This window comes from Amblyomma americanum, chromosome 11 (genome assembly GCF_052857255.1).
Source record: "Amblyomma americanum isolate KBUSLIRL-KWMA chromosome 11, ASM5285725v1, whole genome shotgun sequence".
In the NCBI taxonomy this organism is placed as follows: Eukaryota; Metazoa; Arthropoda; class Arachnida; order Ixodida; family Ixodidae; genus Amblyomma; species Amblyomma americanum.
Window position 1 is genome coordinate 92,783,903 of NC_135507.1, and position 72,089 is coordinate 92,855,991.

Here is a 72,089-nt window from a genome sequence, read left to right on the forward strand (position 1 = left end):
TTCTGTGATTGCCCTGCATTTGCGAGTGCAAGACACACTGTGTTGTGCCCTGTACCGCCTCGATCCTCGCCCATTAACAGAGCAAAAGATCCTCGGTCCGTGGCCACAGCAGTCGACTGCCCTCAAGGCATACAAGGCACTCTTTGCCTACTTGAGAGCGACTCGATTGAGTGACAAATTGTGACAGTGTTGTGCGTGTGTGTTTTATGCCTTTTTTCTCTTCCCTCTTCCTCCTTTTAGTCCCCTAATCCCTCTTCCCCAGTGCAGGGTAGCCAACCGGAACCCCTTTTTGGTTAACATCCCTGCCTTTCCCTCCTCCTCTTTATCTATCTATCTTGCATAATGTTGCCGTAAGCGATATATGCCGCAAATTTCCGAGGTCTGTCGGCGGCTTCCCCGGCTTTGGTATGAGGATCACAATAGCCGATTTCCAAGTTTCTGGCGCCACGCCTTTTATCCATACCTTGTTAATGGTGGCGAGGAGTTGAGGCAGTATAGCGAAACTTAAGTTCTTGTAAATCTCGTGCGGAATGGAGTCCGGACCGGGTGCAATGTTCCGACGGGCCTCGTCTATTGCTGCAAGCAACTCGGGCATTGAAAATGGGCTTGCAATTCCCTCGGCGTCGGCTGTAGATGGTAACTTATCGGCACATGCTGGAATGGCAGCCAAGGGGGCTCCTATGACCCTTGGAGGCAACACATCATATTTGGGGAAAAACTTCCGCGCTGCCTCTCTGGCGAAATCATCCGGAGCTAAGTTAGCTGCGAAGCATGCTATGGCCGCTGCGTCAGGACGACGGGAACCATGTTCCATTGCACGAAACGTTCGCCAGAGAGCAGCATTCGATGACTTTGTCGAGAACTGCTCACACTATGCATGCCACTGCCATCGCGAGAGATCGCGTTCATATCTGCGAGCCTTGGCAGTAAGGTAATTCAGCCTCGTCCGTGCTTGCGCAGAAGTCGGGTCTCGGAAGCTGCCATCTCCGCTTGTCGGCGAGCAGCCCACAGGTTAAGCAGACCAAAATTCGGCGCCGGGTGATTCACGTCCGTCCAGGTGACAGCAGTAGCTTTATTCAGCGCCGTTTGTAAGCAGTCCACAAGTGGTGTAGATGATTGCAGAGAGAGATCTTCGACGGTGGTGCGAAACTTGTCCCAATTGACCACAGAACACCTACGGCGTAATCGGCGGGCCCTTGATGAATGGAGACCGATGATGATAGGATGGTGGTCACTACCCCAGCAGTCTGGCTCCAGGTGCCACGATGGAGTCCCGGGTCCTGACCACCACGTAAGGTCCGGAGCATATTTTGGACTGCGAGCATGGCGCACAGTCCGCGTTGCTGAATCTGAATGGTTAAGTAAAAGAAACAGCGCATCTGCGGATGCGTCCCCCGCACGCCTACCGCGGGGGCTTGAAGTGGGCTATCCCTAGTCCGGATGAGGGATGTTAAAGTCACCACCGAATAAAACAGGCCACCCTGGGTGCTGTCCTCGTAGAGTTAATAACCACCCCATATTAATGCGGGAGGGAGCTCCGCCGGCGGGTCTTACATAGTATGACACGACCACAACAGTTACCTTGGAAAGATTCACAGCCACTGCGATTACCTCTTGATATGAGGTGCATTAGTTTTCTAGAGACAGGCGAACTTGAGGAAAACGCGCATCAACGTACACCGCCGTCTTTCCCGGAGGGGCAACAGTGTGCCCACGATGGTCGTTCATTGAAGGAGACATGTATCCATTAAACCGCGGAATGGATGGCAAGACATTGGTTTCCTGCAGTAGCAGGGCCCACACCTGGAGCTTGCTCATGCGAAGTCGAGATTTGAGCTCTCCCAGCTTTGTGGAGAGGCCTTTGCAGTTCCATTGGAGCACACCACAACAAAATGTGCTCGCCATTTTCGATTAGACTTCCAAGCGTTGTAATAAAACTGATGTCAGGTCAGATAACTGGTTTACCATAAATCGGAGGAGGGATATTGTTGAGTTATCCTGCAGTGCTGCAGAAGACCTGGTAGAGTCTGCGAAAAACGCATGAGGGCTGGACGTAGTCGAAGGCGCTGCTGCATTGGTTGGCGTGGAGAGGGATTCCGCTGGTTGTCTAGGGCGAGCAAGGAGTTCACGGCGTTGCCGCAGCTTAGAGACTTCGGCTAAAAGGCGCGCAATTTGGTCGCCAACTGCTGCCATGTCCTCACGCAGAGGTTCCAGTATGCTGTGCTTTTGTGTAGCTTGAAGGCGACGGCGATCCTTGCGCACTTTATCGCTGTACGACGGTTGGGCAGGGGCTGCGGGTGGATTGGGTTCAGAAAGCTCCGGCCAGTCGTCTTCATCCCACTGAAGGGCCGCAAACCTGTTGGATGTCTGTATCGGGGCTCTGTTTTCAATCGGAGGCACTTGCTTACGGATCCCACGCCGAACCTTGTCAGTTGCTTTCTGTTTTGTTGGGCAAGTTGGAGAGGTGATCTCGTGGTCGTCAGTCTTGCAAAGTCCGCACCTGTAAGACGGTATGCCTTGTGGCCGAGCCTCATCTTGCGTTGCAAAAGGGCATGATCGGCGCACGTGGCCAGGTCTGAAACAGCTGTAGCAATAGACAGCACTCGGTTTGTAAGGGCGAGGCTGCAGAATACAGCCATAGTAGTAAAGTTCTGGGAGAGTTGGTGGGCCCTGTAGTGTGACGATGCACGAGCGCCCCTTTGCCATATACCGCGCTTGGATGACATGGTGGGTTGGACAGTACAGCTCACGCTGGAGGGTCGTCTGGTCTTCGGCAACGTCGACGTAGTAATCAACACAGCGTTGTAGGTACGAACCTTCTACTAGGTACACGTGGACCGGCACCGAGACCTCGCTTGTAATCGATATGCACTTGAGCGTTTGCAGACGCTCGACAGAAGCCAGAAGTCGGGAGCCACACAGCGATGGTATTATATTTCGTTCTAGACGTGAAGCCACGAAAACATTTGGTCCCAAGACTCTCGTCCAGGTTCGCCTGAAGGATCCTGTTCGGTATCTCTGTCAGGCTTTTGGCTGCCAGAGCTTTAATGACCACCTTATACGATACCGATCCCGATGTCGCATAGCCACATGGTTGGAATACGTTGGGCAGGAACGCTTGCCTTCTGAGCTAGAGTTGGCAGAAGACGAATCCTGCGCTGTGTCTCCTGATGGGCGCTTTTGAGAACTGCGGGAAGCCGGTGGCACGGATGGAAGTGCTGAAGACAGGTTCATTGGAGAGCTCTCCTCCTCACGCTGCACAGTTGATGCCCCATCCAGCAGTGGAGGCTGGGCAGCCATTGCCGAGTTCCGACCAGAGGGCAGATCGCTCACGGGCTGAAGTGCATTTGAAGAAGGCGGGATGTGCGCTGCCGCTGATGGACCGGGAGCAGGACCGACGCCGGCGAAGCCACATCTGCCAGCGCGTCACCGGTGGCTCTAGGCCTTGCCTCGGAGACCAGTCCAGCTGCCGGGATGACTGAAGGACATTTGCTTACTGCCACCCAATCAGACGGCGCATGCGCCTCGGGAGCTTCTTCAGATGGTGCCAAGTCAGATCTCTTGATATAAGCAACGTATTTATGCGGATTGCGGGATTTTTCACAGGAGCGATGTGCAGCCACCTTAGCAGGGACACTTCGTCTTCTTCTTCCAATCAGCAGTGGACTTCATGCAGCGGTTAATCGATGCGCCACTGCTGCGACATGGCAGGTGATGCCATTGTTCGAGCTTGTGAGACCAAGGCTGCGCTTCTCGATCAACCACTGGCGCCCGGTCATGCATGAACTGCCACGTGCCATGGTGCGCAGTTTGCTCCCAACTCGGTGGGCAGGTTGCCAGGTGCGTATAAATGTACATCTGTGCAGGTTGTCACGAGGCGGTGATCTAATGGGCAGCCTTCTATTAAGCAGGCTTCAGACTAATAAACCAACCAGCCAGCCAACAGACAACCACGCCAAGGTTAAATGCGGGGAATCGCTACATAGGTGCTTGCGAACTGAATAGATTTGATGCATGAAAGACTGGCTTATCTATTTCGACCAGCAGAATGCCTAACCATTAAAAACTCTGATCATCTTCTTTGTCGCGCAGGAAAAGAGCACTAAAAGACCGAAAGCGCTTGAGTTCTTTTTGTGCCCTCCTGAAGTAAAGAATATACGTTCATGAATTTCCTGAGCAGTTGTCTGCATAGGTTCTCAGATCCGCCAAAATGGCCACGAAAGACAGACATACATTAAAAGGGTGGTTTTCGGCGTTCATTTTATTCAAATTGCGCGAAATAAAACTGAGCGGGGTAAACTTTTCGCTTCTTCAAAAGGCACTGCAGAAACGTCTCTCCGACTCGTTCCTCACATAATGGCCAATCAATATGCGTCATAAATTATTTCTTTGTGATAGCGTGTTCCTTCTTCTCTCGCAAGGCTGACACTGTTAATTACAACACACTGGTATAGTGTGTCATTATCACTCATGTAATGACAACCTTCATACTCGTAAATTTAGAATTTAATATTGTCCACAAAAAGGAAGGAAAAGAACTTTAATGGAATAGGAGATGTCCACAAAAACGTGAAACCTCATGGCTGCACTGATAGAGCATGGAAAAAGAGAGAAAGTGCTCTGGAAGACGTTTCTTCGGTTGAACTGTGTTTTTTACTTGAGTTCAGGAAATACAGAAGAATATATTCGTGTACGATTTCTTGTACTAAAGAACTATCGTTGTACCCTTAATCATGGTACATTCTTTACAGGCTGTCTCATTGATAAAATGGTGATATAGATACCACCTGAAAGCTTTGTCCATGCCTATTGAGCCATAGGGATTGAATACTGGCTTTTAGCTGCTACAGGCAGAGTTTAAAAGTACTCAGCAATCTCTGCACATGCAAAGTCACTCACCCTTCTCCAGAATACAAAAATAGGAGCAGCCCACTCAGAAAACTTCATAAGTTCTAGTATGGCCTAGCTCGATCTCTGCAGTGTTTTCAGTGCGTCTGAATCATTATTGAGTAGCATGAGAATGCGCTCGGGTTCATATGTGAGTGTACTTTTGATAAAGAGAAGAGTAGTGGAGACGTCATTGTCACTTATACGCATCAAGAAAAATACATAAATTTTCCTCCCAGGCTTCTAAATGGTACGGATATTGTTAGAATATGTATGAAAAGAGCAAAATCGTATTCACGGACAAGTCTATATGAGGTACGATCTACGCACTTAAGCATATATAATATATTTCTAGTGGTACACAGTAAACAGACTGTAAAAATGAACAAATTGTTTTGAGACTGAATGTGGCCTGCATCATTACTGCACTGTCCATCCTGTGTTTGCTGAGATATACAAAGGTAATTAAAGTATGCTCACACTGCTTGCTCATACATACTAACTACATGTGGCAATGAATGGCTGTTTTTAAGCTGGTTTGTCAACAAAAGAACAGAATTTTAAATACTTAGGCGTTTATCTTACTGCTGACCTGAGGTGGTCAAAGCATGTTAATTACGTCGTAAAGAAAGCTGCTGGTATATTAGGTTTGTTAAGAAGAAATTTCAGCCACCTTCCACAGCATCTCAAAGAACAGCTATATTTTACTCGCGTCCGCACAGTACTCGAATATGCATCAGTGTGCTGGGACCCGCACACACAAGAACTTATTGACAAATTGGAAAAAATTCAAAATAGGGCAGTCCGCTTTGTACTTGGAAACTATTCCAGGACACTCAGTGTCTCGGAAAGCAAAAGGAATCTTCAGTGGCCAGAACTTAAAACTCGAAGAAGAAACCTGAGGTTAAAATTTTTGCATAAAATTTTCTATTCCAAGACTGGCATAGACGGATCAAAATATTTGAAGCCGCCTTTCTATGTCTCGAAGCGAAGGGACCACAATTTAAAGCTTCATGAATTTTCTTTTAAAGGTGACGTACTCCGTTATTCGTTTTTTCTGCGAACAGTTCGCGAATGGAATGCATTGTTAATGTTCTACCTAATGATGCCTTTTTTCGCGCGTTAAGTGCATGATTTTTTGTTTTTTGAATGTGAAAGTGCCCCCCTGCTGTAATGCTGAAAGGCGATGCAGGTACCAAATAAAAAAAATTACCTGTATATTATACTCATCCTTTGTGATACGATAACCTTGAAGTAGATTTTAGGGCAAAGGTTATATACAATACATTATCACTGCTGTTCAATATAACACAAAATTTATTGCTTCATAGCAATACAAGCAATTCAGCTATAGAAAAGGTTTACACCATAATGTATGTTATTTTCAGCGGAACAGTGGTAAACAACCTACAAGCATTCACTATTAGACCTCGACTTACTATCTTGCTTTGGTACCCTCAGCCTCAAATAGCTATCAGTGTATACAGCAAGCCTTTATAAAAAGAATACTGAATTAAAGGGTATAAATTTTATGTGCGACATGGGAACCTCTTTCTTACAAGTCTAACGTTGCTTAGATAGAACTGGAAAAAGAATTGCCAGCCCCGCTTCAACGCTGATTATCTGATCTTAGATGTCCACTAGCGTGTGGTGAACTGTGCCTGTCATCACTCTCCAATTCTTCAGATGCCCAATGGCTCTTTCAACAATAATCCTTGATGCAGAAATCCGTCTTGAAGCTCTTCCCTCATTTCCTGGTAGCTGCACTTAGCCTCTTGTGGAACTCGGTGTGATCAGCTGAACATTTCGATCAAGGAACTCTTCGTACAATATAAAACCCCGGTCGGCTAGAACCTGGTCACCACATTCTAAGTATTTCAAAAATCCTGTGAATGAAAAAATTCTAATCAGTATCAGGGGATATTAACATCAATGTTGCAAGCACTATCATATGAAAATGTTAACTCCTTGTCAGAGATACGGCCCCCGTATGCTCTAGATATAAACATCATAGTGCCCTCAGGGTTTACAGGAATCGGATACTTCAGTGGTGAGCCCTGTTCGTAGTGGCTCTACACAACTTGCCGTTCATCCAGGTTCAGTGGCCTAGCAAAGAAGGCATCAGATCACTGAATTACCTTGCCACTGCAGTGGGTCACTGTGCACTCTATTTAAAAAAAAGATTGATACGGTGCCATTGTGCTAATTTGCATGCATAACACCGTTATTTTTAGTGGTCACGTGCTGTTTTATTCAGTATTCATATATGCGATTGTTATTATCTTAATGCATATGACTGTTTATGCATATGTGACTAATACTATTATGAATTGTTCATGCATACTTTTGCAGCTCTTTTTAGGTCGTCTTGTCTTTTGTCAAGCCATTTTCTGGCTTTTCGTCGACGCAGCCAATATCCTCATGACGGTTTATGAATAAATTGAATTGAAGTGAAGAAAAAGTTGCTGTATATTCTGGCGTTTTATATTCACCTATAGTGCATATATCAACTTTGACTGCATAAAGATCGCTTAGTGTTTTCAATTATAGCGTTCTGTTCTCAGTTACCGATATTTTGCATTGCGTATGAATGTTCCATTCTCTCCGCTGTCACTAATGCGTATATTTAGGGATCTAGAACAAACCTGGGAAACTTAAACACTTTTGCGGGGCCTCCGGGCTCTGTACTCCCATAAACATTTGTTTGTGACAATAAAAGGTTAAAGAAGAAGAAAATACAGCTTCTTGCCTGGATATGTACACCTCAGTACAATCTATGATTGCACGAAGTCGAGGAAAGTTTTCAGTCTCTCTCTGTTAGCCAGCTCTTGCAGACCTCACGACTTAGAATTACAATGGCTTTCTTGCAAAGGTGTCCTACTTCTTTTAGCATTACCCTGAAACTATGGCTCGCAGTTCTTGGCTGAACATCAAAGCGATGTGCCACATCTTTGAAAAGCAAATTCAGCCGCAACTTTGAGAGAAAGGCGAAAAGTTGCATCTCGTGGGTGAACTTCGACTTAGCATATGGGAGCACTGGCACAATGGCACTCAGTGTGGCAAAAAACAATGCCTTCGTAAGCCCGGTAAACAATATAAGAGAATTGCTCAGAAAATTACCCTTTAGTCAGGCTACGCATTGCTTCTAATCACCTGTGTAAAATTTCACCTTTGTCTCTTTCATACTTGCGACAAGCTTCTGATCTTGCTCATTCTTTTTTTCCTTGGAGCACTCTTTTCCCAATGTGTCCACTTTCTCTTCGAATTGCTTTACCCTTTGCTTTCATTATTTGTACGAGTCACACTGATCTGGCTCACTTTGTACTTGCACAGTAACGCTAAAAAATTTGTTTAAAAAATGCGAAGATTATAGAGAGAGAACGTCGGCACGTTCAGAACACAAACCTGTAAAGCAGGTGCCGGTGCAAACACACGGACATAGTGAGTGTACGTGGATGGCTGGTGAGTTCTCACTCAAGTGTACAAGCCTGCTGCTCCTCCATAGACCAACACTCATTTCACATAACATCTCCTCCGGTGGTTGCTCGCATATCTTCATGAAATGTTTAGCCCATTAACTGGAAGTACTTTAACACATGCTTTGCTCAAATGTGTATGCCTTTTTCATAGCACAGATAATACTGTAGTGTTATACTAACAGTAGCATCATTGTTTATCAGTTATTGACTTATTTTGCAACACAAAATGTGAAGAAGTCGCCGAGCTGCACAACATATAAAGCTCCACCTCGCGAGGTTAGTGAGATAACGTTGGAAGCAGTTCTATTCATTTCTGGACCCTCGCAAGCCGCTGTCGCGTATCTGGCATGTAGCCAGGAGCTTTCGTTCACCCCCACAAGAACGGTATCCTATCCATGCCCTGTTTATTTACCAACGACATAATAATGTAGAGGTAGCTGTGGAATTCTGAAAAATGGTTGTGGGCCCAACTCCGATAGCATCAAACAGCTTGGAGGCATTTGTGCCACTTTCACCAGACGACCACTACGACATGCTATTCACGATGCCTGGACTAGAAGCTGCTCTTTCCTCGTGTAGGCGTGCATCTACACCTGGTCCTGACGGGATTTCGTACGCGTCTCTCTCTCACCGTGGCATGGAAGGACAAACTGCGCTGCTCAGTTACTACAATGATACATTGGCTTCCGGAATCGTTCCAGAACACTGGAAGATCAGCCTCCTGGTTGCTCTATTGAGGCCTGGAAAGACTCCTTATGAGCTTACCTTAATCCGGCCAGTTGCACTAGCAAGCTGCGTCGGTAAGGTTATGGAGCTGATAGTGCTGGCGCAGCTCGAAAGTTTTTTAGAACAGAATGCTCTCCGCCTGGGCATTGACAGCGTAATCGACATCATTGACTGACAGCGTAATCGACCTCATATCGACAGTGGAACATGAAAAACGCAGTCGCCGACTCATCGCTGCCATCTTCTTAGACATCAAAGGGGCCTACAATAATGAACTTCTTGACGTCATCCTTGACGCCCTTGACGACGTAGACGTTGGCGCCCGGATGTACTCCTGGATTGTGAGCTACCTCACCGGCCGGTCCGTTTACATGTCTATGCCTGTAGAGACTACCCGTCATCAGGTTTGCCGTAGAGTTCCTAACGGAGGAGTTCTCAGCCCAACCCTATTTAACATGGCGTTGATTGGACTGGTGAGTGATATTCCCACTCACATTCGCATCAGTTTCTATGCTGATGATATCTGCATGTGGGCTTCGGGTTCGACATGCCCGCAACTGCGCGCGAGATTACAACGTGCCGTGTCATATACTTCAAGGTACTTACGGCGTGAGAGTTTGCATGTGCTGTGGTCGCATTCACGCGCAAGTCTGCCTGCCGCTACCCGGTTACACTTCAAGGGGTTGCAATGCAATACGTGTCCCACCACAGCTTTTTGGGCATTATCATTGAACGCGATCTCTCATGGTCGAGGCATATAAACATGCTAAATATGCAATCTCCTTCGCTTCGCAGCAGGCTTTAAATGGGGCTCCTTGCTAAGATTATACTATACTCTCTTTATAGGCTACATTCGTTACAGCCTTCCTGTATTCTATACCATGAGCATTTCCTGCTTGCGGACATTAAAGAGTGTCCTAGCACAGGCGCTCAAGATATGTCTCGAACTACCACGTTGTGCCTCGAACAAAGGCACGATTAAGGAATCTCGTGTGCGCCCAATATCGATCTACCTGTCACATGAACCACTTAGTGTATATTTACGCACGCTTACGCGGCTCCGCTGTCAGCTGCTGACGAAGATTTTTGATGTGCAACCGTACTGCAGCTTTGCACGTGCACTGTGCTGCCTTCAATCCGAATTGCTATCAGACTATGCCCTGCCGCATCACCCCTTGCAGCCACAATGGGTGTTGGCTCAGCCTTCAGTTCCTGCATGTCCCTGGCATAATCCAAAAATCTGTGATGCCGGTTAGCGGACTGAAGCAACTTTCAGCCTAAATCTGGTCAGAATACCAAAACTGTGCGCGTATACACTGATGGATCAGCGTCGCCAAAGGTACCGACAGCAGCTTTGGTAATCCACGTTCAGCAGACGACCCGGAGATTCATTTTAGGACACAATTATACTTCAACCGCTGCAGAGCCTGCTGGCCTTTGGGAAGCGATTTGCCATATCTGCGGAGAACCGCCTCAGGAGTGGTGCATTTTCACTGACTCTAAACCTGCGCTATAAATTGTCGGTCGCTTCCTACGTACTGCACAATGCCTATCAGGCTCTGGATTTTAATATCATTAGACTCCTGTCATCTGGTCAGGAAAAAGGCCACCGTATAGCGTTCCAGAGGATCCCTGGGCACTGCGCACTTGTCGGAAATGAGACCACCGACGCTGAAGCAAGGAGCGCCTTCAGCAGTGGCCTGCGCACAGCTGTGCCGTTCTCTAGACCGCACGAAAATCCTTTCGGGAACTATGAGGAGTGCCACGGCTAGACACTGGGCCCTGCCAGACACTCGACACATGCGCCTTAGACGGTTAGATCCGGCGATGGCCTTTTCTCTTCCTAGCGGAATACCACGCCCTATTGTGTGCATAATACATAGCTTACGTTTAAACGTCGCGTTCACGCGCAAGCACTTGTACTTAATTGGACAAGCGGACTCCCCGGATTGTACCACATGTGGCGTGCTAGAGACTGTAGAGCATGTTTTAGTGGCGTGTCCAGAATATGTACGAAAAACTCATGGTAGCATCTGCTTTGGAGTCTTTTGACACCAAGCCCCTCTCGGAGAATTTGGTCCTCAGCGCTTGGCCAGATAGTAAGCTGTACAGGCAATGCGAGCGCTTTAACGCTTTTTAAGCGACACGGGCCTTGATTTGCGTTTGTGATGTTAGAAAGTGTGCCTTGTCTTTTTTGTCGTTTTTCATCTTCCTCCTCCCATCATCATCATCCCCCTTCGTGACCCTCTTTTTTCTCTTCTTCCCGTTCCCCAGTGCAAATTAGCAGGCCAGATATTCATTTTTCCGGCCAACCTCTCTGCCTTTTCTGTCTGTAAACCCTCTTTCTCTCTCTCTTGAGTTCCTGCAAAAGCACAAAACTTTTACTATACATGCACCGGTATTTTGTCAACAGGGAATTTAAGTGTATGAAATGGCTCTCTTGCCACTCATCGGGTAAACACAAACTTTGGATCAAATCCACTGATCCTCGGAAAATGCTTTTTGAAAGCGCAATGCTTTTATTTGTGTATGTGTCGCCGTTCCTTAAGTATTTCCAGGTTTAGAACGCAAAACAAAAAACAATCCTGTGGGGTATTTAGGACATCGAGCATCTAAGGATGTGCACAAAGTTTTCTTCATAGCTTCAAAAATTTAAAGACATCATATGTTCCAGGTGAGGCCTGTGGGGTGAACTGAACATTTTTACAGAGTGTTCCTTCCTCTCTGATATGATTTTTGGTTTGTCTGCTTGCAGCAAAATATTCTTCTACATGGCTTCATGGAGGTGTAGGCTTCAGACGCCAACGTCTGCTACTATCACATGGCACTCACTCTATAAGTACTACTAGCATCCCGCACTCTTCTGTTCCATTTCTGCTAACGCCTAAATCAATTTGAAACTTTGAGGAATGAAAACTGTAGCCACTTCTCAGGAGATACGCTTTGATGAACTTTCTTGAGTCCGTGAGGAAAATATTTCTTTATCTCCGCGAAACATAAGTGATACGAAATGTTCTTGCATTTGCACACGTACACGATGTCACACGTACCCTACCACAAGCAAGTTCGGTGCGCAGCGTTTTCTTGAGTTCAGGGCAAGGCGATGACACATTCACATACACCGCCTTATAGTTTAGTTTTAAACTAAAATAAATTCTGCAGGGTGCGAAAAAAACCTTGTTATATTGCTACGAAGAAGACAAAACGAACAGCACTTCTAGATGGAATGGTGGCTCCAGGACAGCAGTCATTAAATCTTATAAGAAAAGCATAGAAGCCTCGCTAAGGCGAAAACCCTGCTATTGCCTTCCGGCGTCACAATTTCCAGATACAAATTCCGAAGAATAATAATTAACAGGCTGGAAAGAGGTTCAAACAAATGACCTTCGCCTGCCACGGCCTTAGACCACTAGGCCATCGGAGCATTTTTATTTCCTCATTGCACGGAAATAAAAATCGCCGACATGCCAAATGCATTAATTAAGCGAGCAAAATTCCGCGAACTTGAAGCCACGCTCTCATGCCTTCTCGCACCTAACTGCCCTCGCATATCGAAATTGCGGGAGCCACAGCGATACGTCAGGAATCGACAAAAACTCAGGCCTACAATCCTCTGCTGCATTAGACCAAGAATAAAGGCGCACTCTTCTCTGAACAAAGACTCGGCTGAACGAGGTGGTTTTGCTTGGCGGTTGATCGTGCGGCTTTTCAACAAACTAAAATGTCCAATTAGCACTAACAGATCACACGAAATTTCAGCCTTTCAGTAGTCATGGTAATGGCTCCGCCGGTGGCCTAATAGTGTATAGCGAGATTGAGATCTCGCCATACACTATTTGGTTATGCATTGTTTTTAAAAGTCTTCGTCAAGTTTCAACCCTGCCTTTCATGCTGTGCTTGGGGTATCGCCTTCATCAAATTTAATCTGTTGACAGACTCTATATGCAAAAAGGGAGCAATGAAGCGCCATCTGACGTGCATGGAGCGGAACGAAACGGCGGGAGAATTGAACCACCACAGCAGAGTCGCATCAAGCAAGAATATCACGAAGGACCCCATGATTACGTATCAGGGTCTAACCAATGGTTTTAAACAAGAGAGAAGAACAGTCCCCCCTCTCCCCTCACAAAAGCCTGAATAAAGAACAAGTGGCTACGTGGCGTCGCCTAGTGACGAGATCGATACGCACCCCATGACTCCTCGCGCACATTTATCCTGATCAATACAACCCGAACTGTAAACACTGCGTCCAACGAGCCAACTACGACCTTATCCTATGGAATTGAAAAATAAAGCGACCTCCAGTTGACCAAGTATTGGTGCCAGAATTTTGTCCCGGAAAATTTTTGTCCCAGAATGTTTGACATGAACTAAATGGTTTGGCTTTGCAGTGAGTTGTTACGATTGTAGTTGAGAAATTAAACAGTTATCACGTGACTCGTTAACAAGAAATATTTTCTAGGGTCAGATGGTATGCGGCTTGTTTATACATGGCAGAGGTTTTCACCCCTCCGGGCTCGATTGGGCTGAGCCCCGCTTTATTTCTGTCCTATACATTTGTATTTATACTGTCATTATTCCATTCTCCAACGTGATATTCTTAACAAGCAGTTCGTGAGTGTTGTTTTAAAGAGTCTGTATGATTTGGTAATCAGAGGCTATGCCCAAATTGTTTCCAGAAAAACACTGCCAACAAAAAGCACCATCTTTGTTTATGCTGAGAGAAAATTTAAGACTCCCTTCTATCGAAAAATGCAAATCCTTAAACACTTACGATAAAAGTTGTCGTTGTTCCCATGCTCCCCTTGAAAATTAAGCAATCCAAAAGTCGAGAAAAATCTCGCATTTTAAAAGGTTCCGGAAGCAGTCTCACTGACCGCACATGTACTGTACGGTAGTACATGCAGTCGATGCTCGCTTGCGTACTCCTGCGACGCCTGCGCTTGGAACATGGATAATGACAGGCCCTATGCAGCAAATTGTCGCAGCAGTGCCAATCTCCCCAAAATATCCACGGATTAGGCTGGACATTTTTATTGTGACCCGTCTTCATCCTGCAAAATTGTTCGGAGGCACCGAAGATATTAGTGGAGAGTTTCTGAAGTGTTTAGAGTACAGTGTAATTGGTACAGGAAAATAGCATATACTTTTAGCCGAATCTTTTATTTATAGGCGCGGCAGCACATTATCCCCAAAATATTAGACGCCGCGTGCTACTCATGGCTTTTAAAACCACAGTTGATCTGCTTGGAAGCATAATCAGGCAACTGCAGACAGGCGCTCTTTTTTCATGTCTTAGCGTAAAACACTGGAGACATACTGCTAGATGTTATGTTTCGGTCGCGAGACAATAGTTTCCGGCTAATTTTGCACTAAACGACTCTAATCCTTTTTTTCCTGAAGAAAATTTGCTTGCGTAGTATTGACTTTTTCAGTGATACTTTCAGCGACTGTCTGCTTGACTCCAGCCCCGTACAGTCCAGCCGCATTTCAGAATGAGTGTACCGCGTGCTAAAAGTACGCCATTTTTTTAAAGTACGATGATTTAAAACTTTATCCTGTGAAGTTCAGTGCACTTGCACATTAAGCAAGCAATCTTAGACGTCTGTATTCTGTGAGCGATCGGGCAACTCTGCTGCTGTATGCTTGAGCATTCGATCGGGGTTGCTCTATCGAAATGTCCTGCCGGAGGTGTGCGTATGGAATGATGAAAATCCAGTCTGTAATGCGTATAGAATGCTTCCTGTATGTTTTTTCGCCCAATTTTCGATGATTTCTTCCTTATTTCTGGGTAACTTCATGCTGTGCTCAATACGCGTATTGCACAGAGAGTTCATTTGTTCCGTATGAGTCTCCTGTGAGCCATATGGAACGTACACGAAACTATGATAATAACCGCAAAATGTCACAAACTTCACTTTCAGTTTTGTATTTATGTGTTTGCAGCCTTTATTATTTTCTGCCGATTACACAATTTTGAATTATTTAATGAATTAAGAGAAGGCAAGGGCAGCAGCGGGCGGCAGAAAGTTACGTGGGCGGATCGGATTAAGAAGTTAGCGAGCATAGGGTGGGCGCAGCTGCCAAAGGACAGAGTTAATAGGGGAGACATGGGAGAGGCCTGTGCCCTGCAGCGCGTGTAGTCAGGCTGCTGCTGATGATGAATTATTGGTTGCTGCGTGGCAACCGTAGTTTCGAGGGGGAGTATTGTTAATGTACAACGTATGTACTTATTTTTAACTGTTTTTTTTTGTTATATGGCCGACACATGTGCTCCTCTTCTATTGTACTTCATTAAACACACGAAACACTCTAACTTTACTTCAGGCTGGTCCGTAAAACTATTCTCTAACCTCCACCATTGTTCCTAAAGGGCAAAAAAAAACAAATGATCATCCCCATTATGATTGCATGTTCTTGGACTTGTATCTTAAAATGATAAGCTTTTCATGAATATTGCCGCACTTAGTTTAGCCATCACGCTACCGGCTCCCCCGTGCGGTCTGTCTTCGACCTTTCTCGCGCGCCGGACTTCGTCCTCTTCTGCTGGGTGCTAGGCCCTGCCGGCTACGTTCTGCGCAGTGTGCTCGCCAGGTACTGTTCTGCCAGGGATTGAACGTCCTACCGGCGTCCGTGACATTTTTGGTGCAGCTGCTGGGTACGATCTATGTACGAAGCGGTCCCAGGAACCTCCAGCGCTCAGCCACACCCCCTGGACACGACACCTGTCCACAAATCAAGCCGCCGCTTGAAAGGCTTAGCTCCCGAGTACAATCCCCTCGCCGCGCCATCCCGCAAGTTGACCTCTACGGTGGCCAGCCAGACCTTCCAGCAAACTGTTAGTCCGCCTCCGCTGCTTCTTCATTCGCCTCGTACGCCCGCGCCGTTTCATGGTGACAAGTTTGAAGATGTGGAGGACTGGTTGGACGGGTATGACAGGGTCTCTGAAAGGGTATGACAGGGTCTCTGAATTTAATCTGTGGGACGAGGACTGCAAGCTTCGGAACGTCTACTTTGCCCTCCAGAACGCCGCCAAGACGTGGTTCGAAAACCACGAGTCCGCCATCCACACCTGGCAAGACTTCCGGCGCCAGTTGCTGGATACGTTCAGCAGCAACGAATGGAGGGAGCGTGCTGAATTGGCCCTGCAATCGAGAGCGCAGCAGCCAAACGAGAGCGTGGCGATGTTCGTGGAGGACATGACCCGGCTTTTCAACCGCGCTGATCCTTCGATGTCGGAAGCCAAGAAGGTGCGCCATTTGATGCGGGGCGTCAAGGAGCAATTGTTCGCTGGGCTCGTGCGCGATCCTCCGGCTACAGTCGCCGATTTTGCAAAGGAGGCGGCAGGCATGGAGCGCGCCCTGCAGCAGCTGTTTGCGCACTACGGCCGTTCCTCAAACATCACTGCTGTGGAGTGCCACATACCGAGGCCCGGGGATGAGAACACCTCCCTCCGAGAGCTCATCAGGAGCATCGTTCGCGAAGAGCTGCAGAAGCTTCGCTCTGTGGAGCAGCCTCCTAGTGTCACCGCCATCTCGGAGGCTGTCCGTGACGAGATACGCCGCACGGTGCAGCCCACTCCACCGCCGCCACCGCCAGCGCCCTATGTGATGACATACAGCGAGACATTGCGAAGTCCTGCGCCACCACCGCCGGCGTTCTTGTCTCCTGCCCCTACAGCGCCGTCCCACCGATTCCCGCATACGGCAGCGCTGCCAGACGACCGCCCACCCGTCACGAAGGCAAACATGTGGCGAACGCCGAACAACAGGCCCCTGTGCTTCCATTGCGGCAAAGCAGGCCACATCCGTCGTCACTGCCCGTACCGCCGGATTGGCCTGCGCGGCTTTTCGCCCGACGCACCCCTGCCGCGTTATGGTGAACGACCCCCCGAGATCGATCAGTACCTAGCGGCCAACGCCCCACCTGTACCCACTGCCCAACGTCAGTCCAGGTCACCGTCGCCTCGACGGTTTTCTTCACCAGTTCGCCAGTCCTACGTCCGGCAGTCCTCCAGCCCGCGCCGGGAAAACTGAGGACGGCGACCCCCGGAGGTAGGGCCGCCGTCACCGGACATAATGACGAACATCCTCCGCTCACCGACGTTAGCATGCGACCCGACCTCCGATCCCACGCCGCGACGACCTTTCGACGCCCAGAGACGCCTTCTTCGCTTGACGCCTCAATTGGACAATCTGAACGACCCTTAAGTCCAACGACTTTTCGACGAACGGCGACGCCTCCGCTTGACGCCCCAACCCGACCGCGAGAACGATCCCCTAGTCCGACCTCCCTCACACAGCGTTTTTCTGACGGTGACCAAGCTTCGGCTGAAATCTCGGTCATCGTTGATGGCCGCCGCGTGACTGCTCTCGTAGATACCGGCGCCGATTTCTCCGTCATGAGTCGTGGTCTGACGCTTGTCCTGAGGAAAGTACTGACACCTTGGCCTGGAACACACATCCGGACAGCTGGAGGCCATCTGGTGACACCGCTTGGCGTCTGCACCGCTAGAATGGAGATTCGTGGTGTCACCTTCACTGCCTGCTTCGCTGTGTTGGCTCATTGCTCGAAGGACCTCATCCTCGGGTTAGATTTTCTTCGGGAACACGGTGCGATAATCAACCTCCGCGAACTTGTCGTGACGTTCTCACCTCATTGTGCCATAGCCGACAGCAGCGAGCCCGACAGGCCTGTTTTTCGCGTGTTTGATGACAATGTCACGCTACCACCACGCTCCAGTTTGTTTATTACGGTGGAATGCTCCAACCCACGCACTCCTCACGGGGTTGCGGAAGGTAACCTGTCGTTACTGCTGAGTCAACAAGTCTGCGTTGCGCGGGGTGTTACTTCCCTCCGCGGACTGCGAACGCAGCTTTTTGTTACGAACTTTAGCGCCGAATACCGCCACTTGCCGCAAGCAACCGCCATAGCCTATTTCGATGAAATTAGTGACTCAGGCTCCCACTGCGCCTGCTTCCTCAACGATACCCATGCATCGACGTCTGACGCCCCCCTTATGACTGACGTGAACCCCGACCTAACCGCCGATCAGAAACACTGCCTCCACATGATCCTCGACTCTTTTCGTGACTGCTTTGCGACCACTTCTAAAGTTCGGCAAACATCGGTCGCTAAACATCGCATTGTAGTGGATGAAGGCGAGAGGCCTATACAACACCACCCCTATCGAGTGTCTGCGAAAGAACGGGAGGTGATTCGGAGGCAGGTTGAGGAATTGCTCCGCGACAAGGTAATCCAGCCGTCAACAAGCCCGTGGGCTTCGCCCGTTGTGCTGGTCGCCAAGAAGGATGGCACTCTCCGATTCTGCGTCGACTATCGTCGTCTCAACAAGATTACTAAAAAGGACGTTTATCCATTACCCCGAATTGATGACTCGCTCGATCGCCTGCGTCATGCCCGATACTTTTCCTCTCTTGATCTACGCAGTGGATACTGGCAGATCGAAGTCGATGAACGTGACCGTGAAAAGACCGCGTTCATAACGCCTGACGGTTTGTACGAGTTCAAGGTGCTCCCCTTTGGCCTGTGTACCGCTCCTGCCACCTTTCAAAGAATGATGGACACTGTCCTGGTTGGCGTCAAATGGCAGTCGTGTCTCGTCTATCTTGATGATGTGGTTATTTTCGCTGCGACCTACGAAGAACATCTCAAAGGCTTGAGTGCAGTATTGACGGCCATCCGATCAGCCGGTCTATCTCTAAAACCCGAAAAATGCCACTTCGCGTACCAACGGCTTAAGTTTTTGGGCCATGTTGTGACACCTGAGGGTGTCAGTCCCGACCCCGACAAGACGGCTGCTGTAGCTGCGTTCCCGACTCCCACTGATAAGCGAGCTGTGCGCCGGTTTCTTGGCCTCTGCGCATATTACCGACGCTTCGTGCAAGACTTCTCCAGACTGGCTGAGCCTCTCACACGGCTGACAAAAGACGATCAGCCTTTCGTCTGGGCACAGGAACAGCAGGACGCCTTCGAAAAGCTCCGCAAACGCCTACAAACAACCTCCATTCTTGCCCATTTTGACGAGGAGGCGGATACAGAACTTCACACCGATGCCAGCAACATTGGCCTCGGTGCAGTCCTCGTCCAGTGGCAAGATGGTGTTGAGCGTGTGATTGCTTACGGCAGCCGCATGCTGTCTCGGTCCGAGGCCAATTACTCAACCACTGAAAAGGAGTGCCTAGCTGTTGTGTGGGCGATAACGAAGTTCCGGCCCTGCTTGTATGGTCGCCCGTTTCGGGTCGTGAGTGACCACCACTCACTGTGCTGGCTCGCGAATCTTAAAGACCCCTCGGGCCGGCTAGCTCGTTGGAGCCTTCGCTTGCAAGAATTTGATGTAACAGTTGTCTACAAGTCGGGCAACAAACACAGCGATGCAGATTGCTTGTCCCGTGCTCCTATCCCGTCCAGCTCTGATGACCTCGAAGATGACCCCCTCTTTATTGGTGCTCTGACCACGTCCGACCTCGCTCAACACCAGAGGGACGACACGGAATTGCGGCCACTCATCGATTATCTTGAGGGTACCACCTCGTTACCGCCTCGTCTATTCGCGCGTGGCTTGTCGTCGTTTTGCTTGCGAGATGGCGTCCTCTACAAACGAAATTACGCCCCGACGGACTCTGGTTACCTGCTCGTGGTTCCAACGGCGCTCCGCACTGACGTTTTGCAGGCATGCCACGACGAGCTTCCTTCCGGCCACCTCGGGTTTTCTCGAACGATGGCACGAGTTCGTCACCGTTATTACTGGCCCAGGCTTTCTGCGACTGTCAAGCGTTATGTACGTACTTGCCGCGAGTGTCAACGTCGGAAGAAACCACCTTTCAAGCCGGCTGGCTTGCTCCAACCCATTGCTCCGCCGAGAATTCCTTTCCACAAAGCCGGCATGGACTTACTGGGCCCATTTCCCACGTCATCATTGGGTAACCGGTATATTGTGGTTGCCACCGACTACCTCACCCGGTATTGTGAGACGAAAGCCCTTCCCCGCGCCACTGCTGCTGAAATTGCTGACTTTTTCATCATCAGCATAGTCCTCCGCCATGGCGCCCCTTATGTTGTTTTAACTGGCCGAGGCACAGCGTTCACGTCCCCGCTTACTCAGGAAGTTATGCGGCTCAGTGGCACAAGTCATCGTAAGACCTCAGCTTACCATCCTCAAACCAACGGCCTAACCGAGCGCCTCAATAAGACTATCGCTGATATGATTTCTATGTACGTCGACGACGACCATAAGAACTGGGACGAAATCCTTCCGTACGTCACGTTTGCCTACAATACTGCCCTTCAAGAGACGACGGGGTTCACGCCATTTCGTTTGGTACACGGTCTTGAAGTCGTGACTATGTTGGACACGATGTTGTTGCCCGATATTGCCCGCCCATCCGTTGCCGACGCTGATGCATTCGTTCGCCATGCAGAGGCTGCCCGCCGGCTGGCTCGGCAACGAACCTGCGTGCCTCAAGAAGTCGATGCTCACCGCTATAACCTCCGTCACCGCGAAGTCATTTTCCAGCCTGGCGATCAAGTGTGGGTTTGGAGCCCCATCCGTCTGCGCGGTCGCTCCGAGAAGCTTTTGCGCCGTTACTTCGGCCCCTACGAGGTACTCCGCCAACTCAGCGACGTTACATATGAAGTGCGCCCGCAAGGGAGTGTTCGTTCTTCCAGACGCCAGCCGACATCCGAAATTGTGCACGTCGCAAGACTCAAGCCATACCATGCCCGCTAGGACAACTCTCACCACGTTCGGTGCCTGGGATTCTGTTAACACCAACACGTGGCTCCCCCTCACTGTCAGGCATCGAGTCGATGCCTTTCCAGAGGGGAGGGGCAATGCCGCACTTAGTTTAGCCATCACGCTACCGGCTCCCCCGTGCGGTCTGTCTTCGACCTTTGTCGCGCGCCGGACTTCGTCCTCTTCTGCTGGGTGCTAGGCCCTGCCGGCTACGCTCTGCGCAGTGTGCTCGCCAGGTACTGTTCTGCCAGGGATTGAACGTCCTACCGGCGTCCGTGACAATATAAAATTCTTTTACTGGGTAACGCTTACAGCAGCATTAACAATGGCAGCCTGTAACCTGTCGGTTACGTCAGGGGTTGTATTGTATACACAGTCATAACTTTTCGTAGTTGTATGACGTTCAAGGCTTCCGTGAGGTTGAAGGGAGTCATAGCCAATAATGTAAAATATGTACTATTTCTACAGCATTCACGAACGCGGGTATATTCATATGACGCCTAAATTTTGCTCAAACCACAGTACCACCTTGGGGCGTAGAGTTCTATTTGTGTGGTACTAAAAAGCTGTTGGAAACTGTTTGTCGTAGCAATTGTTTATGAACACGCTCTGTTTTACCTTATTCGATGTCGCATAAAAATTGACAACTCTAAGAAGAAGGATAATATCCAACTTGATAACATCAAAACGAGAGGTAGACGAAAGACTACAGGTAGCTGTCGAGGTATGTTAGGGCACTCTGAGGATATATATTATGCAACTTGCGGCACCTGAACAGGAGCAATTGGGCTTCACTTTTCGCTTGGAAATTACGTTCCATGCCTATCGGACGACCGAAATGTTGATGACAACATCATTGCAATGGAACAAGGGTATACTGGCAAGTCGCGGCCGCGGCGCCGCGTCCGTACGGCACACTGGTTTTGCAAAGCTGTTGCCGTTTAGAAAATTTCCTTGCATAGCATATTTGATGTTCGTAGCCTATCGAAGAGCATAATGTAAACTGAAGGTTTTATATTACAACTACGCTTCGCGTCATACGCTACTCGTGCAATTAAGTCAAGACAGCACTGAAGGCGGTACTAGTAGCGCAAACGGACAAGAACCGACAGGAAAGTGACAAATACAGCGCTTGCGTGTCTTTCCTAGTCTGTGTGCGCTACTATTACCGGCTCCAATGAATTACACACTATCCCAACAACTGACTGTTCTACTCCAAGACTGAATTCAAGCCGTGACTCGAGGAATGTAAACAACCAATATTGAAGGTTTTTAGATCCGGGATCAGACTGATATTGTGATAGGTGGCGTTCCAGCTATCGCAAGCGCATCCGGAGTCGAACGAAGGCAAAAGCAAAGTCCGAGCAGCTTATTTGCGAGAACTTCAAACGATGGCTGTGGTGATGCCCATGAGATACAGATGGTTTTAAGTTTTCCTGCGGTATCAACCCAAGTACCAGAGATCGCTCGAGCCAAGCTTGGCAAATCGCCACTGGCCAAGCTGTCCATCGTTGGCGCATCATCATTGATGATAATTCTACGGTTTAACGTCATGGCGTTAAAGAGCCCGTTGAGCAGAAAATCCGGTGTCGGCGTGTGCGCGAAAAATCATGGGCATGGCTCTGGTAGGCGGTGCCCAGAGAGCAACCTAGGAGGCAGGTGGGCCACCTTGGTCACGTGACTTTGCGGCGTCATCACAACCTGCCCACCAGGTAGTGAGCATACTGCTCACTATCCGGTCATTGTGATTGTCAGTGCGAGTGTGAGTGAGTGGCTCTGAGTGCTAAGGGACGTGAGTTCGGGTGTGAGTGACTGGTTGTCAGTGTGAGCGGACATGAGTGCGAGTGCGAGTGGACATGTGTCTGAGTGTGAGCGAGTGGACTTGAGTGTGAGTGAGTGGATGTGAGTGCGAGTGGCCGTGAGTGTGAGTGTGGTTGAGCCGCCACTCATGATGCCGAGATACGTATCTTGAACAAGCTGCTTACACAAACGTGTCAAACACTTGGCCCAAGGTCCGCCATTGCGTTCGCTTATTGCATGGTGGTCATGTTTATTATCAGTACTAAGTCCAATGTTGCTGGAAATCAGCTAGGTATGAAAGCCATTTTGTATCACACAGGCTGGTGTTGTCCAATGAATGGATGGATGGAAAAACTTTATTTTTGTCAGAGAGCATGTGTGGACGATTCCGTGTCAGATGGCCATCAACCCATGGCTGACGGCGACCTGGGTGGCCCACTCCACGGCCCTGGTCTGGACGACCGGGTCTGAGCTGGCCAACACGGCCTCCCACTGCTCGAGGGAAGGATCACGCATAATGTCCGCCGGTGGCGGTGCTATGCTACAGCTCCATAATATGTGGTCATAGGTTGCCAATTCGTGACACCATTTGCACTCCGGCTGAATGTCCGGGTAGATTTTGCTCAATACGTATGGGTTGAAGAAACATCTAGTCTGCAATCGTCGCCAGACGCATTCCTGCGCCTTCACCAATTGCTTGTCCGGGGGTGGGTAAATCCTCCGCTCAAGTCTGAAATGATTAGTAATGTCATGAAAGGATACCAGCCCATCTCTCGTGGACCTTCCCGGGACGTCCAGCTCACCTACTCGGCTGAAGAAATATCGATCATTCATGTGAGCCGTCTCGTTCCCAGGGTTCCCAGAGTGTGCAGGTACCCAGACAATTTCCGTCTCCGTAATCCCTCGCTCCGTGGCCCGATTCAGCAACCGCGCCGCTGTGACAGATATTCTGCCCCTCGCCAAATTTCGGATGGCTGTTTTTGAAACGCTGAAGATCAGGTCAGCATTACTACTAGTCATAGCTAGTGCTATCGCCGCTTCCTCAGCAGTTTCTGGGGAGCGGGTTTTGACTGATCCAGAGGCGATCAAGCGTCCTCGCCCGTCCACCACCGCAATTGCAAATGCATCCTTGTCCTTATACTCGGCGACATCTACATAAACTGCCCCGTTGTACTTCCCGTACTTAGCATGTAAAGCTTTGGCTCTTGCCTTCCTGCGGTCCTCATGATGTATTGGATGCATGTTCTTGGGCAAAGGTTTTGTGTACAAGCCCTTGTGCATTTCCCGCCTCATCTGAATTTTCGTGTCACCGGCTGGAACGTCAACTCCAATGCCGTTCCTTTCCAATATGTCCCTTCCTGCTTTTGTTTTTGAAAGCCTACCGAGCTGCATCAACAAGTGCGCCTCCCGTAGTTCTTCTAGGGTGTTGTGCACCCCTAATCCCAGCAGCCTTTCGGTAGACGCATTTTGAGGCAACCCAAGGGCCGCTTTATAGGCCTGCCTAATCATAGCCTCCACCTTTCCTTTTTCAGCCGCGTCCAACTTCAAATAAGGCGTCGCATACACTATTCTACTGGGCACAAATGCCTGCACTAGCTTACACAACTCTTTTTCCTTAACACCTCTCTTACGATTGGCGATTCTCCTGATTAGCCGCACGGTAGCATTGACCGTTTTTTAAGCCTTTGCAAGGACTCGCTATTCTTCCTGTTAGTCTGCAGATACATACCCAGGATCCTGATCGTTTGGACCTCAGTGACCGGTACTCCCCCCCACTTTCACCTCTAAAGGTGGTGGCGGCGTATAGTGCCTCGCATGTATCCCTCTTGGTTTATCCCTCAGAACAAAAAGCTCGGACTTGGGCTGAGAGCACGAGAGTCCTGCTTCCCCTGCTAGCTCCTCCACAATATCCACCGCCTGTTGTAGAGTTTCTTCCAACTGTGCGTCACTGCCTCTTGTTACCCATAGAGTAATGTCATCCGCATAAAATGCATGTTTAAGACCCGATATCCCTTGCAGCCTGGGTGGTATCTTGATCAAGGCGAGAATAAATAGGAAGGGCGATAATACCGACCCTTGCGGTGTCCCCCAGCCCCCCAATGGGAATTGATCCGATTTCATTTCTCCGACTACAATCTCCGCAGTCCTACCCTCCAGAAACGATCTGATGTACCGGAAGGTTCTACCCCCCGGTCCTATGTCTGATAGGTTCCTCAATATTGCCTCATGGGTAACATTGTCAAAGGCCTTAGTGAGGTCGAGCCCCAAGATAGCCTTGGTGCCCGTGCCGTACCCAGGATCAACCACTTCTTTTTTGAGCTGTAACATGACGTCCTGCTTCGATAAATTAGCCCTGAAGCCAATCATTGTTTCAGGTATCAACTCATTGTCCTCTACATAACCCTGAAGCCTGTTCAAGACCACAAGCTCCATCAATTTGGCCAAGCACGACGTTAGCGAGATGGGACGCAGATTCTCAATGCAGAGCTTCTTCCCTGGTTTAGGAATAAATGTAATCCTAGCATGTTTCCACTCTGGCGGAATCTCCCCGGCCGCCCAATATTTATTCATCAAATTCGTGAGTGCCCCCACTGACTTGAAATCCAGGTTCCGCAGCATTTTATTAGTAACCCCGTCCGGACCCGCTGCTGACGTGGTACGAAGCTGGCCCATTGCAAACTCCACTTCCGCCACCGTAAAGTCTGCATCCAATTCAAGGTTTTCGTCTCCCGAGTAATCCGGCAAGCAACCGCCCGCCTGTCTGTTTATGTAACGACTTCGGAGTTCATGTATGAATTCCCCAATCGTGCCTTGATACCGATGCACTAGCCTAGCCATTTGCCCCTTTTGCGCAGATTTGGTTGCGGCCGGGTCTAAAAGGTGCCTCAACAACTGCCATGTTTTTTTGCATCCGAATTGCCCATTCATCCGGTCACAAATCTGCCCCCACTGTTGACACTGCAACTCCAATGTGTAGGCTTCGATTTGTCGTTCTAGCTTGGCCATTTTCCTACGGAGGACACCATTATGCCTTTGTTTCCTCCACCTCCGAAGGAGACTCGCATGTGCTTCCCACATGTGTAACAATCTAGAGTCAGCCGTAAAGCCCTCCCCCTCCGTCGGAACGGTACTCTTCACGGCCTGCTTGAGCGTGTCAATCCAGGCTCCTAAGTCCTCGATTTCCCCGTTCACTATGTCATTCCTGTATTGCCGAAATCGGTCCCAGTCCGTCACTCGAGTTCCTTTCACCGTGTCTTTGTACTTAGCAGCACTAAATATCGTGGAAAGGATATAGTGATCACTTTCCAGTGGCTGTCCCGTGTTTACCCACTGTGCATCCCTGATACCATTCACAAATGTGAGGTCTGGAGAGGTGTCTATGCTTACGCTGTTGCCTATCCTGGTATGATCTAGCGGGTTGTTTAGGATCGTCCATCGCAGGTCCTGGGCAACCTGCCAAAGCTTATTTCCCCTCGGGCCGGCTCGGATGTAGCCCCACTCCGGATGAGGCGCATTGAAATCTCCCACCACGATGAGTTGAGACCTAGCCGCTAGCCGTTGCGTCTTTATCAGAAGGTCTGGCAGGCCCACCCCCTTATCTTTAGGAGAAGAGTATACATTAAGAACAAATAGACTCTTATCGTCCTTTCTTTTGGGCAAAATCTCCAGCAGGACGTAATCCTCCCTGCTGCTATCTATGGTATGCTGAATCACTGTGGTGTTGCGATGGACTAACACGGCCGTGAAGACGCTCAATACGCCCCCTCGATCAATCTCTGGTGGTGTAAATGTCTTAAATCCTGGTAATTTCACCGAGCCGCTAGCCTCCTGCAAAGCTATAATGTCCGGCTTACTATCCAGATTTTGTATGTGCAACTGCAGGTTCCCCCGCTTGCGACGGAAGCCCCTGCAGTTCCACTGCCAAACCTCAATTTGCTGGCGAGGGGCCATGGTGAAGCCCTAGGTTCACTAACATCGGTTCTTGGCCGACTACGGGAGGCAATCTAACCTCTAGCATAGCATTTAGCTGTTTAAACATGTCCATTACCTGGGTCTGGAAACCCCGCATGTCATTGGTGAAGGCGTCAAGACGCTCCTCAATATTGCCTAGTCTAGCTTCTATCCTGTCGACCCGGCGATCCAGCCTATCCTGTCTTTCTTCCAGTTTTCCTACTCTCTCCGCAAGGGTAAGCATGTCTCTCTTAAGACAAGTGACTGTAAATACTGGCTGCGGCGTGTCCGCCGCCGAAGTTTTTGCTACTCTCTTTGCACGAGCTCCCTCATCTGCCGGAGGTGGCCTTTTGACCGTCCCCCGATTCTCCACTTTCTCCACTTCCATAGCTGTGTTATCGTCCACGCGAGAAGCGTTCGCCTGCGCCGCTTGCTGTGGGGCTTGGGCCAACGGCGTCTGTACCCTGTCTACTCTGCCGGTTTTAAGCGCGCGTTCCATCTCATATTGGAAACCAATGCCAACCCCGACCATGACCTATCAATGACTATCGCCCAATGCTGCTTTGGGTGTTTCCAATAAAACGCGAAAATAACCGTTCGTTCGACTCCGCAAATCTTTCTTTTTTAAGGAACAGCCCCCTCCGTGGGGGATCTTGATAAAGGGTTTCGCCCAACAAGTGACAGAGCACGAGCAGCAAACAAAATATACAAGAAAAGAGATGCACTTGCACCACCGTCCAAGCAAGCTGCAGCGCTCACAGTAGCGTCCGAGCTCCTCAAAACAGCAACGGTCCGCTAGACGACGCATTTAAATCCAAACATGCGCTACAACGATCAATGGCTATTCGGTTGCTCCGCAAAGAAAGGAACACAATTCTAGCCCAAAATAAAAGCAAGACGCTTTCCGCACCAACAAACTACGCGACGATACTCGAAGCTCAACGCTAAAGAAATGACGGAGCTGCCGGCGTCGAGCCACTCAGGCTGTAAAAAACGCCGCTCACGCAGAACACGAACCATGAACGTCTCGCGAGCGGCACAACGCAGTGCGCAGACAGCGCTCCCGCGCTGTATTCTTACGCTATTCATACGCTGCTTACCCGGACGTTAACTAGCCACCGGCAAAATCACGCTCATGCTCACCGAGCTTGTGGCCGAGAACATGCCGGACATGCGCGGTGGTGTGGTACCCGGGTTCACCTGCTTGCACAACATGACGCAGGATGATGAGCGCTCGTTCCACGAAGCCTGATCCGCCCAGCAAAACAATTAAGCCGTGGACCCCCCGTTTGTTCCGATTGCTGCTCGTGGAACAATAGGAATCACTCGGTTCAAATTTAGGTTTCACTCGACACAGACCCTAACCTCCAAAAGACAATATGGCGTAAAAATGATGGAACGTGATGTAAAAAAGTTGGGCTGAGGCTTAGCTAAAGTGTTAAGCCTGGATATCCCGAAGCGAAAAGCTTCGTGGCGATGCTCGTGGTTTAGGTTAAGGTTTCATGCATAGGTTTACAATTTTGGTATACCTTTCTAGCTTTTCCAAAACGTGTTTTCTTAGGTATATAAAGCTTGTACAATCATCTAAGATCTCGCAAATGCCATAGTCTTTCACAGACATCACACACGTGGCCGAACGGGTTGTCCACAAAGTCTGCCGTAAAGACCTTGGTCGCGCTGGCACTTTCAGCGAGTTTCGACATGTAGTCTGTGTAGCGGCGAGTCTTTACCTCTTCTTCCATAGCACCATCGTCGTCGTCTTCACTCTGTTGGCTGCTGACACTGGTTGCAGACGCGGCTAAGAGCCGCTTTTGAGCGTCTTGTCGTCGTCGTTTAGCGAGACGCTCCTCTCGTTGATCGGGTGTTTCGGTTGCTCGTTTAGCTCTGGCCTTTTCATTCTTTCTTCGAAACCGCGCGACATCTCCCGAAGTACAGTCTTCGCTCACCTGGCCACTCTCAATTGACGCAGCCAAACGGCGCAATTCAGCGTCCTTTTGCCACCGTTGAGCAAGGCGTGCCTCTCGTGATTCTGGAGTTTCAGCCGCTTGTCTAGCCTTGCACTTTTGTTATCTTCGCTGCTTTTGAGCCAACTCCCACGCTACCACTTCTGGGTCTTCTCCTCCTTCCATGGCGAAAGGTCAGACGACGGAGGCAGTGCGCGGCGGCGACGACGGCTGCGGCAGCGGCGGCCACCTGCGCTCCGCGTGACGTCACTCGGTCTCACGGTCAGACGACGGAGTCAGCGCGCGGTGGCTACGATGGCTGCGGCAGCAGCAACCACCTGTGCTCGGCGTGACGTCACTCGGTTTCGTGCATGTGCAGCTGTGGCAAATCTGTAGTGTGGCTCACGCGAAGGCCGGTGTTGACGAGCGCAGTGAAGCTTTTAGCTTCAAAATTATCGGTTCATGTTGGGAATAAAATTGAGTCATATTACGCATTTGCGTCCTTAACTGGAGACGGGTGTAAAACCAGTAGATGTACCGGTTGTATTTCCCTGTGGCGGAATACATTTCTGGGCATGGGAATTGAAATGGTATGTGATCCTTGGATACCAGCTTTCCGCACTTCCGTGTTTAGTGCGTAATACAGGTCTCAAAAGACCTGTATTACGCCACTGAGTACCCCTGGTAACATAATGTATCACTGCGTACCACTAATCCTTTTTGGAACTTTACTGCTTGCTTTATGAAGGATTATGCTCGCTGCGCACCCGCTATGCGCGCCAGGAGTTACAAGGAAGGCAAGGAAGGAAGGCGCCAGGAGTTACAAAGTTAGGCGTCTAGTTGCTATTAAAGATTTGTAGCCGGCTTTTAGTAACCGCCATATCAGTTTTTGGAATTTGGAAAACGTGGTTACCCTCACAGCTGTGGCTCGACTAAATTAGGCGTTTTCGTCTAGCTACGCGCATTGGAGGGGTTGTTTTGTCTGCTTGCTTTCGAAAGTGCATGTATTTTCGCACGATGCAGCCAAATTTTGTCGAGTCACAGTTGCGAGGGTAATCGCGTTTTCGAAATTCCAAAAATTAATATGACGGTTACTAACGGCTGCAACCAATCTCTAATTGCAACTAGACCCCTAACTCTAATGGTTAAAAAGTTAATTGTTGGAAATTAGTTAACCACCTTACTAGTTAAAGATAGTTCACCGGTTTTCTGGCGTTCGCCAGCCCTGGCAATACCATGCCGCAAGAACCATATTTTTGCCTCGAAAACACTATTTTCAAAGTTACTTCGTCTTCCTTGTAACACCCAGTATATAACTATTTTTAAATACGGCTCTTCTACACACACATTCTGCAATGCCTGCATGACTGCTGAGGTCTTCACCGAGTCAAACATTTGTTAACTTTTTATGAACCGATTGCAGTCACATTTTCGCAGCATACAGTGCGACTCCACTTATACGAGCCAAGCGGTCGCGCCTAGGCTAGGGTTTCCGCTCTAAAGATAACAGGACAATGAGGACTTTATTTGCTTAAAAAACGCTACTCGCGTCTGCTTCTCCGCAGTAGGCTTTATCATGGTACTTTCAAAGCTCCCCCACGTGGTCATGTCCTCGCCGGGATTCGCCCTGCGAACAAGCTGTCAGGTACCCAGGTGTCAGGTACCCAGTGCAACTGATTGTGGCTGAAACGTTCACAGCCAGTGTCCGTTGGTCGGCCTTCTCGTCATTTCCATCATGTTCCTTGCAGTAGAGGAGTGCTTCATATATTGCGTGCTATGAGTTCTTCAGCACCATGACCCGTAAGCATCCTCAATGCCGATGCCATTCCCGACGGCATCATGTGCGGCCAGCTATGGATGAACGGAGCGTCGCCACAAATAGTGGATGCGGCTGATCACATTTCTTTTCGATAACATCTGGTTCCTGGTGCCCTCAAGCGACGAGCCTTTTTCAACGCACTGCCGCACGGGGTAGCAACACAGAATGTGGACAGCCGATGTTGCAGTCGACGCATGCCACCTGACCAGATACGCCAGCAAGGCATACGACGTCACTCCGGTTCAGCGTTGCTGTCTAGGTAGACAATTTTACTGCGGTAGTGTCCCTAAGCTTTCCACTCTTTCCGTGCTCAGCGACAGTGAGAAGCGGGAGTTGTTTCAACGCAGTGGCGAGTTTACGGAGTGCCCTCGTGCTCTATATAGTCGAGTGCTGCGACCACAGTTGTTCGTTTTACCTCAGACGCGGTTCATTGCCCTATTGCATATTTCGATGGCAGCACCAGCCTCGTTCCTAATAAACCAACTGCTCCAATAACGGGGCACTGGCTGCATTGGTTCTTTCACTGCTGGACCATTCGGGTTTTCCCTTTTATTGAGGTTATTTCTGTGGTGGTTTGTTCTATTTTCATACCTGGTTATAACAGCTGTTTAGCCTGTCGTGTGGTGTTTACGCATGACCCATATTGCTAAAAATCGGATGAATGCTGATTTTATTGAGTTGTCACTTTTATTGAGTTGAGTACCAATTTTATAGACTTGAGTTGTCAGTTAACTTTTGAAAGTTGTCGTCATATTTTAGCACAATACTTTTATTCAATAATAACCTAACTGTTACTTTGGGCCATGACGTCACTTGGCATAGCCCAAGCGTAAATTTGGAATATTTTGTGGAACTGCTCACATCGTAGCTCTCCATGAGCAGGGAAATTGCTAAGATATTCCTCTCATGCGCTTATTTCTGAAATCACAGGCTTGCTGAACTTGACCAGAATCTCTTTTTTAAATTTACTCTCTGCAAAATAGCGTCACGTTCAGCATGTCATATTGTACTAAATATGCACACTTTCTACCCTACCGGCTACCTTGGTGGGGCACAAAGCCTGAATGTGAAAACATTTAAAGTAAGTTTTATAGAGAAATCATACTGACTTTCCTTATCAGACTGCCTGGTGTTTCGTACAGTTCAATAAAACTACAAAATGCGCTTCTGTGTGCTGCTAGGGATATTTATTAGAAAAGCCCATTCAGCCTCTTTGGAAAAAAGTTCCGTGGGGACTTTGACGGCCTGGAAATCGGCCACCCTGCGGTCGCATCGGTCCGGGCCGAGGCGGCGGTGGCCTTGCAGGCAATGGTGGTCTTCGTGGAGATGTAGAGGATGGCTTTCTATTTGGCGGTGGTGGAGGTGGGTACCTAGGTCGCTCAGGTAGCGTCTGGCCTCCAAGTGATGGAGATGCTGGCGCAGCTCCGACCGACGCAGGCGATGGGTGAGCAGACTGTGCGGGAGTGGTGGGAAGATGCCCAGATGGTTTTGATGAGGGTGGAGGTGCAGGAGACCCTTGCACCGGTCTCGCTAAAGGAGGTGCTGCCTGCTGGGGAGTGGTGGGAAGATGCCCAGATGGTTTTAATGAGGGTGTAGGTGCCGGAGACCCTTGTACCGGTCCCGCTAAAGGAGTTGCTGCCTGCTGGGGAGCCTCCGACGTGGGTGTTTGAAACAATGGAGGAGGTACCCCTCCATTTCCCACAAAAGGTGTCCCTATACCTGCTGGTCCCGTCGGCACTGGACCACTCAAAAACTGAGTCGTTACCACGCCTCCTGAACTCCCACCTTCGGAGCGCATAAGATTCGACCGTATTACTTCAGCTGCCATTCCTCCCATTCCTCCCAGTGCCGCCGCTCCGAGCACGCCGATTCCTCCATTTTCTCTCCTGCCTCCAGTTCGAGTTGCTCCATGAGATAAAACTCCTCCAGCAAATTCATGATAACCAGAGCCTCCTCCTTGCCCATGCGTTCTTTGCGCACCGCCGCCAGAGAGTGGCGGGGAAGGCTTAGTTGTATTAGCTGCAGGTGGCTGCAATGGTGGCGGCTTCGGCACCGGTGTGCTTGGTGGCTGCTGTGGCTGCGGTTTACCCTTCGGAATATCTCTTGGAGTCTCAGATTGATTGTTTTCGCCAATACTGTTGGAAGCGTTTTTCTTGTGATCAGTTGCATTGATTTGATTAGGTGTCGTTTGTGCATCCGGATGCAGACGCTGTTCGCTTGTTGTATTCGCGGCGAGCTCTGGAGATGGCTGCGTGTTCGTAGTAATGTTAGAACTGCTTTCTGCGACCCCAGTAACATTTGATTGGTCAAGCGTAGTAGATAGTTGGTGCCTTTCTAATAAAACAATTCCAGGGTCTGATACAGGCTTCTCGGCAGGCTGGTTATTGTCAGTTCTGTTGCAAATCATTTTCGCATTGTCGGTTGAATGACTGAATTTTCCCTTTTCTTCAGAAATGCACTCCTTAAAAGAAATAAGACTGAATTAGCATACATATTGTAGTAGTTTTACACGAACACTACTTATTTTTCTCGGGTATGCATTTTTTTAGCAAAACATCAGGCGGTAACTTGCTGCTAGGAAGCTCTCCAATGTAATGTGAATGTAACGTACATTTACAAAAGCATTTGACAGCGACAGCTTTAATGTGTGGTGAATGAAAACGGCGGAAACTAATACAACGCGGAAGAAACTGAAGACAGAACGGCCCTGATCCCACACTCGATAAAAACCCACAGAACCATGATAAAAACGCATCAAAATATCTTGTTCTGATTTAACGACCAATTTTTCCGTTCGTTTGTACTATATTTCTGTGCTACTGTAGTATTTCTCTAGTACTTTTCTGCAGTTTTGTCTTACCCATTCTGTTCTAGAGTCACAAAATTGTATTGTCACTTCAAAACTTCCTGCTGTTACTTCAAAGTTCTGGTGAAAAACGGAAAAGATATGTTGTGAAGATAAATTTTTCTGTTGTGTTTTTCGATCGGGGTATGACATTATTCTATTACCTGCAATCGTCTTCACCACATCTCGTGTATTGTGTCCATTTTTGCTGATTTCATCCTTCAAACATAACGCGTCAACTGGCGCCATGAGCTGTGCTTATATAGGTGCTCATTGCATTTTTTTTTCGGGGGACGGGGGTTGTAGCGCCACTTGCGATGACGTTGCAAACATCAGAGAATGACGAAGAGGAGAAAAGATGAGCGGGAAAGGTAAAGAAATCGGAAAAAGGACGCGTTCGCGGTCCCTACTCACCCCTCTCGGTCACGCTTAGCTGAACAGGCGCGAAGTATTGCCGCTAAATTTCTTAATATTTATTCGTTCATGTTCAAAGCCGCCGTCTCGCGGCTCTATCACTTTGGTAATTACGACAGTTGCTGCCAGATTTACCAGGTTACAGACGCGCGCACTTGGTTCTAAATTGTTCAACATTGCCGTAGACGATTACCGAGCACTATCTGTAAAGTTATCTCTAAGCTTTAAATTTAACGTGGCCAAGGGAAGTGATGATAGCAATAAGTTTGCTGGTATCACCGCGGTCGAGTTGTTAAGCTGTTTGTGGGTGCAAGCCAGCCCACGAATGAATTGGAGGGGACACTTAAGCTCTCTAAAAGGCGCGATGCCATATCTTAATGTGTTACTGCTCATATATGCAGAGTTGGTCATTCTCTACGTAAAATTCATATATCCCAGGGAGTCCTCATACCACTCCTTGCGCAGTGGTACAGCGGTTAAGCGATCGGCCACTGTCCTGCGATGGCAAACGCTGCCACCGTTGGGCCTCGTGCGACACAGGTTGTCTAGTAACTTCTAGCGACCAATCAATAATTTAACTGCCACCTGCAACGGTGCGCAGTTTCTCACAATCCGGTGGGCAGGTGGTGGTGACGCCGCAAGATTACGCGACCTAGCTATCCCTCCTGCCTCCTAGGTTGCTTCTCTGGAGATTTTTTGTGGATTCTTGGCTCACGGTCAACGAAGACAGTGACTCCGACGCCGGATTTTCTAAGACACGACCTCTTCAACGCTGTCGCTTTGCCAAAAACTTTAAATTCCATGCCAGTCTGAGCGTCCATTTCCACGGCGTTTCCACCACTACTTGCCATCTGGTGGAGGTACAAGGCCTTTCACCACTATGCTCCTTGATATAGAGCCTGAAACAAAGTGATAATTGCTGGTACTTCAGCGACCTGAAATTTTGAGTGGATTGCCGCAGGAAGACGCCCAGGATTGGCTTGACTAATTCGAGCACGTGGCCTCTTTCGATAGGTGGGAGGTCGGCATGAAGCACTCATGCGCTTTCTTTTCACTCGACGTCTCTGCTAAGGCGTGGAACTAAAACCAACAAGCCTCCTTCACAACCCACGATCTACTCAAATGGGAGCTCCTAATGACGTTCACAAGCATTATTCGCAAGGAAAAGACTCAGATTTTGCGGCAGTCAAGAATGAAACAGTCGATATGTTTTTTTGAAGAAATCCGCCGCCTATGGCGCCGCGCAGTCTCCAACTTATAACCGCGAAGGAAGTGATCTTCCTGATAAAAGGCGCCAAAAAAAAAACTTTTTGCTGAGTTCGTTCGAAACCCGCCTGAGACCGTTGCCGGGTTCAGGACATTAGCGTTGACAATCAGGAAGACGCTCGTCGCCCAGACCTGGCAGTGCGACTTGGCTGTACCAGTCATTTCTATAAGTCACCCGACTACTTCAAAACCCAACAATGACCGTTGCCAGGACATCACTACTGAGATCGTCAAGTAGGACCTTCGCCGATTCTAGACATCTTGTTCGCTGCCTCAGGTTTTGTAATTGAAGGACCCGGTTCGTGGAGAAGTTCCCCAAACCTCTCGCGTCCCCCAAATGATAAGCCCAGAACAAGTATCTGAGTCCATGGAATACGCCACCGCGCAATAAAGCCAAAGACGCTCTTAGTCCTAGCCATCTTCATGACCTCGGCCGACCGCACGCTCAGTAATAGTTCTGCATGCCGACGTTAGGCGGATATGTGAGCAGCGCCCATCTCCCCATGCGCCAAATCTGGGCACATCTTACCCCACGGTCAGTGCCAAGAATGCCCTCCGTGGCCTATACTACGACGCACTGCGTCCTGCGTACAGTAATAATTACTGTACGTATCCAGAAGCCCTCAATCCCCATTGCATTCAGCGGCACGGTTTCCACCGCTAAGCCAAAGTTGTGCAGCTGCGCCCCCCGTCAGATGTCCGAGTTCCCATTGGGAAAACTCCAACGATATATGAGACAGATACTTCGCCATTTCCTTATCCGAAAACAAATTATTATTATTTAAAAAACCAAAAATCTGGAGGTGCGGTTAATTTGCATATAAACACCGACGATTCTTCTCTGACGACAAAACTTCGCGGTGCCAAGGCCGCTATAACGACACCACACACGAAGATGAGCCCAACAACGATGCCACGCAAGTATCGGAGCCAGATAAGACTCGACGACACGCATGAGCTACAATTGCCACTCCAGCAGGAGCCGTGATTAAACTTTGAGGCCAATAGCAACCCAAGGGCAAGAACCAACAACCTTGATATTAAGTTCGATGCCCTGCAGTTACCGGTCTTCGTCAACACGAGAGCAGAACAGTTCGTCAGAGTCAGTCAGGGTCAGTGGACCCTCCGCCGCCCAGATGATTAAAGCAATGATGGTTTGAGACGACCCGCAAGTCCAGACTGCTGGAGGCTATTTTATATGTCTTCGGGACGACGCTCTACTTGACAAAAAATTAACGCGCATAAAACCAAAGTAATGTGCAACAGTCTAACAACGAAACACCATTTCACAATTGGCAAGGAGGTGCTGGAAGTGGTAAAGCAATACGTCTACTAACGACAAGTAGTGACAGCTTATGCGGATCATGAGAGGGAAATAACTAGAAGGATAAGAATGGGGTGGAGCGCATATGACAGATTCTCTCAGGTCATGAAGCGCAGTTTACCAATATCTCTCACGAGAAAAGTGTACAGCAGCTGTATCTTACCTGTACTCACCTAAGAGGCAGAAACGTGGAGGCTAACGAAAAGGGTTCAGCTTAAATTAAAAACAACGCAGCGAGTCATGGAAAGAAAAATGATAGGTGCAATGTTAAGAGACCGGAAGCGGGCAGTGTCGGTGAGGGAGCAAACGTGGGTTACTGACATCCTAGTCTAAATCAAGAGGAAGAGATGGGCATGGGCAGGATATGTAATTTGAAGGCAAGATAACCGCTGGTCTTTGACGGTAACGAAGTTGACTCCAAGGGAAAGCAAGCGTCGCAGGGCGCGGCAGAAAGTTAGGTAGGCAGATGAGATTACGAAGTTCGCAGGCATAGGATGGTCGCAGCTGGCGAAAGACGGAGTAATTGCAGACATGGGAGAGGTATTTGCCCTACAGTGGGTTTAGTCCGGCTGTTGATGATGCTGATTACTGTTCCCGCGTTATAATTTTGTTTTGTGCATGGACTTTCTGACTGAGTATTCTCAATCAACTACTTTCTCTCAATGCTTGTCTGACTTTTGGTGGACGAAATATAATCTTCGAACACAGCTCTGGGCATCACGTGCTCCTGAGTGTCATCAATGAAGAAATGAGTGTCCCACCCTGGTAAAGCGTCATCGCTCCCGTGTGCGCTACTGATACTGAGACCATTGAGCGGATCACCGCGGGAAACACGCTGTCGCTCTTTAATCGAGAACTTGGCATCCCGAAAAGAATCGCGCGTTTCTGGAATGGATAGGCTGTGGTGCTCGTAAAAACCTGTAGCGAAGAATATCGACGCCTCACCAAAGGCATGACGACTGCTTTCCAGGTTGAATAAATCCTCATTCCAGATACCTTCGCCCTTTCCGACCGACGATTCCACAGAACATTCGACACGGCAAGACCATACACCTGCCTTTCACATCAAACCAGCACAGCACCGGAATATACAAGACCGAACGCAGTCGTTTTCAAAGTTTGAACGAGTGCATTACGTTGTCATTAAAGGCCCAACAAGCGTTAATTGAGAACGATCGTATTGTATACATAGCTAAAGAATACCCTTGATGTCTCCACCAAAGTCTTGCCATCTGTCGCCTCGAGAAAGCCAAGCCATCGGCGCCAAAATAAAAGGAATCTTTCGCGACGATATCATCCGACGATATCATCCGACCGTCTAAAGGCTCTTCGGTGGCACCAGTCGTTCTTGTGAGAAATAAATACGACCCATTTTGCTTTTGCGCCGATTAGTGTCACTTGATTACCATAACGAAGGAGCATGTCTACCCCCTAGCCCGCATCGATGACACTACTGTTAACCGTCTGTGCAACGCCAAGTGCTTTTCTAGGAGGGACGTCAAAAGCTGCTGCTGGCAAACTGAAACCGATGAAAGAAATGTCGAAAACATCACATTCACCCCGCCGGATTGCCTTTGTGAGTTCTAGGTGTTGCAGTTTGGACTCTCTTCAGCGCCATCGACGTTCCAGCTGGTTATGGTTACAGTAGCGCCAGGCCTGAGGTGGGACATTTGTGTGCTGTACTTAGATGACTTCGTTGACCTCAAAGTTTGATGATCACTGAAAAGGCTTTGAACGGTACTGGCAGCAATCCAGTCGTCAGGGCTAACCTTGCAGCCAGAGAAGGGGAAGGAGGAGGAGTAGAAAAATGGCAGTCAGAGGAGTGCCGCTTTACCTACAGTCAGAGGAGTGCCGCTTTACCTAGGAAGAGCTGCGGTTTCTTGGCCACATCTTATGGAAAGATGTGTTACGCCATGACCCACAGGAAACAACTGGTATCAAACAGTTTCCGCAGCCGACGGGCAAGAGATCTCTGCGCAAATTCCTGCGAGTGTGCTCGTTATTACCTACGACTAGTCAATATTTCTCGGATCACCGAGGCGTAAGTTATAATATAATAATAATTGGTTTTTTGGGGGAAAGGAAATGGCGCAGTATCTGTCTCATATATCGTTGGACACCTGAACCGCGCCGTAAGGGGAGGGCAAAGGAGGGAGTGAAAGAAGAAAGGAAGAGAGAGGTGCCGTAGTGGAGGGCTCCGGAATAATTTCGACCACCTGGGGATCTTTAACGTGCACTGACATCGCACAGCACACGGGCGCCTTAGCGTTTTTCCTCCATAAAAACGCAGCCGCCGCGGTCGTAAGTTATAGGACAACCCCAAAAATAGAGGCGCATCTTCTATTTGTAACCTACGTGGCAGTCAATGGCATCAGATGTGACATAATGGGAGGAAAACTGTCTGTACACGACAGAACACAAAGTTCTCACAAAGTAACGGCTCAACAAACCGGCGTCCCAGGTTTGATTATTAAGGCGATAGCCTTTAATGGCTCATACTCGCGTCCGTCTGTTACAGTTTAGGTCACGTGATCTTAAGCTCACGTGACATCACGGCGCAGCGCATCTGGATGTCCCCTGACATTGTGATGTCACGTGATCTCTCTGCCACGCTCGCGCAAGCTGCCCTTCTCCTCTGTCGTGAAATTAATTAAAGCGCGGCAAATTCAAAGCAGTGCAATGAGTTGCAAACGGCTTTCGCCTTTCCACAGAGAGATATCTAAGTGCTTCCAACGAATTTTTTTTACTATACAAACAGATCACAACCGAATCTCTTTTTCCGACAGTCACGTGAGCGGTGAAAGCGGACGCACGTGTCGGTCGCGAGAGACCGCGCAGATAGAGTTCTCGCTGCAGCCTGAGCACTCCTGTCCCATTCACCTCAACCCACGGACGAGAACTAATACTAAAGATGCTCACCACAACTGAAAAATCTTACAACCTTATTTGCTACGCAAAACGGAACACGGACCACGGCATGAAGAACTACACAAGAAGTAACAAACATGTGCTCAAGCCCTAAAGACTTCATGCAATCTACACAGAATACAACAAGCCACCATTAGGACACTGCGGTTCCGAGGCGGACCTATACCACCTGCCATGGAGATGCTAAGACAACACAGGAAAGGAAAGGATACAAGAACCGACGATTGACGCTGGGAGGAAACGCCGTCTCCGACCTAAAGTTTTCACATCGAAATTCGAACGCGCGCGGCCGGGATCGAACCCGCGTCTTTATGGCCAGCAGCCGAGCGCCATAGCCACTAAGCCACCGCAGCGGCTGCGAGGGCTTGTGAGGTAATAATAATAATAATAATAATTGTTTTTTGGGGAAAGGAAATGGCGCAGTATCTGTCTCATATATCGTTGGACACCTGAACCGCGCCGTAAGGGAAGGGATATAGGAGGGAGTGAAAGAATAAAAGAAGAAGAGGTGCCGTAGTGGAGGGCTCCGGAATAATTTCGACCACCTGGGGATCTTTAACGTGCACTGACATCGCACAGCACACGGGCGCCTTAGCGGTTTTCATCCATAAAAACTCAGCCGCCGCGGTTGGGTTCGAACCCGGGAACTCCGGATCAGTAGTCGAGCGCCCTAACCACTGAGCCACCGCGGCGGGTTCTTGTGAGGTGCACAACAAATTCTCAGGGGATTTTAGTGTGCGGTACGTGAGCCGACAGTGGTGCGTCGACAGTCGAGCGCTGCGCGTGCCAGCCCAGCGTTGCGCGTGTGCGCGTGCGAATGGTGTGTGCGAGGGGACTGCGACAAAGAGCGTGCAGAGCACGAGGAGCGCAGAGCTGACGTGTCATAAAATCGAGGTGTGAAGGCAGAAAGCGCAGCGAAGATCGTGTCATCCAAGCGTGGAGGTGGCAGCCGTCGGACATTGGGTCCGTGCTGCCGCGTCCTTCCTTGGATCACCGACGCAAGCCTCCTGCGTTCCTTGAAAGCGTGGAGGTGACAGCTGATATATTGAGGGTCCGTGCTGCCTAAAAGCACCCTTGGATAGCCTGCTTTGAGCCTCTGGCGTTTCGGGCCGCCGTCGACGGGACCTGGATACCCTTGATCTTTCTGCTGCTGCCAAGTTCTTCGGGCTGCTTACGGGAGTCCACCGGCGTCTCCTTGTGTTCCTCTCCGCTCCCACAGCCACCTGGCTCCCTCCCGCCGCTTTCTTCGACCCAGCGCCCGCGATGAATCGCACTACGTCCACCCGCGGCCGCCCTATCGGCAAGGCATCCCCGCTTCACCTAGGATGCTCAGTACCTCGTGAAGTTTCCTTTATTTCTGTAGCGTTGTACGCGTGTTGAGCGTGTGTTTTTGTCTTTTCGTTTCGTATTGGCTCTTTTCCTTTAAACCATAAATACGGCTTCGTTTTGTTTTGTTCGATCTCTTTGTTCTCTTGTACTCTTGTTCGAATCTGCACGCGATAGCGTTCCCCTTCGCAAATTCGGGGTCGCGCTACCAATTCGCGACAATTGGCGTCCGCACGACAGGACGAAGCCGTGTTTTTCCCTCTTTCGTGGGTCCGTAAAAAGAAACGATGGCAACACTAAAGGGTTTGGACGAGTTGGGTGAACGCATGGGTTTGAAAGACGCCGAGCTGCGCACGTGGGTGGCTTACGAGCAAGAGAGGGAACGCGCAGCACGTGCTGCCGAACGCGAGCACGCCAAGGCACAAGCAGAGGCTGAGGAGCGCGAAGTACAAGCTGAACGCGAGCATGCAAAGTTATTAGCAGTAGCCGAACGCGAGCATACAAAGTTGTTAGCAGAAGCCGAACGCGAGCATGCAAAGTCGCTAGCAGAAGCTGAAGAGCGTAGACTACAGCTCCAATTAAGGCTCGCAGAAGCTGGTGGGGGTAACCGTGAACCCGCATCGAGGCCCTCAGCAGCGGTTAGCCCACACAAATTATTTCCGCCTTTTCGACGATTGCAGCGAGGATTTAAACGCACACCTCAAACGTTTTGAGCGTATTGCAGAAGAGCACAGCCGGCCCAAGTAAAAATGGGTTACAACACTTAGTAATATTGTCTTTGACTGGGGAAGCTCTCCGTGTGTTCGGTCGATTGTCTCCCACAGATTCAATGGATTATGATAAAGTAAAACTGGCCCTACTACAACATTTTCGGTTTACAACAGAAGTTTATCACGAAAGGTTTCGAGAACGTAAGCCACTTGATAAAGAAACAGCCAAGCAATACACAGCACGCTTGCTCAGTATTTTCGATCGATGGGTCGAGATGTCGGAAAAGGCCACAACGTACAATGATTTACGTGACTTGATGGTGGCCGAACAGTTCATAAGGAACTGTCATAGTCATCTGGCGATTTTTCTTCGAGAAAGAGAGTGCAAGACGCTGGACAAAATGGCTAAGGCGGCAGATAACTTTCTGGAGGCCCAGCGGCAAAGATACTTGTCTTCGTTCAAAGAATCGTTCAAGGTGGGCATTCCGAGAGAGAAGGATGTGCCATCGAGTAGAAAGTCAGGAAGGTGCCTCATTTGTAACCGACCTGGACATCAGGCCGCTGACTGTCGCTCTAAACCGGAGCAGCTTTATTGTGTTTATGGTCGGAAACAGGGCATGATACAAGTTCCTGCTCAAGGAAGCATGAAAACCGAAAGCAATCGTCCTGTTGTGTTCAGCCAGAAAGTTTTGCGCCTGAAGCTGCGTCCACAAGAGCAGATAGGCTTGAACCAGCTTACGATAAGATGGGGGTCGGACTTGTCCGGAAAAAGCCTGCAGACACCCAACACGTGCCTGTACTAGAGGGCGAGCTCCGAGGCCTACCCGTACGTGTTTCACGGGACACGGGGAGCATTACAGTGGTAGTGCGGAGAGCCCTAGTTCCTGACTCAGCTCTCACCGGCTCGAGGTCTACGGTGTTTCTTGTTGATGGTGGTAGTCTGGAAGTTCCCGAGACAGAAGTCTATATCGCTTCCCGTTATTTCGCTGGCATGGCCCTGGTAAAGTGCATGGAGACTCCATAGTATGATGTCATCATTGGAAATATACCAGAGGCCCGTGAGCTGTCAAATTCAGATATGAATTGAAATAAATCGGACGGAATTGCTAAATTATGTCCTGGTTTAGACAATGGCGAGGTTGTCAGTGAAAATGATGAGAACGAGGGTCCAAAAGTGGTGTTGGCTGGAAAGGAAGTTTCCGCACGAAGGAGGGAAAGTACTGCTTTAAGCGCTGGTCCCATCAGGTTCACCAAGGAAATGTTAGCAGCAGAGTAAAGAGACAATGAGTCATTGAAGGCGTGCTGGGTGAAAGCATGGAAGGTGTTCCATGGCAAGCACGGCATTTCGCACTCGTATTCTTTTGAAAAGGGTTTGCTGTACCGCCTCTATCATCTCGCCTCTAGCAGAGAGGTTCGACAAGTAGTACTTCCTAAGTCTTGCGATCACAGGTTTCGAGGCTTACCCACGATAGGCCGTTGGCGGGGCATCAGGGCATTAAGAAGACTACAGATTGAGTTCTGGGAGAATTATACTGGCCGGAAGTGCTGGAGGAGATTTAGAGGTATGTCAGGTCGTGCAAATTTTGTCATAGGACGTGCCCGAAAGGAAAAGTAGGGAAAGCTCCGTTGGTGCGCATGCCTCTTATCGACACTCCATTTGATTGGGTCGCTGTCGATATTATCGGTACGTTGTCACGCACATCGGTTAAAGGGAATAGATATATTCTCATTCTCGTCGATTTTGCCACGCGTTATCCCGACAATGTGACTCTACCAAAGATGGATTCTGGGACCGTGGCAGAAGGTTTAGTGGAGATTTTCTCACGAATAGACTTTCCTAGAGAGATCCTTTGTGACCAGGGCTCCTGCTTCACTTCCTAAATGATGAGAGAGCGCAATGATGTCTTAACAGCGAAACATCACAGCACGACCCCTTACCATCTAATTTGCAATGAGATGGTGGGGAAATTTAACGGTACACTCAAGCACATGCTGCGGAACCTCAGTCAGGAGCAGCCCAAAACTTGGGATGATTATATCGCTCCGCTTCTGTTCGCCTACAGAGAGGTACCGCGGGCGAGTCTGCGGTTTTCTCCATTTGAGGTGATATTTGGGCGGCATGTACGAGGACCGCTCGCAGTGCTCAGAGAGCTCTGGACACGGGAACAGCTGGGAGAAGACTCGAAGACGACATATGGTTACCTTCTCGATTTAAGAGAACGTCTCGAGCAAACTGTGAGAGCGGCACATCCAAATTTGTTGCGTGAACAACATTCCCAGAACAGATATTACGATAGGAACAGCAAAAGGCGCCATTTAAGGGTTGGAGATCGTGCCCTAATTCTTTTGTCGAGTAGCCACAATAAAATCCTGATGCAGTGGAAAGGTCCATTCGTGGTTTCTTGCAAAAAGAACAACGTGGATTATTGGATCGACTTGGGCTACACTAGGAAGCTGTTCGACATCAATATGCTCAAACGGTGCGAAGAGCGTGCGTCCCAAGAGACCGAGCAGGCGTCATCTTTCGCCGTAATCGAAGGCGACTCAGAAGAACAACTGCCTATCCTTTGTACGGATTACGGTAAAGGAATTGAAGCCGTGCAGATCTCTGCCATGTTCGACGGCGACAAACAGCAGGAGATTCGGAGCTTAATTGACACGTATGCAGACATTTTTTCTGAGATTCCTTGTAAGACTAGTCTAGCGGGGTGTCAACTCAGGCTCTCGACTTCTGAAGTTGTGAATACCGCGCAGTACCCGTTGCCATTTGCCATGAAGGACGTGGTCGAAAAGGAGATAGGCGAGATGATGAAATTAGGAGTCCTTGAACGTTCAAATTCTCCATACAATTCCCCTCTGGTTCTGATAAAAAAGAAAGACAACACCTATCGAACTTGCATCGAATTTCAATGTATCAATGATGGTCTTGTGTCTGATGCAGAGCCCATTCAAAGAACAGATGTAATATTTACCGAGGTTGGAACCAAGGGGTACTTTTCAAAATTTGACCTTGCTAACTGCTACTGGCTAGTACCATTGCAGGAAGCTTCGAGACCGAAAACAGCGTTGTCTACCCAATCCGGTCACTATCAGTTCGTCTATATGCTCTTCGGTATTAAGACAGCATCGGCTATCTTTACACGCCTGATGCGCATTAAATTGCAAGGCATAGGTCGTTCATTACATCGACGACGTTCTCGTAGCGGCGTCACGATCAAGCCACACAAGATTGAAATCGGAGCCACTAGCACCTCCTTTCTTGGACACCAGCTTGGAGAAGGGACCATCCGACCGTTGGGAACAGTGGTGGAAAATCTCAACGTACCGCTTCCGAAGGCGAAGAAGCAAGTGCGTTCTTTCTTGCGGCTTGCCGGATACTATCGCAATTTCATCTCTGGTTAAGCCGACAAAGTCCAACCGCTCGTGCCGATGACGCAAAAATGAACGCAACCTTGTCGCTTGGACATCACAGCGGCAAGCCGCTTTTGACGAGCTCAAGAACGCGTTAACTTCCAGGCCTGTATTAAGAGCTCCACTTCTCAGTAAGCAGTTCGTGCTTCGTAGAGATGCTTCCGAGGTCAGCATAGGCGCCGTTTTTCTGCAGGAGCATGATGTAATCCTCCACCCGGTGTCACATGCGAGTCGACAGTTGTTACCTCGCGAATCTCGCTACTCAGCGATTGAACGCGAGTGTTCGTCGATAGGAAGGAAGGAAGGAAGGAAGGAAGGAAGGAAGGAAGGAAGGAAGGAAGGAAGGAAGGAAGGAAGGAAGGAAGGAAGGAAGGAAGGAAGGAAGGAAGGAAGGAAGGAAGGAAGGAAGGAAGGAAGGAAGGAAGGAAGGAAGGAAGGAAGGAAGGCATCAGACGTTGCTGGCACATACCCACTACGGGGGAGTGGCCAAGACACAGGCGGTTAATTACTGGATAGAGGAAATTTTTGACGGGAAAAGCAGTGGAAATAGTATGTAGTCTGATAGATTGGAAGAGGGAAGGAAAGGGGTCCAGTTAACTTGGAGATCGAAGACGGGACAATTGCTTAATGTGCATAATAGTACACAATGCCTGTAATGTTGCAATGTCTTACTGACAGAGATCAGGAAAAAGAAATTAGAATGGGAGTCGCTGCGTTTCTTGAAGAAAATTTTGCACAGCAGAGCGCACACTCCTGTCGCTTCGTCCAAGCAAAGAAGCGCCAATGGAAAGAACAACCGCGGAAGACACAGGCAAGCCCAGTTGATGAAATGGAATTTGCAAAAGACGCTTTCTCAAATGAGAAAAGCGGCGGCAGAACAGCAGGAAGTGATCTATTGTCTCAGGTTCGGCACAAAAAGGGCACAGTGGGGAAGCTGCCAGGCCAGATCTGTGAAGGTAGAAATTTAGAAGGGGAACCCGGCAACGCAAGCGCGTGAAAGAGACCTCTAGTCTGCGTGAGCGCCAGTCTTTGCTACTTCAAGGATGCAGAAGATGCTGATATTCGGGAGACGATGTAAGAGCCGAGGCAGCAAATTCCTGAAATATTGTGTAGCTGCGAAACCTCACCGCAGCTGTATATGCACACGATGGTAGGACAGCAACAATTGGGCCGCTGAGAGAGGCTCTTGCTAAGGAATCTGCAACCTCATTTAAGTGAAAGCCCATGTGACCTGGTACCCAAAGCAACCTTACCGAATTTAGATGCAGCGGAATCAGGAACTTAAAGAGGCGTAATGGCCGAGAGTCAGTGGGCGAGGATAAGGAAGAGCAAATGGACAGAGAGTCTGTCATAACCACGACCTGGGAAACGGTAGATTCTAATTTTCGTAAGGCTAAGATTACTGCTAATAATTCAGCCAGAAAAATTGGAGTGAAGTCAGGAAGACGGAGAGAAAAAGACCAATCCAGTGAAGGTGAAAAAATTCCCACACCTGCCTTTTCGCGATCCTGCGAGGCATCGGTAGCAATAAGAACATGAGAGGGAAAGGACCTTAGGTGGTCCTGCAATAGACCCTGAAGAAGCGGGAAGGGCTGCAGCTTTGCATTCGATGGGAAAATGTCATCGAATTCAATCTGGACAGATGAGGAGTTGTTATATATTTGGCGGACATCAGTGAAATGGATATTTATGCGATCAAGGAGGGACTGCACGTAACATATCTGCGGGGTATGAAATCGAGACCAGGCAGCACTAAAAAAGGCGGAAGGTTGACTAAGAAATATTATACTGGAAGCGTGAAGAGGGGAGTCGCACAATTTTAAAAATGTTTGAACTGTTAAAAGGCGAAACCTAGCTGATAACGAAGGCATTCGCGCCTCAAGGTGCAGAACAGCATTGGCGACATATTTTGGAAGCCCCAGACAAAGGCGCAACGCCTCACGCTCCAAAAGCACAAGAGGGCGAAGTTTATAGGCAGGAGCTCCTGAGAATAAAACACACCCGAACTCCAAAATTGGGCGGACGTACATTTTATAAATCATCAGAAGCGTATGCCTTCTCATGCCTGACCTAGCACTACAAAGCCTGCGCAGGATGCCAATGGCCCGAACTCCTTTTGCAGAAACTTGCTCAATGTGTGGCCGCCAGGAGAGAGTAGAGTCGTATATTACACCGAGATACTTCACCGTCTGAACTTGAGGTATTATGTTATTTCTATAGACCAGGCAGATGTTTACAGGAACAGAAACTGGAAATACTAACAATGCGCATTTCTTCACATTAAGGGACAGATGAATTCTTCCTAGCCAGTTGTCAAGAACATTGAGGTAATTTTGCAGGGTGCGATAAAGAGTGTGAATGTCACCTGCTGATGCAAAAAATGCAATATCGTCGGCGTACACATAAGTTTTCACATTTTGAATGCATGGAATTGAGCTTAGAAAAATGTTAAAAAGAACAGGGGAGAGAACTGATCCTTGCGGAACACCTCTTGTCTGTGGAAATCTCCTTGAGGAAATACCATTTTGGCAGCAGTAAAATTCTCTATTTTCTAAAAAGACAGAAATCCAGGCTACAAAATAGCTTGGGAAGTTGAGTTCCTGTAATCTTAGTAATAGAGTCGAGTGCTCCACGCTGTCGTATGCTTTACTGATATCCAAGGTGACAAGCGCAGCAAACTGTTTTCTATTGCGAGCTAATTTAATACGACTCTCAAGATCAGTATGAGCACACCAAATTGAACAACCCGGCCTGAAACCAATTTGACATGGATTCAATACAGCATTTTCTGAAATGAATGACATGACACGGCCGAGAAGGACCCTTTCCACCAATTTCACTAGGTTCGATGTTAACGAAATAGGGCGTATATTGTCTAAAGTTAAGCCCTCCCCTTGCTTTTTAAGCAATGGAACTATTTCAGCAAGACGCCACTCATGCGGTATCCAAGGACCTTTAATAGAATGGTTAATTAGAGCCAACAGGTCTGCAGGAGATTCATTGAACAAAATTTTGATCATAGATGAAGTGACCTTATCGGGGCCAGGAGCCGCTGGGGATAAGCGCAGAACAATTTGCGACAGCTCAGGCATAGAGACCTCAGTGAAATCACTTGAGGTGCATGTGAATATAGTAGGAGAAGGTAAAGCAGATGTAAAGCGAAGCTCTAGGCCACACGCAATATCTTCTAAAGCCTTTGCGATGTCAGCAGGGGACTGAACGAGGGATTCAATGTTGGCAGTCGGAGGAAACACCTTGCTGCGCCTCATGAAACTAAACAAGGCTCGTTTACTGCCCGATCGGGAAAGGAAATCATAATGATTTGTATTATACTCCTCCTTTGCACGGGCGACAGTGCGTTTAAATGTTGCTGCAACATACTTATAATCCAGCCAATTTTTTGGGCATTGATTGATGAGAAGTTTCTTCCAAGCTGCTTTCCGTCGTCTATATGCACGCGTGCACTCAGAATTCCACCAACTGTTCGCGATTGCACCCTTTGTTCTCTTAACCAAAAATTCTGACTTTTGCCTTGCATGGTCGAGTACTGAACATAGATGCGCAGCCTTGCTTTCGGCACTTATCTGAGCGCGAGTGTCTGAAGTGATTTGGAGGGCTGATTTTAGAGTGTCTTTAAAGCAATTGTAATTTATTAACGTGCGCTGATGTCGCTCAGGAAGAGTTAATTTACACGCAAACTTGAAACTAATCGGTAGATGATCACTGTTTGTTGCACAGTCAACAGGCGCCCAAGACATAACGGAGACTCCTGGGGAGGAAAAAGTTAAATCCAGGGCAGAGCGGCATTGACTGCGAATAAACGTAGGCAATCCTGAATTGTTGCACATCAAGTTGTTGCCAGAAGCCCAATCAAATAGCCTAGAACCAAAGCTGTCTGTTTTAAACCCCCAAGTCACATGGTGCGAATTGAAGTCGCCAAGTAATAGAACCTGAGATCGGCTACTAGACATGAGTGAGTCAAGGGGCCGAGTGTCACGCACACCAGACGGGAAATATGCATTAGCTACCGTAAAGGGCTGTTGACCTGGGACACTGAGGTCAACCGCAAGGATTTCACATTCATTGTCCGCATATTGAAAAGAAATGCATGCCCTGTGGCAAAACTTTGTAGATATGAGCACTAACAACCCTCCCCCTCGTGATGACCGGTCAAGCCGGAACGGATGGTAATCCTTGAGATGATAATTGAAATTTGAAGTTAGCCATGTTTCCTGTAAAGCAACTAAATCTGGTAGAAGCTGATTGCATAGGCAATTTAAATCTGTTGAAGCTGAGAATATAGATCAACAATTGCACTGGAGGACACTTAAGAACCCTATCTTGGCGGAAGTGCCGCAGCCGCGACTGCCTTTTCTAGAATACTGGTCTTAGCGTTTTGACTTGCGTTACTTTTCTTTGTCTTTGACTGGGGGCAAGATGGACCTGCAATATTCAGAGGAGACCCACTTCGTTTCTGGGCGCGGAGATCACACTCCATATCAATACAATCCATAGAGGATGCGTCCATAACGCTATTCGAAGGAGAGGGCTGAGAGGTCTTTTGTTGCTCACATTGTTTTTGGCCCTGTGGAGCGGAATCGATTACTACAGAAGGAGGGGTAGCTTCCGAAGCCAAAGAAGACAAGAGCGGAGTGGTGGACGCCTGCAGAAGATTGGTCATCTGAGCAGCTATGACCTGCGAAATGCACGTGGACACGGTTTCCATAATGCGATCCATTGCATTTGCCACAGCTTTCTCAACTGCCGCTGTAATAGCCTGGGAAAAACTAGAATCCATTATGGGTGGGCATTTGGCGGCCACACTAGAGTAGGCTGAGGCTCTCTCCTTGACTGCGGCAAAAGCCTCTCTCCGCGTGCATCTGCGCTTGTCTATAAGCTCGAGCACCTGAACTTCTTGTGCTCGGGCAGGACAGTCAGGCGAATCAGCAGGATGAGCACCGCTACACAAACAACACTTCTCTTGCTGTTCAGGACATTCCTCTCTGCAATGACGTTCCCCACAGGCACAGCAGCGTAAGGCCGATTTGCAGGCTTTGCCGCTGTGGCCAAATCGCCAGCAGTTTTGACATTGAAGGGGCCGAGAGTTAAAGGCATCTACTCGAAAAACCAATGGCCACACCTTAATCTCTGAAGGGCAAAATAATCCTGCAAATGTGGCAATGACGGACTCCGTAGGAATTTTTACTCCGTCAACCAGCCTGCTGCATCGATGGACAGCAATCACTCCCGCAGGCGAGAGGTTCTCAAGAGTTTCCGCAGGGCTCAATCGCGAGTCAACCCCTCGGACCAAGCCCTTGGAACATGCGAGATGAGGCGGAATGAATGCGCTCACCGGGTGGCTGGCGAAGGTCGTGCACTTTAGAAGATCTTCAATACAGTCTTTATCCGACGACCGGCACAAAACACCACCCCTGCCGAACTGCCGGACATCGGTAATGTGCATAAAGTGCTTCGATGTGGACTGAAGGGCCGCCTGCACTGCCTCCGGGTTGTTCAGTCGGATAGCGCCTCCATCGGAAGGCACTAATGCGACTGGAATGCTTGAAACACCGCTGCGGAAAAAGAGATCAAGTGGGAGCTGGTCTTTAGGAAGAGATGCCGACCAAGGGGAAAACCCCTGGCCAGGAGAAGAAGTCGACATTAAGCTCTCGTCCCGCACCCAATCACCCCAGAACAGGAGCAAACAGGCACAGACAAAAAAGAAGGAGAAATTTAGCAAGCTAACGCAACACCGCCAGGTACTTAGCCACTGCCGCGCAGCCTGGGTAGCTGAGCCACGTCAACCAAGGCCTGGTCACGAGAGACAGAGACAGACAAGACAAGAGACAGAGATCTTGGCCAGCTGTCGCTGCTTCTGTCGATAGTCTGGGCTGTTGAGAAATTCCACATCTTCTTCTACGGGACGTTCCTCATCATTCAGTCTGACCACCAACCCTTGCAATATTTAACAAAGGCAAAGCACTTGAACAGCAAGGTACTGCGTTGGAGCTTAACTTTACAAGAGTATACCTTTCATGTAAGTACATCAAGGGCTCCGAAAACGTAGGCTCCGATTGCATGAGTCGTTTGTAAATTGCCGGAGGGTAATCCCAATGTTCAGTGCTGCTATTCGGTGTGTTTGCAATGGTTACGTGTGCAAATCTAATCTAGGAGTGTCTATAAGTTGTTTATTTTTCTTGGGTTTCCGGTTATGCGTACTTTAATGTGTAAATTTTCACCTTTGTGATGCAGACAGGCTTAAAGTTTGTGCCTGATGTTTAGTACGGTTTTCATTTTCCCTTTTACCAGATGTGTAATATTTGACCCCATGTTCTCTCGGTGCGCATTTCCATGTGCCTCCTTGTGTCGCTGTGTAAAGTGCCTTCGGTGACATCGGCGGCGTCTAACTTGTCCGTTTATCCCGTGAACATTAGTGTTTGTGCATTCGGCTTTGTCTGCTTTCCGTGTGAACATTTGTGTTGTGTGCAGGAACGGCAGTTTTTTCTGCGAAAACACTTTTCCGGAAGGGGGGGGTGGCATATGTGAGTAATAATAATTGGTTTTGGGAGGAAAGGAAATGGCGCAGTATATGTCTCATATATCGTTGGACACCTGAACCGCGCCGTAAGGGAAGGGTAAAAGAGGGAGTGAAAGAAGAAAGGAAGAGAGAGGTGCCGTAGTGGAGGGCTCCGGAATAATTTCGACCACCTGGGGATCTTTAACGTGCACTGACATCGCACAGCACACGGGCGCCTTAGCGTTTTTCCTCCATAAAAACGCAGCCGCCGCGGTCGGGTTCGAATGCGGGAACTCCGGATCATATGTGAGGTGCACAACAAATTCTCAGGAGATTTTTGAGTTTGGTACGTGCGCCGACAGTGGTGTGTCGACAGTTGAGCGCTGCGGGCGCCAGCCCAGCGTCTCGTGTGTGCGCGTGCGAATTGTGTGTGCGAGGCGACGGCGCCGAAGAGCATGGCGAGCACGAGGAGCGGAGAGCTGACGTGTCATAAAATCGAGGTGTGAAGGCCGACAGCGCAGCGAAGATCGGGTCATTCAAGCGTGGATGTGGCAGCCGTCGGACGTTGGGTCGCTGCTGCCGTGGCCTCCTTTGTATCACCGACGCAAGCCTCCTGCGTTCCTTGCAAGCGTCGAGGTGGCAGCGTCCGTGCTGCCTAAAGGTACCCTTGGATAGCCTGCTTTACGCACCTGGCGTTTCGGGCCGCCGTCGATGGGTCTCGGCTACGCTTGTTCTTTCTGCTGCTGCCATGTTCTTCGGGCTGCTGACGGGAGTCCACCGGCGTCTCCCTGTGTTCCTCTCCGCTCCCACAGCCACCTGGCTCCCTTCCGCCGCTTTCTTCGACCCAACGTCCACGACGCATCGCACTACATCCACTTGCGTCCGCCCTGTCGGCAAGGCATCCCCGCTTCACCTGGGATGCTCAGTGCCTCGTGAACTTTCCTTTATTTCTTTAGCGTTGTACGCGTTTTGAGCGTGTGTTTTTAGTCTTTTCGTTTCGTATCGGCTCTTTTCCTTTAAATCATAAATACGGCTTCGTTTTTTTTAGTTCGATCTCTGTGTTCTCTAGTACTCTTGTTCGAATCTGAACGCGATAGCGTTCCTTTTCGGAAATTTGGTGACGCGCTACCGATTCGCGACAGGGCTCCCTGTCACCGGGGGTATATGTTGCTAAACCTTCGTTGTCATTTCAAATGACGCGGTTGTTGCGACGCACGTCCTTTCTTGCAATCTTTCCTCTCTCATATATTTTGACTGTCCTACTGTCTCCACATGGGAGCGATTGTGGCTCACCTTGAGCCAGTCGGCTGGCTGGTGCAGCTTCCTTTTCATTCTTCCTGCCTTTGTAACAACAACCGTTTGCTAGACTTCGAGTAAGTAAGCCTCTCTCCCACATACACATAAATCTACTCTCTGTGTTGAGCTTGTGTGTGGAAGACAGAGATTTAATTGCATCGTAGAAGGCACTCCTCATTTTGAAAAGCGCATATCGTTTCAGTGAATGCAGTAGATGTTTTAGTCGGAGTACTAGTTTAGGGAGCGTAAAAGTAAAGACCGGAAAAAATTCAAACGTTTTTCTGTTGTGTGATCTCATGTCTATTTCGCAACGAAGCTCTGTATGTAAAAAATAGTGGAGCGAAAGAATTGCGAAGAACAATAGTAACTAAGGCAGGGTTTCATATACGGTGTTACCGCACATTTTACCAGCGCAATAAAGTTTTCTATAACATCCTTTCTACCAAGACTGTCTTCTAACTGTGGAGCAAGAACTAGTTCTTATAATATTGAGTTGTATTTTCTTCAATTGTCTGTGCAAGTAGCGCCAGTCTCGGCATGCAATGCGAAATAATTAGTGAAGGAATGGGTTGATGGACTGAGTTCATTAGGTGTTTTTGCCGTCCTCATTATGTTTGTTTGCTTCCCTGTATATTGTTATTGAAAGAAGTTAAATTCCTCTCGCTTGTGTTTCCCTGTAATTATTTTATCAGTTAACTGTACGTGTACACGACATGCATTATTTATTACGTGGCTGCGACTAACCTAACATATGTGGTTATTTTGAATGCGTGTTTTTTTGTTTGCTTGAGAAGTTCTGTGATGTGCCATGAACACACGGTTGTATGCTGTACAAATGTTTCCTCATTTCACTTCGCTTTGTTGTCCTGCCTAGCAAGAAAGCATAAATGCTTGTCCACAGGTTTTTTACTTTGAGGCTGCTTTATGCGGAAATAAATAAATACAAACGCTGTCACGAGAGCTGGAGGAGGTGTTACCTGATTAGCTTCCTTTAAACTATATTCCATAGCCGCTTTATGATTATGCTTCGATTTATGTCACCCTAAAATGGGACAGCTTAATCCGGAAGGCACGAGAGGACTATTGCGACAATCTTTGCTGGCTCGGTCAAGAAAAACGCCAAAGTCTTGGCGTCGGATATCAAAATAGTTGAAGCTAGTGACGTAGAGACTGCATTTCCTGCCTTTGGTAAATATTTTCCGCGACACCTAGCCAAGCAAAACTGGCGATCTTTTTTGCCTTTAAGCCGCCACGGTGGCTGAGTGGTTATGGTGCTCGACTGCTGGCCCGAAAGACGCGGTTTGGACCCCAGCCGCGGCGGTCGAATTTCGATGGAGGCGAAATTCAAGAGGCCTATGTACTGTGCGATGTCAGTGGACGTTAAAGAACCCCAGGTGGTGGAAATTTTCGGAGTCCTTCACTACGGCGTCCCTCATAGCCTGAGTCGCTTTGGGACGTAAAACCCCCATAAACCAAACCAAACCAAACCTTTCTTGCCTTTACTGACCTTTGGACAGGCAAAAACTACGGAATCCGCACCTGGTGAATAAGGCTTTTAAATGCTTCATGACTTCACTGCTAAAATCGTTTCTCATCTGAAAATTACAGCTTTTTAATCTCTAGCTCATATAACGCCACCCACATAATAGCTCTAGTACCAAAGGCAGCGCTCTATACGATCCTAGTGAGCGCGGATTGCACTTATTTTGCAGGAAGCCATGATCTGGCCTCTAGAACAGCAGCAACTTTGCCGAGAATGAGTAAGCGCAGAAGCATTACGGTTTTTTACGGAGCTTAAAGCATTTTTTAAGCTTACGGACGGTTTGAAATCAACCGCAAAGCGTGTTTTCGGCCGCATTAGGTTAACAGTTGAAACAGACGCTTCTGAAGATGTAACGTAAACGATGGCGCATGGCAACTTTAGGTTCGTTGGGGCTAAAACATAATAAAAATTTTAGCGAAGCACGGAATTTACCGGAGACTGGCACTGCTGCTGGGCAATGGCGTAATGAAGGTAGCAAATATTTGCTCTGCAAGACAGAAGGAAACGTGGATTAGGCTGGCATTATTTTTTTAATGGGCGTAAAACCTAAAGAAAGACACTGTTCTGTTTCAGTGGAATGTATTCCAGTCCTCTTGAAGGATATTACATATTTAACGATGACCGCTTGTCCTGTCACTGTGTGCCGCTGCATGATGCTTTCGAGTTATTTGAATTGCTTTCAATATATAATATCAGAATTCTGCATAAACTCGGTTTGTGAACTGTTTCCGATCTATTGTATTTCAAACAAAGTGTGCTGTACGTCTCCGGCTTTAAATTTCAACCTACAAAAGATATAACTGAAAACATACATAAGATGAAGATACCGGATTTTGTTCGGCAAACTCCCAGACACTCTCGAACCCATTTCAATCATTCCTGTGGACACAATTTTAATAATTCAACTGAGGTTTGCCAAACAAAACACACCACTTTTATGTTTATGATTGCGCGTGACACTAAAGATATCAGTCAATTTTAGACTCAAGGACATGAGTGCCTGTGCTCACTTATTCCATATCGGTGTGATTTCCGCGAACGCAAGATGAACTGCTAAAGAAATTATGTTGCACGCAAACAAATGCTACAATTACATTCTTTTCATGAAACGACCCATTTCACAGCCTCTTGGATTTGTTAAGAAGAACCTCTGCTTTAGCCGGTGGTACTATTGCAAAAAAAATGCTTCTGTGTTACAGCCGGTATTTTTGAAATACTTTTGGACCGCTCTTATCTGTAACTACAAATCATTTTTGTAACGAAACAAAATTTTCTCGTAAAGACAGGCCCCTTCTGTATTTTTCGGCACTAGTCTGCAATCGCAACAGAAATCGCTCTGCTTTGACAACATACGACTGCTCAATATTACAAAAAAAATTTCTAGTTACGTCAGGAAGAAAAATCTTTTTGTCGTATTTTGGGAGAAACAGAGTGGTCCTTTTACACTGAAGGGACGGATTGTTCCTAAACCCAATTACTTAGAAGTTGAATTGCATTGACGTTAGGGGCCATTGTTGGAGGGTATGCAGAGCCGCGGGAAGAAAACATCGTTAAAAAAAATGTCGCCATTGCATATGGAAACTTCCCTATTTTCTTAATTCACAGTTTTCAGAGAGGCGGTAACACCTAAAAATGTCCAAAACAGTAAGGCAGTAAATTAATGCATAATTGTTGCACGGTAACACCTAACATAACGGTAGACAAGGGCATTAGGATGAGCATTCCGCATCGTCTTCCTGTGGCGTCTATTGGAGTTAATCTTTGTCTCTGCTTGTTATTTGCCTAAGCGTGCAATAAAACCAATGAACTGTTTTTGCACCTCTCTGCATCCATAGTACTCACATTAAAACTACAGCAACTGACAGCTCAAGAGCAGGAACCAAACCTCGTTTCATCTCTGCCCAGAAATCGATGCTTGACACATATAGAGGACTCAGATATCTAGTATGACAGAGGTCTATATATTTCAAAAAGTGGAGCTGAAAAATAAAGATGATTAGCGCGAACTAAGTTTTGTGCGAGCTTCTCATTTCGAAGAGACTTTCATCCATTGCCGAGGATAAGGAATGATATCCAATTAATTTCTTTTGACTCCCACATCACATTTTTATGAGACGAATATTGCGAAAAAAATTTTCCTTCCACGTATATTGTTTGCTAAAATCTTCAAACTTCACTGTAAATGTTATGAAATTTCGCGCATTAGAGGGATGCGCTGTAATCTGCAGTGAATTTGAAGACGCTCTGATTATTCTAAATGTTAATTATCTCATAATTCAAACTTTGGCCACGCTCCAAACAGTTATTTAAAACTGTCGCCCTTCTAAAGACGTATATTTTATTGCCACGTGACGCTGAGATTGAGTCAGTGGCTAATTAGTGTTCATAATTCCTAATTCGTGATACAGATGCAATATATAATCACCATATTTATGGATTCCTGTCTCTTCCATCTCGTTAGGAAGGCCTGACATTAGTATCTTCGCCCCGTATGGGAAAATTTAAAGTATGAAAAATTAATAACATCGCGAGAAAACATTTAAGCCGTGCATATGAATTTTTTCATTACTAAGGAAGGTACGCTAATAATTCGAACATCTACATTTCCTTTTACTTTACTTGTCTACAAGGCGTTCTTGATAAAAGAAGCATCTCTAAATTTCGCGACAGTTAATGACCACAATATCAGAAGTGCGTTCCTTCTCCGCACTTCCTGTGCCCTTCCGGTGCGAACAGCCTAAAACGTTAACAAATAATTGAACACAGACCAAATAACAACCTGTGGAAATTATCAAAATTTGTGCAAGCTTAGAACTACTGGCTAATCTTGCGAGGCTGAACTTGGTCAATTTATCAGCTCAGGACTCAAAACTTCAGCGTGGTGAGTAAGGAAACGCACCCTGTAGTGGTACCTATCCCGCTCATTACGGGCAGTCTGTGCATTTGCACATGATGGCTGCAGCCGCCTATGTGCCATTAAACCCAACACGAACCCTGTGCATGCGCAGTCACTCGAAAGATCACAAGCTTTGCTCAGCTCTTTTCACCAGATTATTTCTTCCCGACTTCACTTACTCGCTTGAATCAGCTGAACGCTCACTTCGACGACTTTCTTCTCCTCATTTCTGTCACAACGCAAGTGCCACTCCTCTAGCGATGGGCATGGATGTAATGGCCGGTATTTTGGCACCCACGTGAGGTTTGAGATGAATCTTAAAACCACTTATGTCACATTTTCAATGGCTTCGAATGCTTCCTCGCAGTGCTAAGCAGTCGTTAATAATGTTGTGACCATGAATAGCCGAGCTTTGCTCAGTGGAGGCCAAAATTAAGTCTCCCACTCAGGTCTCCCAGTGAACAGCACTCAACACCTTTCAACACCGAACATTCGTTACGAGCTTTACTTACGTTGGAACATTGTTCTCACGGCCACGTAGCCGGGCCCAAATGTCTCCTTTTTTGCCCTGACGAGTGGTCACCGGTTGATATTTTTTTGCCTTCTTACGACTCTCTAAGACTCCGAAACATGTTTCTTATGATCCAATAAGCTTCCGTATGCAAGTCCTGCCTATTAAAACTCCTATCGTTATCACTGCTTTCCTTTCCTTCACTTCCGCTTTGTCTTCGATTAGTACAAGTTTACTACTGCGCAGTCACCTTCCACGAATATTTTCGTTTATGCTGCGCACTGTATTTTAAAGGCTGACTATTTCCTTTGCTAACATTGCACCAGTTTCCAGCTCATCCTTAAGTATTCCGCAGGTCAACTAGTGGGGTCAGATCTACGACCCAAAGTAATAAAGTGGGTAGGCAGGCTGTACACATTATCAAAATATTAAGGCGAAGGCCTTTATTGGCTCATGAGTCGCATGCACATAAGTTGTAGACGGAAGTTGTATACAAGATTCTCCGCACGATCTGTCAATCATAAGTTGTAATGGGAGTTAAAATAAAATGTAAGAGTTCGTTTACCCTTTGTAGGTCAGCGGCACAAATACCATAATACGACATTTTGGGCGAGTTGGTTACCTACATTCATTATTACAGCGCAAAGACGGCACAGAACAAGAAGGGGACACAACAGCGCTGACTGTCAACTAAGTTTTATTCGAGACCAGTATGGTTTTTTATACCACCTGGTGATCAAAACAGGAAAAAAACATACAAGAATAGCTGTAGGCATGCGCAAGGGTACAAGAACGGCGGTTATCCGGCACGTGTTAGATTTCACATTCTAGATATTTCATCTCTTTCTGGGACAATGCCACGGATGGTGCGCTTATGCACTCGTCCTGCAGTCTTATAATCATAGCAGCTTCTAATATTTCTCTTGTTAGTGTGTATCGGTGTTTCCCTATGACACTGCATTGCCTGTACATCGGTTCACATTTATCCTCGCTGTCATCTTCTGCGCTACAGTCCCTGCAATGTTTGGCTACGTGGCCTGAAGTAGCCACACGTGCGACATTGTCACTGTGCTCTTTTAGCCTTTTGTTGAGACAGCGGCCAGTCTGCCCGATATATTTTTTTCCCACAGGACATGGGCAGTGAATACACCACACCTTCTTTACAAGGGACAAAATGATCCCCATGCTTAACTTTACACCTGCGCGTTTCGTTAGTCGTGCAGTTAACTTTTTTGCACAAGCTGGAAAGCTTTTCCGGCGCTGAAAATACTACGTCAACGCCTTCCCTACTTCCAATTTTTCGGAGGAATGCCTACAGCTATTATTGTATGTTTTTTTTCCTGTTTTGATCACCAGGTGATATAAAAAACCCTACTGGTCTCGAATAAAACTTAGTTGAAAGTCAGCGCTGTTGTGTCCCCTTCTTGTTCTGTGCCGTCTTTGCGCTGTAATAATGAATGTAGGTAACCAACTCGCCCATAATGTTGTATTATGGAACTTTATTTCTAGTACAAAGGGCTCTTTTACATGTGTTCCTGATCTCTTTCAAGTGATACCAGTAGTCGCCGCGGCGGCTTGCCGAGCACGTTCACTCGGGTTTTGCGTTCGCAAGAGAATCCTGCCACCTGATGTATCAGCCTTATTTGGCAGCGTACAACCTTCAGCTAGCCATGGGAGAAGACTCCAAGATTCTCAGGTCTGAATGGCTTCAGCAAGTGCGAGCGCACAAGGAGCGCTTGAAGGTTTTGGTACAGTTCCATGCTGGGCCAGAACATTCGAATGCACAGTGGCACCATTTATTACGGTCCATTGACCGCACCACCGAGTTCCTTTGGCAACAGACCCTCCCAGCGCTTCGTGCACTTCTTCCTAAGAGGACTCCAGTTACCGGGCAACGGATCCACGTCATGGAGGGCATCTCCCTTCCCGACAACATCAGGCATGTCCTTGGCCGGGGGCCCAAGTTTACGGTCGAGCCAAAAGCATCGAGACCGGAGCTCTTGGCTATGGTAAAACAAGTTTCCCGACGCGCGGAGAAGACCGAAGCAGACCGTTGCATCTCTGAAGGTGTCGACGTTTTAGCAAAGTACAGACAGGCAGGCAGGAAGCTTCCCCTGTTTAAAACAGTAAATTGGTTGAAAGATAACTCGCTGTCTCTTCTTCCTGCAGACAAGGATGGAGGTTTTGTTGTTTTAAGCAGAGATGTGTACATGTCAAAAGCAATAGACAGCGTCCTTGCTGTGTTTGACAAACGCAATGATGTAAAAATGTCGAAAATTAAGAGCCAAGCAAAAAAGCTAACCAACAAGTTGAATTTAAACAAGTTGTCGAGTATGATTGAGAACTGCCACAAGAGCAACCTTGAGATTTTTTTCTCTGCAAAGACCCATAAACCCAACTGGCCGTTTCGTGCAATAGTTTCAGAAGCAGGGACATGGCAGAAGCACGTCGCAAGATACTTGCAACAGAAACTCAACGTTTTAACGATCGATGACCCTTTTAGAATAAGAAATTCTGACGAAGTGATCACCTTCCTAAAAGGATGGGATCACGATAAAAAGCTGTAGGTATTTTCAGTCGACGTAAAAGACTTATATTACACAATTCCCCAGGCAGAAATCTTGTCAGCTGTAAATAAGCACATCGAAAAGCATGGTGTTATAGCCTTCTAAAACGAGTGCGGAATTTCCGCCGCTGCCTTCCTAGAATTGTTATCGTTTTATCTTTGTTCGACTTTTGTAGAATGGAATGGGGATATGTACATTCAGAAGGACGGGATATGTATTGGTTCGTGCCTAGCCCCGGTTCTTAGCGATACGTTTTTGGCCTTGCGTGACAAAACACTGCAAGATCGTTTGGAAGGGTTCTGTGTGTGCCGCATTTTCAGATTTGCTGACGATTACTTTGTGTTAGTACAGAATGACAACCTCAGTTCTGAGCAGCAGTTCTTAAATATTTATTCAGTATTCACAGAGTGTCTTAAACAACTGGTTTTAACACATGAAACCCCACTTAATGATTCTATCAGGTTCTTACATCTCGCCCTTCATTTCACTCCGTCCCATGTGTGTTGGTCGTACGAGCCTCGGGCAAAAAAACCCATCCTGCCATATGCATCAGCCCATTCGAAACTTGTAAAAAGGGCCATTATTCATTCTGTTTTTAATAATGTTTTAAAGAAGTGTTGCCAGCATAGTATGGAACTAAGCTTTGCGAAACAAGTTGATCGCCTTACGATGGCTGGTTATCCGTCCGATGTACTAGTGTCAGTGGCAGAAAAGCAGCTAAAAAACCTGAGACCTCGCCACACTAGCGAACCGGTTAGGCAAAGGGAAAGAACAAAGGTTGTTGTTTTGTCTTATCTCCATCAGGTGTCGCACAACCTCCGAAAAATTGGAAGTAGGGCAGGCGTTGACGTAGTATTTTCAGCGCCGGAAAAGCTTTCCAGCTTGTGCAAAAAAGTTAACTGCACGACTAACGAAACGCGCAGGTGTAAAGTTAAGCACGGGGATCATTTTGTCCCTTGTAAAGAAGGTGTGGTGTATTCACTGCCCATGTCCTGTGGGAAAAAATATATCGGGCAGACTGGCCGCTGTCTCAACAAAAGGCTAAAAGAGCACAGTGACAATGTCGCACGTGTGGCTACTTCAGGCCACGTAGCCAAACATTGCAGGGACTGCAGCGCAGAAGATGACAGCGAGGATAAATGTGAACCGATGTACAGGCAATGCAGTGTCACAGGGAAACACCGAGACACACTAACAAGAGAAATAATAGAAGCTGCTATGATTATAAGACTGCAGGACGAGTGCATAAGCGCACCATCCGTGGCATTGTCCCAGAAAGAGATGAAATATCTAGAATGTGAAATCTAACACGTGCTGGATAACCGCCGTTCTTGTATTCTTGCGCATGCCTACAGCTATTCTTGTATGTTTTTTTTTCTGTTTTGATCCCCAGGTGGTATAAAAAACCCTACTGGTCTCGAATAAAACTTAGTTGACAGTCAGCGCTGTTGTGTCCCCTTCTTGTTCTGTGCCGTCTTTGCGCTGTAATAATGAATGTAGGCACAAATACTTCCCAGTTTTCCTTCTGCAGAAAAAGAATTCCTCCGGAAACACTCGTCGCAATGAGCTCAACGGTCAAGTGCTGCCATTTAACTTATGGCTCTGTAAGCTCCAGAAAAAAATGGTTTACTGCGCTTTGGACAGGTGGCAGTAGTGCCACAATTCAGTTGTAATTTGTTCTGTTGTTTAGGCGGGCTTCTGAATTTTGCTCCCGTTCATTTCGAAAAAGCTGCCATTCAAAATTCCGGTAAGCTTCAATTTGTGTGGTTTTTCAGAGAGATCATGCTAGCTCCAGATCATTTTATTTATTTATTTATACATACTGCAGCGCAATTATATGCGCTATGGCAGGAGTGGGAAAACACAAAAATTCAAGGAAACAAAATGCAGCAAAATGTACAAAGTGAGCACTAAAAAAAGTTAAAATCACAAATGAAATATCAAACAAGAAAGGAACTATTAACGACAGGGTAAGAATACACAGCCATTATGCGTCTTCAACGGCAGTTACAAAGTTTTGAAATGGACAAGAACGAATGGACCCGGGTAGAGAATTACAGGCTTCTATTGAACGGGGAAAAAAACTGAATTTGAACAAATTAGCATGCGCAAAATACGGTATCAAATTAAGCTCGTGATGACTTCTTGTAGATGATAATGGTGCAAAGTTAATGTAGTGGTTAGCTGACAGCCTTACTGAGTAATTGACGACACAATGTAAGAATTTTAATGATTCAGTGTGGCGACGGACAGACAGCGTGGTTAAATTCAATGAGAGAAGTGTAGAAGAGGGTGAGAAATCGCGATCATAACGATGACATATAAAACGCACAGCTTTCTTCTGTACTGCTTTTAACATGTTAATTTCGAATTGCTTGTACGGGTTAAACACTACACCTGCGTAATCAAGAACAGGGCGGATTAGAGATTTATACAACAGTAGCTTTGTGTCTTTTGGTGAATTGGGTAGCGTGCGTCGTAGATAACCTAGTTTTTTTAGTGCTTTATTACATACGTAATCAATGTGTTTAGACCAAGACATGTTATGCGTGAATATGACACCAAGATATTTGTACTGCGAGACCCTATCCACAACACGGCCATTGAAAGAGTAACTAAAATGGGAAACGGAAGATTTGTTACAAAAAGACATGAGGACGGTTTTGTCGAAATTAATTCTCATTTGCCAGGTACTACACCAACTACAAAACATAGCAAATGACTCTTGGAGGTGACGATGATCATTAGGGCCATTAATTACTTCGTATAAAACGCAGTCATCAGCGTAAAGACGAATGTTAGAAGAAATGTTATGCGGCAAGTCATTTATATATATTAAAAAGAGTAGTGGTCCAAGGACGGAGCCTTGAGGCACACCTGACGTTACATCAACAGCAGTAGAATGAGACGAATTATAGGATACGAACTGGGAACGAGATGAGAGAAAGCTAGAAATCCAATCAACCAAGTGAGGATTGTTTAGTATAGCATTTAGTTTAGCAAGAAGCTTGGAATGTAGAACAGTATCGAATGCTTTCGAGAAGTCTATAAAAATGGCATCAACTTGGTTACCGACATCGAGGTTATGTAATATATCATGAGCAAATTATGTTAATTGTGTTACCGTACTAAAACCGCGCCTAAACCCATGCTGAAAGTTAGATAGCAAATTATTGGATTCGAGAAAAAGCATGATGTGTTTATGAATGATGTGTTCCAACATTTTGCATGACTGTGATGTCAATGAAATCGGTCTGTAGTTCGACAAGCACTGTCTATCACCAGATTTGAAAAGAGGGAGCACTTTGGCTAATTTCCAAGAAGAAGGAACTGTAGCGGATGATAAGGACTTGTTGAATATGATGGTCAGATATTTCGAAGACCACATGGAGTAACGAACCAGGAACGCATTATGTATTCCATCTGGGCCGGTACATTTCTTAACGTCGAGGTTTAATACAAGATTTAGGATGCCATCAGTGTTTATGAGAGCATCACTGATTGCTGGAGAAGAAATTATATTACTGAGTGGCGGAATGACGTTGTTATCCGGAACGAACACCGAGTTAAAATATTTGTTGAAAGCATCAGATATTACAGCAGGCTCACTGATGACGTCATTATCTAATCTGAACGAAGTGGATGAAGTGTCACAAGGTAAGATGGATGACCAAAATTTTCGGGGGTTAGTTCTTAACAGATCGCGCAGGTGGACACGAAAAAAGAAATCCTTGGCCATGCGCAACTTAAGATTAAGTTCTTTTTTGCCTTGTGAAATCTGTCTAAGGTTATGGGATCGTTGCTTCTTCTCGAACGCCTGAGCCTACGAAGGCGACGAGATAAATGCAAAATGTCTCGAGTCATCCAAGGAACATTAGTATTTCTTTTCTTAGTTTTAATAGGAACAAAGCGTTGGACACAATCCTTGACAAGACATTCAAAGTAATTAGTAAGAAAATTTACGTCGTGGCTTGCTGAGAAAGCAGAGAATGTATCGAAACGATCAGCTAAAACCTCAATAATGGAATGGTCGTCAGCACGAGTGAAGTCAGGAAAAGTAGTAAACAAATAGGGTGATTTGGAGACTGGACAAGAGAGTGAAACTAACGCGCCTTTATGGTCTGAGAGCCCATCAATTACTTCAAAAGAGAAATCATTTTGGGCCAAAGTAGAGTGTAGAAAAACTAAGTCGAGGATGGAATTCAACCTAGTAGCACTAGAAACAACCTGAGTTAGTCCAAAAAATAAGGAAATGTTTATTAGTTCTTTACAAATTGTAATGTCACGACCAAATGCAGACAACGATGGCCAGTGGATGCCAGGAGTGTTGAAGTCTCCCAAACAGATAAATCTTGATGAAGTGATGTTGATCTTGGTCATGAAATTTGCGACAGCGTGAAGGACATCAACGGAAGAACCAGGTGGACGATAAATAACACTGATTAGAATACTATAATTGTTTACATAAACTTTGCACCACAAGGATTCTGTATCAGGGGGAGAAGGCAAAACTGAGAATCGTAAATCCGATCTGATAAGCAATGCCACACCGCCGCCGATACTGCAACTTCTGTCTAAGCGCACAGTAACAAAACCTGGTGGCGTGAATTCGGAGTCATAAATTCCACTATGCAGCCAAGTCTCTGTTATGCCAATAATATGGGGGGAGTGAACAGAAATAAGGGACAGTAAATCTGGAAGTTTTTAACAATGCTGCGAGCGTTAATATTTAGAACAACTAGCTTATCAGGACGGCCAGAGCTAAGTCAGGGAGTCGATGATGCGGCAGTCAAGGACACAGGCGCAGAACAAGCAGGATCATTGTATGCTTTTACCAACGAGCTAGAACTTTCATCCCAATTGTAACGAACCTTGTCAATGAAGGCATGATCGAAACTTTACCTCACGATAGAACCGTTGTCACGAAAAGACACTGATGCGTCCCATATTTTTTTCCGAATGGACCTAACCCTTGCAGAAAAATCTTCTGTAATGAAGAAGGCAGAGCCCTTGAGTTTAGAGACGTTTTTAAAAACCACACTTCTGTCGTTGAAGCTAGAAAGATTTAGGATAACTGGATGAGTATAACCTCTGCGAGCTGCACCGAGCCTGTGGAAGCGCTCAATACTGGGACAGCTAATCTTCAATTTATCAGTAAATACAGATGATATGCTTTCCAATAATGTGTCAGCGGTTTCATTCGGGTCTTCTGAAACGCCGTGTATTATAATGTTATTTCTTCGAGAGCGGTTTTCAAGGTCATCATTCTTTTGCACCAGCTGTGTTACTCTGGAATTTAAAGAGTTAATTTCAGCGTGTAAATCAGAAATTAGATTAGAATTTTCGGGCGTGGGCAAAGACTAAGGCAGCCACGCGTGTCTTCAAAGCATCGAAGCGACAAGCAAAAGATTGCTTAATGTCGGCGATGTCACGGGCCAACTGATTCTGTCCTGCTAGTATTCTAGAAAACATGTCAGACACCGAAGGATTCGAAGAGATTTCGCTGTCAAGATTTACAGCGGAAGAACTCGCATCGTCAGCCTCCCCGAGAGTGAGACTGGAACCACTCACAGACCGGGTTAAAGGTCTGGTACCAGATGCATTGCTTTTACTGGAGTTCGCTGACTTTGATGGGGGGCCTGGATTGAGTTCCACGTCACCACTCAGGAGGAGATGACTTGCGCAATAAAACGCGTGTACGCAGCAGGACACAAGAGTACGTGGGCAAGGGTACAGCAGCAAGTATCGATCATCAGACCGGACGCACTCAGCGTCAGAATAGTAACATACCTGCATGAAGAGCAAGCATCGATTTAACATGACGCCGGTGCCGCTGCAGCCTAGCCCACTGAAGAGCCGATCCGCGCACATGGCCTTTATATCCTTGGCAGGTGACGTCATAGACCAGCAGTGCAGCGAGATTGGCTGATCTAACGAGAAGTTGGCGAGATGACTGGCTTGCAGATATTGGAAGAAAGCGGGAAACCCGAAGCCAACACACAGGGTATCAGCTGGCAAGTCCAAGGGTAAGCACACGGTGGTATCCACGTGCCCATCCAGAAGCGAAGAAGTCAAGCCAGACGAGACGATTCCGCAAGGGCCGTGGTCAGCAAAACAAGCGATGAACTGCATGAAGAGCAAGCATCGATTTAACATGACGCCGGTGCCGCTGCAGCCTAGCCCACTGAAGAGCCGATCCGCGCACATGGCCTTTATATCCTTGGCAGGTGACGTCATAGACCAGCAGTGCAGCGAGATTGGCTGATCTAACGAGAAGTTGGCGAGATGACTGGCTTGCAGATATTGGAAGAAAGCGGGAAACCCGAAGCCAACACACAGGGTATCAGCTGGCAAGTCCAAGGGTAAGCACACGGTGGTATCCACGTGCCCATCCAGAAGCGAAGTCAAGCCAGACGAGACGATTCCGCAAGGGCCGTGGTCAGCAAAACAAGCGATGAACTGCATGAAGAGCAAGCATCGATTTAACATGACGCCGGTGCCGCTGCAGCCTAGCCCACTGAAGAGCCGATCCGCGCACATGGCCTTTATATCCTTGGCAGGTGACGTCATAGACCAGCAGTGCAGCTAGATTGGCTGATCTAACGAGAAGTTGGCGAGATGACTGGCTTGCAGATATTGGAAGAAAGCGGGAAACCCGAAGCCAACACACAGGGTATCAGCTGGCAAGTCCAAGGGTAAGCACACGGTGGTATCCACGTGCCCATCCAGAAGCGAAGAAGTCAAGCCAGACGAGACGATTCCGCAAGGGCCGTGGTCAGCAAAACAAGCGATGAACTGCATGAAGAGCAAGCATCGATTTAACATGACGCCGGTGCCGCTGCAGCCTAGCCCACTGAAGAGCCGATCCGCGCACATGGCCTTTATATCCTTGGCAGGTGACGTCATAGACCAGCAGTGCAGCGAGATTGGCTGATCTAACGAGAAGTTGGCGAGATGACTGGCTTGCAGATATTGGAAGAAAGCGGGAAACCCGAAGCCATCACACAGGGTATCAGCTGGCAAGTCCAAGGGTAAGCACACGGTGGTATCCACGTGCCCATCCAGAAGCGAAGAAGTCAAGCCAGACGAGACGATTCCGCAAGGGCCGTGGTCAGCAAAACAAGCGATGAACTGCATGAAGAGCAAGCATCGATTTAACATGACGCCGGTGCCGCTGCAGCCTAGCCCACTGAAGAGCCGATCCGCGCACATGGCCTTTATATCCTTGGCAGGTGACGTCATAGACCAGCAGTGCAGCTAGATTGGCTGATCTAACGAGAAGTTGGCGAGATGACTGGCTTGCAGATATTGGAAGAAAGCGGGAAACCCGAAGCCAACACACAGGGTATCAGCTGGCAAGTCCAAGGGTAAGCACACGGTGGTATCCACGTGCCCATCCAGAAGCGAAGAAGTCAAGCCAGACGAGACGATTCCGCAAGGGCCGTGGTCAGCAAAACAAGCGATGAACTGCATGAAGAGCAAGCATCGATTTAACATGACGCCGGTGCCGCTGCAGCCTAGCCCACTGAAGAGCCGATCCGCGCACATGGCCTTTATATCCTTGGCAGGTGACGTCATAGACCAGCAGTGCAGCGAGATTGGCTGATCTAACGAGAAGTTGGCGAGATGACTGGCTTGCAGATATTGGAAGAAAGCGGGAAACCCGAAGCCATCACACAGGGTATCAGCTGGCAAGTCCAAGGGTAAGCACACGGTGGTATCCACGTGCCCATCCAGAAGCGAAGAAGTCAAGCCAGACGAGACGATTCCGCAAGGGCCGTGGTCAGCAAAACAAGCGATGAACTGCATGAAGAGCAAGCATCGATTTAACATGACGCCGGTGCCGCTGCAGCCTAGCCCATGTGCTTTTACAATTTTCTGCAGGAACTCGAGCGATAAACGTATCGAAAGGTAGTCATACGCAGAATCGCCACGTCTTTACTAAGCCTATTTTTGGTGTACGGTGCATAGAAATATATTTGTTGATTTCGTGCACCTTAATGCATTACAGTAACCTCGCTTACGAGCGAGGAGGCCTTAGAATTGTTCTTTACCCTTCCTGGTGTTTCTGAGTCCAGTGGCGATGAGGCCGAAAGCAGTGAGGCTGACTTCGTGCCTGAGATTGCGCCGGCGGAAAGCAGCCAAGAGAGTGACGACATCGATGCACAACCAGCCATCTAGCGGAAAAGATTGCCGACAAAAAAAGAAAGATCTGGGAGATCTGGCTGACACCTCGGAGCTCAGGGAAGAAGATACCGACAAGTCCGAAGAAGAGCAAGATGAGCCTAGTCAGTGCAGTACTTCGGATTCGAAATGACCAGCGCGGAATCAGGCGAAGACACGCGAAGAAAAAACACTGGCGACAGGGCAGGCGCTAATTAAACACTCTTTATTTTCGAGGGAAGCACAGCACAATATATGCCAAAAAAGAACGTGACAGTTAGGGGGCCAAAGATTAGAACCTAAAGCACAGTCATCAAAGGGCGGCCGACACATGTATGAACCGCAAGGAAAACACCGAAATTTGAAAAAGGGGCGGGAAACTTTATGAAATATACATATCAAAAAGCACTATAGCCATCAAAAACCTAAGGAAAACAGACGTGCCAAACAACATCGTGGCCAAAGGTCGGTGTCAAGAACACTTTAGCAGCAACAATGAGCGAGCCTGAAACGGCCCGAGCAGGCGAAGCAAAATCAGAGTCAGAAATCTAAAATCAGATAAAACGTCATACAACCCTACAGATGCCCCAAAAAGGCTAAAAACAAACGAATACAACTTAAAATAGAGCACAAAAACTTGTCAACGCTAAAAAGGCAAAAACGTAAAAAGCAGTCCACATGTATTACACAATTTGTACGACTGTAGCTTAACAGCCGCGCCAAAAGCCAGAGGAGAAGCATGCGCACCGGCTAATATAGGAAAACTTCATGAGCAGAGGGGAAGTGGCAAGCGAACATGCAAAATCAGGATTCCTTAGACATGGTCAAGGAAGCGCGTTTCTTCCTCGTGCAGCGAAATTTAGGGCGTGCTTACGCAAATGTCCCCTGCCTAAGCAATAAATTAGACTGAATTCGTTCCCTTTCTGTTTTGTTTTTCGACGTTGCTAGGAACCTTGCATCCTCTATTATAGGTTTACACTTGTGGCGAGGCTGTTTGCAGTGGTCTGTTAGATTACCTCCAGACCCTTTATCTACGTAGAGGAAGTGCTCTCTGGCCCTGACATTAAAGCACCTTCCCGTCTGGCCTATGTACACACTATCGCACGTTAGGGGTATCTGATAGACAACCCCAGTCCGACAGTGTGTGTACCGTTCCCCGTTTCTCGTAGTGCAAGTCACCTCTTTTGCCCTGTTCGGAGCCTTGAAACATTGTTAGAAGCCCCAAGATAGGGGATGCCCAATTTTGTTCAAAACACCAACAAATGCAGCTGAAGCATTTGCTCTCTATTTCACTGATGACCTTCTCGATGTCATATTAGAGCACACAAATCGCGAGGGTGCCGGAAAGTGCGGACGGAAGTGTTCAGTAGTTCCGAGCACAGAAGAACTAAAGGCTTACTTTGGTATGCTTTTACTGAAGAATGTGTCTCCAAGGCATCATCTCTACCACTTCTGGAGCCGTGATGGTTTGTTCCAAGCAAGGAAAAAAAACGGGGAAAGAGGGCTATGTTAGGCTTGTCAAGGTACGCCCGCTGATCGACGCCCTCAACAAATCCTTTCAAGCTGAATATAACCCCTCACCGTATCAAGCTATCGTTGAAATCATGACTCCCTTCAAAGGGAGATCCACCATGAAGGAATTACTAACCAATCAAGCCCATAAAAAGGGGCTACAAAGTGTGCTACAGGGCAGATTCTGAGACCGGGTAAATGGTAGAATTTCAAGTTTACGAAGGAAAAAACGCAGATAGGCAATCGGACCTGGGTCTGGGCGAACACAGTCCTCTCGCTTTCCAACAACGCACAGCCTGGAAGTCAACTTTATTTTGATAATTATTTCACGTCTACGAGACTGATATAATGTATAATTATTGCATGGTAATACCTAACATAACGGTAGAGAAGGACATTAAGATGACGATTCCGCATCGTCTTCCTGTGGCGTCTATTGGAGTTAATCTTTGTCTCTGCTTGTTATTTGCCTAAGCATGCATTAAAATCAATGAACCGTTTTTGCGCCTCTCTGCGTTCGTAGTACTCACATTAAAACTAGAGCAACTGACAGCTCAAGAGCAGGAACCATGCCTCCTTTCATCTTTGCCCAGTAATGGAAGCTTGACACTTATAGAGGACTCAGATATGTAGTATGACAGTGGTCTATATATAGCAAACAGTGGAGCTGAAAAATAAAGATAGTTAACGCGAACTAACTCTTGTGCGCGCTTCTAATTTCGAAGCGACATTCATCCATTGCCTTGGATAAGGAATGATATCCAATTAATTTGTTTTGACTCTCACATCACATTTTCATGAGACGAATATTACGAAAAAATTTTCCTTCCCCATATATTGTTTCTTAAAATCTTCATACTTCGCTGTAAATGTTACTAAATTTCACTCTTTAGAGGGATGCGCTGCAATCTGCAGTGGATTTGAAGACGCTCTGATCATACTAATTGTTGATTATCTTTTAATTCAAACCTCGGCCATGCTCCAAACTGTTATTTAAAACTATCGTCAATCTAAAGCCGTGTATTTTATTGCCATGTGTCACAAAATTTGGCGCATATTTGATATAAAAGGGGCTGCGCGTAAGCAATCGCGCCCGCGTGCGGTAAAATAAAATTTAAAAAAAAAACAGCGGGGAACGACCCCCGGAGAGCGCGTAAACTTTGCGTGGGCTTTCCACTCAGCCCGCCAGCGCGGCGCCAAAGTAAACAAAGCCACGCGCGGCGTCGATTTCTCTAGATTGTCGGAGAAGTTTCTGCTCGACGTCGACGGAAAGGGAGTAACCTCCCAACCTCCCAATCAATATGTCCAGTGCAGGACTGGCATTGTCTACCAGATCCCATTGTCATGTGGTTCTGCGTACATAGGTCAGTCTGGCCGATGTATTAATGTACACCTCATGCAACACGCCAATTCCTTGGGAAAAAAAGAGACTAACATAGCCAAGCATTGCTTCACGTGTAAATGCACACAGCATTTTGTCGACAGGGAAGTGTTGTTTGTGCACAATGATAGGCGCACAATAGAGTTAGCAGAGGCCTTCCATATCATAAGAAAGACAAGCTGTTGCGTCAGCACACTTCAGTATCCCTAACCTCCAAGGAAATGAGCCGGTTGTACAGGGGACAGCATATAGGCGATAACTGCACGAGCCTCTGATGCAGTGTGTTTTTACTTGCATTTTTTAAATGAGTACATCTGTGTTTCACCATGCGCATGTGCGTAGTTCTTGTGTATGTATAAAGTAACCTTGTCCGCGCTAAAGCGATACCCTCTCCCCTTCGCTCCTGCACCGATGACTCCGCGTGGCGAGAATGACCTAGATTTTTCTGGACGGTGATTTCCGCGCTCGACCAATGGGGTCGCTCGCCCGGCGCGAGAAGGAAAAGTAGCTTGTGCAGTTGAAGCTGCGTGTATGTGCGCGCCTGCCTTGGCGCGAAGAACTAACAGACGCGGGCTGCGCCTATAAATGAGGGGCTTCAATCGTTGTCTGTTAGCCCGAGCCGCCGTTCAAGCTTCCGAGAAGCGCGTCCGCTCCACTCCCGGCAGAACACCACTTGCCCAGTCCGGACCAGCGAGGCTACGTGCGCCAACCTGCGGGACGGCCCCGTCGTATTACTCAGGTCGTCGGACTGTCGCAGTCCCCGGTGAACAAATTGTGTTGTGTTTTGTTTGTCTCTCTTTCTGTTTTAGTGCACTTTAGGTGCAAAGGTTCTGTTAAATTGTAACCTCTCTCGATTGTTACTTTTCATAGGTTGCTTTGTATTTGGAAATCACTTTGTATCTGCCCGTACGAGTGATAGTGAAATCCTTTCTATCGTCTCTTCGCTGTATAGACTTTGTTTTGTTTGGGAACCTTTGGCTCCGCCCCATTCTCTGGCTTGCGACCGGCGAAAGCTGGGCACCAAACGACCAACCAACCCCCTTGTCACTTGGTAGCTGGTCTCCCGCTGAGCTTGCCACGCTGAGTCGAGGGTATCTCCTTTGTGACCGAGACCGCTAC